The sequence below is a fragment of the Haematobia irritans genome, chromosome 1 (genome assembly GCF_050003625.1).
Source record: "Haematobia irritans isolate KBUSLIRL chromosome 1, ASM5000362v1, whole genome shotgun sequence".
Lineage (NCBI taxonomy): Eukaryota > Metazoa > Arthropoda > Insecta > Diptera > Muscidae > Haematobia > Haematobia irritans.
The window spans coordinates 78,075,949-78,148,037 of NC_134397.1; the positions used below are offsets into that span (position 1 = coordinate 78,075,949).

Genomic DNA, 72,089 nt, shown 5'->3' on the forward strand with positions numbered 1-72,089 from the left:
TTTTTATACCCACCACCATAGAATGGTGACGGGGGTATAATAAGTTTGTCATTCCGTTTGTAACACATCGAAATATCGATTTCCGACAATATAAAGTATATATATTCTTGATCAGGGAGAAATTTTAAGACGATATAACGATGTCCGTCTGTCCGTCTGTCTGTATGTCTGTCTGTCTGTTGTAATCACGCTACAGTCTTCAATAATGAAGCAATCGTGCTGAAATTTTGCACAAACTCGTCTGTTGTCTGCAGGCAGATCAAGTTCGAAGATGGGCTATATCGGTCAAGGTTTTGATATAGTCCCCATATAAACCGACCTCCCGATTTGGGGTCTTGGGCTTATAGAAATCGTAGTTTTTATCCAATTTGCCTGAAATTTGAAATCCAGAAGTATTTTATGACCAGAAAGAGGTGTGCCAAAAATGGTGAGTATCGGTCCATGTTTTGGTATAGCCCCCATATAGACCGATCTCCCGATTTTACTTTTTGGGCTTATAGAAACCGCAGTTTTTATTCAATTTACCTGAAATTGGAAATCTAGAGGTACTACAGGATCACAAATACGTGTGCCAAAAATTGTGAGTATCGGTCCATGTTTTGGAATGGTCCCCATATAAAACGACCTCCCGATTTGGGGTCTTGGGCTTATAGAAATCGTAGTTTTTATCCAATTTGCCTGAAATTTGAAATCTAAAGGTATTTTATGACCATAAAGAGGTGTCCCAAAAATGGTGAGTATCGGTCCATGTTTTGGTATAGCCCCCATATAGACCGATCTCCCGATTTTACTTCTTGGGCTTATAGAAACCGCAGTTTTTATTCAATTTACCTGAAATTGGAAATCTAGAGGTATTGTAGGACCACAAATTCGCGTGCCAAAAATTGTGAGTATCGGTCCATATTTTGGTATAGCCCCCATATAGACCGATCTCCCGATTTTACTTCTTGGGCTTATAGAAACCGCAGTTTTTATTCAATTTACCTGAAATTGGAAATCTAGAGGTATTGTAGGACCACAAATTCGCGTGCCAAAAATTGTGAGTATCGGTCCATGTTTTGGTATGGTCCCCATATAAAACGGCCTCTCGGTTTGGGGTCTTGGGCTTATAGAAACCGTAGTTTTTATCCAATTTGTCTGAAATTGGAAATCTAGAGGTATTTTAGGACCATAAAGAGGCGTGCCGAAAATGGTCCATACTTTGATATAGCCCCCATATAGACCGATTTCCCGATTTTACTTCTTGGGCTTCTAGAATCCGAAGTTTTTATCCTACTTGCCTGAAATTGGAAATCTAGAGGTATTTTCGGGTCATAAAGAGGTGTGCCGAAAACGGTGATTATCGGTCCATATTTTAGTGTAGCCCCCATTGGAACGATCTCCCGATTTTACTCCTTGGGTTTCTAGAAACCGTAGTTCTAATCTGATTTGCCTGAAATTGTAAATATTCTCGTATTTTGGGCTCACAAAAACGTGTATCGGATTAAGTTTTTATCGGTCCATTTGGTAATGCCTCCATATAGACCGACTTCACTTCTTGAGGGTGTAGAAGGCGCACTGATCATGAAAATTGCTTGAAACTCAATGTAAAATTTCCAGATTTTACTTCTACAGATTTAAGATTTCAAATCAAGACGTTAGTTTATAATTTTCTTGCACACTTACAAGAGATGATTATAAATCCAGAATCTGATATAGTCCTCATAGGTGAAATCTTTAAATTTATCTTCGAGAAGTGTCCTCAAGCCCTCCTGAAATTTCAAAGGAAACCCTAATATTTGGTTTATGATGGTGGGTATTTAAGATTCGGCCCGGCCGAACTTACTGCTGTATATACTTGTTGTGTTATAGAAATGCCTTTGAAGTGATTTAGATTTGCGGTCCATTGTTTATCATTCGGTCTTCGGTGCGTTCATTTGAGTACTTGACATTGGGCAAAAGGGGCTTCCTCGCAAGATTTTGATAAATTACATTTTTATTGATATCATTGCCAGAAAGTAAACAACTGAATGTGGGAATCCTTTTGCAAGTGAGAGGCAAGCAGCGGATACTTGATACGGACAAAAGGATGTCTATCTATCTGAGTTATCCATTAAATTTTATTGCAATGCCAAAGGAAGCCAAGCAAGTAACCAACACAGCCGTTGTGATGGACTGGATTTAGGTAAGAAACGGATGGAGCGACTGACAGATAAGGCCACGATAAAAATCTTAGTGTAAATCTTTACTTCCACGATTTTAAAGGTTGCTTCTTTTCTTGTTTACCTCTTTGTTTACCAAACATAATCGCTGCCTAAACAAATCGATGGAAAAAAGCGATACTTCATTTCGCATTTCCTTAAATTTTCCTATGATATGACACTTACGAAATTCATTTGGTTTCTTCTTCCCAATTGCAAGAAATATTGCTCAGTAATTTATCATAAATTTTTATTTCGTAATGAGATATCAAACAGGGACATTGTAATTCCCTACGAAATTGAAATAAGCTCTAAAAAAACTAAATATTCTGTAGATTTATAAAGGAAGTCAAAATCAATCAAGAAAATGACCCACTTGGATGCACTTCTTCTTTGTAGGAATTTCAGCAAATTTAGATAAGGAAATCAATGCAACTCTGGAGAGATTATAAATGCGTATAATAATTTCAACGAAAGATACTGGCTTTTAAATACTGATAAAATGAGAAAACTGTTTTAACAGTCTTACTTTTTATACCCTCCACCATAGCATCGGTGTTTGCAACATATTCAAAATTTTTAACTCAGACTCCGTGAAGTATATATACATTCTTGGTGTTGGTTAAATTCTGAGTCAATCTAGCGATGTCCGTCCATCCATCTATTCTATCTATTGACATCACACTAACTCCCGAACGAAATATGCTATCATCTTGAATCTTCGCACAAATATAAATGGGCATTATCGGTCCATTAAGACTAGCCCCTATATAAACGTACCCATGAGCAAATTCGATCCGGTCAAGGTTTAAGTTCTCCGATATTCAGGAAAGGTTGGAGGTGGCGTCTAGACAAAGATTCGTATCTTACGATATTTGGTAAGGGGCGCCCACTTGCCCGACTTTTCTTAAAGTACTAAACATTTCCGAATTATTTGAAATTTACAGAGAACGTGGGTGGAGGTTACGAAATGAAAATTGTGTTTTTTGATATATGGAGCGGGACTTTCCTCTGGCCTGCCTTTTTGAAAATTGGGCTTATTTTCTTCGATTTGCCTGAAATTTCCAGACAAGGTTGAAGATTGTCTCTAGAAACAAAACCCCCTAATTTTTATACCCACCACCATAGAATGATAATGGGGGTATAATAAGTTTGTCACTCCGTTTGTAACACATCGAAATATAGATTTCCGACTATATAAAGTATATATTTTCTTGATCAGGGAGAAATTCTAAGATGATATAACCATGTCCGTCTGTCTGTTGTAATCACGCTACAGTCTTCAATACAGAAGTATTCGTACTGAAATTTTGCACAAACTCGTCTTTTGTCTGCAGGCAGGTCAAGTTCGCAGATGGGCTATATCGGTCCATGTTTTGATATAGTCCCCATATAAACCGACCTCCCGATTTGGGGTCTTGGGCTTATAGAAACCGTACTTTTTATACAATTCACCTGAAATTGGAAATCTATCGGTATTTTAGAACCATAAGGAGATGTGCCAAAAATGGTGAGTATCGGTCCATTTTTTGATAGAGCCCCCATATAGACCGATCTCCCGATTTTATTTCTTAGACTTCTAGAATCAGTAGGTTTTATCCAATTTGCCTGAAATTGGAAAACCAGAGGTAATATAGGACCATAAAGAGGTGTGCCAAATATAGTGAGAACCATAAAGAGATGTGCCAAAAATGGTGAGTATCGGTCCATGTTTTGGTAGAGCCCCCATATAGACTGATCTCCCAATTTTATTTCTTGGACTTCTAGAATCAGTAGGTTTTATCCAATTTGCCTGAAATTGGAAAACCAGGGGTAATATAGGACCATAAAGAGGTGTGCCAAATATAGTGAGGATCGGTCCATGTTTTTGTTTAGCCTTATATAGACCGATCTCCCTATTTTACGTCTTGGGCTTTAAGAAACCGTAGATTTTATCCTATTTGCATGAAATTTGAAATCTAGAATTATTTTAGTACCATAAAGAGGTACATTGAAAATGATGAGTATCGGTCGATGTTTTAGTATAGCCACCATATAGACCGATCTCTCGATTTAACTCCTAGGAACCGTAGTTTTTATCCGATTTTCCTGAAATTGTAAATATACTGGTTTTTATCGGTCAATTTGGTAATGTATAAACCGATTTCACTTGCGCCTTCGTATAGAAGGCGGACTGATCATAAAAATTGCTTGAATCTGAATGTAAACTTTCCAGATTTTACTTCTCGTAATCATTTAAATAATGGGGTTGAAAATCTGCAGATTCTAGATTTCAAATCCAGGCGTTATTTCATAATTTTGTTGCACACTTACAAGCGATGTTTATGTTTCATCTAAAACTCAAACAAAAATTGTACTTAAAAAAACATAATCTGATCTAGTTTTCATAGGTAAAATCTTTAAATGTATCTTCGGGAAGCATACCGGTTGAACTGATCTGCTTGGGAAAATATCTGTCATCAAACACTCCTGAAATTTTCAAAGAAAACTATTATACGAGTATTTGATTCATGGTGGTGGGTATTTAAGATTAGGCCCGGCCGAACTTACTGCAGTATATACTTCTTTTATTTCTTTTATTTCTAACATTTACGACTAAAGCGCGTTTTTTGCTAATAAAATTTCTTAAATTTGTCGAAAAATATTTACTTATTTGGACATATCGGCGTGATAACGGGATTTTTAATACAGTATATTTAAAATTTACAACATTTTCCTTCGAGGTGGGTTCACATTTGTTTGTTGTTTGTACATGACAATACAATTTGCGCAAAGGATATTGGCTATGCCCATCTACGTAAATTTTTTGGATAACTTCTTTTCAAATTATTCACACATTATGTGTAAAAATTAAGTACTTAACTTGGCTGATAAGTCCCCGGTCTGACACATAGATGGCGTCGCTGGTATTAAATGCATATTATTTTTATATAGCACCAACCTTCAAATGCTTCCTGTCAAAATTTGACGTCTGTAGTTTGTGAGATAGAGGGTCTTTTGTGAAGCAACTTTTGTTATTGTGAAAAAAATGGGAAAAAAGGAATTTCGTGTTTTGATAAAATACTGTTTTCTGAAGGGAAAAAATACGGTGGAAGCAAAAACTTGGCTTGATAATGAGTTTCCGCACTCTGCCCCAGGGAAATTAACAATAATTGATTGGTAAGCAAAATTCAAGCGTGGTGAAATGAGCACGGGGACGTTGAACACAGTGGACGCCCGAAAGAGGTGGTTACCGACGAAAATATCAAAACAATCCACAAAATGATTTTGAATGACCGTAAAATGAAGTTGATCGAGATAGCAGAGGAACGTGTTGGTCATATCATTAATCAATATTTGGATATCCGGAAGCTCGGTGCAAAATGGGTGCCGCGCGAGATCACATTTGACCAAAAACAACAACGTGTTGATGCTTCTGAGCGGTGTTTGCAGCTGTTAACTCGTAATACACCCGAGTTTTTCCGTCGATATGTGACAATGGATGAAACATGGCTCCATCACTACACTCCTGAGTCCAATCGACAGTCGGCTGAGTGGACAGCGACCGGTGAACCGTCTCCGAAGCGTGGAAAAACTCAAAAGTCCGCTGGCAAAGTAATGGCCTCTGTTTTTTGCGATGCGCATGGAATAATTTTTATCGATTATCTTGAGAAGGGAAAAACCATCAACAGTGACTATTATATGGCGTTATTGAAGCGTTTGAAGGTCGAAATCGCGGCTGAAGAAGAAAAAAGTGTTGTTCCACCGACAGAACGCACCGTGCCACAAGTCATTGAGAACGATGGCAAAAATTCATGAATTGAGCTTCGAATTGCTTCCCCACCCACCGTATTCTTCAGATCTGGCCCCCAGCGACTTTTTCTTGTTCTCAGACCTCAAAAGGATGCTCGCAGGGAAAAAATTTGGCTGCAATGAAGAGGTGATCGCCGAAACTGAGGCCTATTTTGAGGCAAAACCGAAGGAGTACTACCAAAATTGTATCAAACAAGTATATAAAGCATTAAGTTCGGCCGGGCCGAATCTTAAATACCCACCACCATGAATCAAATATTATAGTTTCCTGTGAAAATTTCAGGGCGATTTGGTGACAAGCAGATCAGTTCAACCAGTACCCGAAGATAAATTGAAAGATTTTACCTATGAAGACTAGATCAGATTATGGATTTATAAGAACCATATTTGTTTGAGTTTTAGATGAATCACAAACATCGTGTGCAAGAAAATGAAATAACGCCTTGATTTAAAGTCTAACATCTGTAGATTTTTACCCCCATTATTTAAATGATTACCACAAGTAAAATCTGGAAACTATAATTCAGTTTCAAGCAATTTTCATTATCAGTGCACATGGACCGATATTCACCATTTTCGGCACACCTCTTTATGGTCCTAAAATACCTCTAGATTTCCAATTTCAGACAAATTTGATAAAAACTACGGTTTCTATGAGCCCAATACCCCAACTCGGGAGGTCGTTTTATATGGGGACCATACCAAAACATGGACCGATACTCACAATTTTTGGCACACGTACAATACCTCTAGATTTCCAATATATATTTCTATAAGTCCAAGAAGTAAAATCCGGAGATCGGTCCATATGGAGACTATACCAAAATATGGACCGATACTGACAATTTTTGGCACACGTATTTGTGGTCCTACAATACCTCTAGATTTCCAATTTCAGGTAAAATTTCAAGAAGTAAAATCGGGAGATCGGTCTATATGGGGGCTATACCAAAACATGGACCGATACTCGCCATTTTTGGCACACCTCTTTATGGTCATAAAATACCTCTAGATTTCAAATTTCAGGCAAATTGGATAAAAACTACGATTTCTATAAGCCCACGACCCCAAATCGGGAGGTCGGTTTATATGGGGACTATATCAAAATGTGGACCGATATAGCCCATCTTCGAACTTGACCTGCTTGCAGACAAAAGACGAGTTTGTGTAAAATTTCAGTACGATGGCTTCATTATTGAAGACTGTAGCCTGATTACAACAGACAGCCAGCCAGACAGACAGCCGGACATCGTTATATCGTCTTAGAATTTCTCCCTGATTAAGAATATATATACTTTATATAGTCGGAAATCGATATTTCGATGTGTTACAAACGGAATGACAAACTTATTATACCCCCGTCACCATTCTATGGTGGTGGGTATAAAAATAGGAAGGTCGTTATAATCGATGTATCGCTCTTTAAGGGAACTATGTTGAATAATAAAAACGAATTTTGACAAAAAATGTGTTTTTCTTTATTAGACCGGAGACTTATCAGCCAACCTGTTAACACTTCATTTTTTCGATTTAAATGTTTGAGCCGAAAATGATCAAATGTCCAATGCTAACATACAATTTGAACGACAGTGTACATTAGGTAGGGTCACGGCCTAATGCAAAAAAAAAGTTGATGCAGTCACCCCCCAGTTTTGTAGCATATTTGAAGACAATTTCAGAACACTAAAAATTTTTTTTCGTGCACCCTACGCCCCCCGAAATACAATTTACTGTGCTGTGTCGTCATTTGAAGTTCGATCGAAAAGAAACGCATATCGTTGTTCATGGTTGATCAGGGGCTATATTTCGTGCATTGGTCATTTTTGACTCCGAAGTCAAATTTGATTTTTAATTTTTTTATTTCGCTTCGTATACCCCTACGATGCCCATTTCTTATAACCATTATAAAGACCTTATCAAAATATGAAACTTTTGCTTTGGAAGTATTTAATTATATTCATAAACAAAAAAGTTACAGAGATTTTAAAAAGTCAATAGGTCACCCTACACCATCAAATAGCTTTTGCTGTGTTGTCATGATATCCGATCGAAACCACATGCACATCGTTATTCACATCTACGAAATTAATTTGAAAGGTATTTAATACACACAAACTGTTTATCTGTAAATTTCTAACCGTATCATTGTATACATACTATCACCTACTTTGCAGAATTCCCATGAAGTCCGATCTTTTCGATCGGACTTCAAATGACGACACAGCACAGTAAATTGCATTTCGGGGGGTCGTAGGGTGCACGGAAAAAAAAAGTTTTAGTGTTCTGAAATTGTCTTTAAATATGCTACAAAACTGGGGGGTGACTGCATGAACTTTTTTCGCGACCCTATCTAGTGTACATGTGTCTATTTGTTCGTTATGAATTGTCTTTAAATAATTCAACATAATTTCGTTATTTCTTTTATTTGCAGCAATATCGTCAGACTACAACATCCGTCTTTCATCGTCACTACCTTCGCCATCCAATTCTCCAACTCCCACACGGAAGAGGATTTATCGTTTGGTATGGAAGACGTCCTTGAGCACACAGTGAAACCCACAAAGCAATATAATTCTTCTTTTGTGATTTTTTATATTTAATTAAAAAACAAATAAATCCATGGACTTTCTACCAATCCAGTTTTGCAATATTAAATTAAACTTCAACATAACTGACAAAATAGCAGACAACAACAACAATAAAAATAGAATAAATAACAATAAAAAGTTGTACCGATAAAACCAAAAAAATAAGAACAAACAAAAGCACATCCATACTCAAAACACCCACACACTTACATAGACACAACATAATAGACATAAATTCACACGTGCCACAGGACATACAGGCTCTCTCAATCAGCCACAAAGAAAATAAAAAACAAACGCACAAATCTCCACACACAAACATACGCACATATTCCAGCCTGAGCCGAAGGTCTATCTGCCAACCATCATAGCCAGCGTAAAATTCCGAATTTAAGTTGAAGACCATTGCAAGCTGGAGTTCTTTCAAAATATAATGTGGAGCACTATATCGCCGACCAATTCAAAGAAACTTTTAATTGGAAGCACACGCAGCGTTGACTATGTCGGTGATAATTCCACAACGAAATCAACAAAGATATCAATCGCAATGGAAATTCATATACAAAACAAGTGCATCTCAGCATAGCGCATCACTCTGGAGGGTGGTGCAGAGCCCCCATGGCTACAGGGCCCCCTTAAAGCGGCATTTTTGGGGGCCTCTGGCGTCGGTAAAACCAGTATCTTACAGGTGAGTGTGCTAGAACTAGGCTTTTCTTTCTTGTTCTCTTTGGTTTCATTTTAAGATATTTAAGAATAGAATCATATGTTTTCTGAGAGATTATTTCCATAGACAATAAATTGAACAGCGGCCCAAAAGCTGGGGGATCTAATTAGATATGATCCCCCCTTCATATATACGCAAAGATATCCAGACAAAAAGTGGAATTCGCAATAAAAGGTGGCATATTCATTGTACAAAAGTGACACACTTTTTTATAAGGAAAAAGTCAGAATCGAACGCATTTATATCAGTGTGTTACGCATAGAATTGTGAAGTAACCTCTCAAACCCAGCAATCATTTTATATCCATTATATTCAAATTCATTCCTTGGAAATTAATTTAAGGAAGATTAACCCGGTATATCTGCAATAAAACATTTTCTTTGCATACTTTAAGGCGGAACAATTGTCCGCTGATATCATTATGGCACAAACGGGGAAATTGTTTACAAATTTAGTAGACGAATTGGAAACGGTATTTGGTATGTCCAAGAAAGTAGAATTGCCATTTTCGAATTTTGAAAGTTGTGCTGGATTGTGCTAGGTTAGTGCCGATTTGTGCCGCAATTTGTTTTTATATTAACTTTGTCATTCCGTTTGTAACACATCGAAATATTGCTCTAAGACCCCATAATGTATATATATTCTGGGTCGTTGTGAAATTCTGAGTCGATCTAAGCATGTTCCGAACGAAACAAGCTATCGGCTTGAAACTTGGCACAAGTAGTTGTTATAGATGTAGGTCGGAAGGTATTGCAAATGGGCCATATCGGACGACTTTTACGTATAGCCCCCATATAAACCGACGCTCAGATTTGGCTTGCAGAGCCTCTTGGAGGAGCAAAGCTCATCCGATTTGGTTAAAATTTGGTACATGGTGTTAGTATATGATCTCTAACAACCATGCAAAAATTGGTCCACATCGGTCTATAATTATATATAGCCCTCATATAAACCGATCCCCAGATTTGATCTCCGGAGCCTCATGGATGAGCAAAATTCATCCGAATCGGTTGAAATTTGGTACGTTATGTTAGTATATGGTCTATAACAACCATGCAGGAATTGGTCCATATCGGTCCATAAATATATGCTGCCCCCATATAAAACGATCCCCAGATTTGACCTCCGGAGCCCCTTGGAAGAGCAAAGTTCACCCGATCCGGTTGAAATTTAGTACGTGGTGTTACGTGGTAGTATATGGTATCTAGCAACCATGCAAAAATTGGTCCACACCGGTCTTAATTATATATAACCCCTATTTAAACCGATCCCTAGATTTGACCCCTGGAGCTCTTGGAGGAGCAAAATTCATCCGATCCGGTTGAAATTTGGTACGTGGTGAAATTTTGTACATTGCGCTAGTATATAGCCGCTAACAACCATGCCAAAATGGGTCCATATCGGTCTATAGTTATATATAGCCGATCCCCAAAAAAAAATTACCAAAAATGTATTTCTATAGAAAATTTTGTCAAAATTTTATTACTATACAAAATTTTGTCAAAATTTTATTTCTATTGAAAATATTGTCACATTGAATTATATACGAATTTAATCGGCCTTTTTTGTTTAATATATACCCCGTATGGACTAACTTACAATTGAGAAGACGGTGTAAAGAAGATTTAAGATACCTTGCTATCGGCAAGTGTTACCGCAACCCATGTAATTCAATTGTGGATGACAGTCTTTCGTATAAGTTTCTATGCAATCCATGGAGGAGGGTACATAAGTTTCGGCCTGGACAAACTTACGGCCGTATATAATTGTTTTTCTTTTTTTTTTTAATTTTATCAAATAGTCGAGATATTTGGAAAAAACATTTTTCAACAAAATTTTTGCCAGAATCGCCATTTTCGAAATTCGACATTTTGACAGTTGTGCTGAGTTCTGCTAGCCGAGAACATAATTGTGCCGTTTAAATAAAAATTCTATTTCTTATAGTTTTCGAGAAATCCTAAAATTTCGAAAAATTTACAGAATCGCCATTCTCGAATTTCGAAATTTTTAATATTGTATTAGAGACCATATACCAACACCATGTACCAAATTTCAGCCAGATCGGATGAAATATGCTTCTCTTAGAAGCTCCGCAAGCCAAATCTGGGGGTCCGTTTATATGGGGGCTATATATAATTATGGACCGATGTGGACCAATTTTTACGTGGTTATTAGATACTATATAATAATATAATGTACCAAATTTCAGCCGGATCGGATGAAATTTGCTTCTCTTTGAGGCTCCGCAAGCCAAATCTGGGGATCGGATTATATGGGGGCTATATATAATTATGGAGCGATGTGGACCAATTTTTGCACTGTTGTTAGAGGGAGCCACCGTGGTGCAATGGTTAGCATGCCCGCCTTGCATACACAAGGTCGTTGGTTCGATTCCTGCTTCGACCAAACACCAAAAAGTTTTTCAGCGGTGGATTATCCCACCTCAGTAATACTGCTGACATTACTGAGGGTTTCATAGCTTCTCTAAGTGGTTTCACTGTGGAACGCCGTTCGGACTCGGCTATAAAAAGGAGGTCCCTTGTCATTGAGCTTAACATGGAATAGGGCAGCACTCAGTGATAAGAGAGAAGTTCACCAATGTGGACTGAATAGTATAAGTGAGTCTGATACATCGGGCTGCCACCTAACCTAACCTAACCTAAACTAGAGACCATACACCAACACCATGTACCAAATTTAAGCCAGATCGGATGAAATATGCTTCCCTTAGAGACTCCGCAAGCCAAATATGGGGGTCGGTTTATATGGGGGCTATACGTAAAAGTGAACCTATATGGCCCATTTGCAATACCATCTGACCTACATCAATAACAACTACTTGTGCCAATTTTCAATTCGATACCTTGTTTCGTTCGGAAGTTAGCGTGATTTTAAAAGACGGACGGACGGACGGACATGCTTAGATCGACTCTGAATTCCACCACGACCCAGAATATATATACTTTATGAGGTCTTAGAGCAATATTTCGATGTGTTACAAAGGGAATGACAAAGTTAATATACCCTCCATCCTGTGGTGGAGGGTATAAAAATAATTTTTTGAGGTGTATATACAAAAATAAAATGACAAATCATGTTTGTTTGTATGAAAATTCGTTATGCCGGAAATAAATATTGTTTTTTACGGAACCCATATTCAAATCCGAAATATTTTCTTATCGAAAATTTTCACATGTTAAATCCGTCTTAAAAAATAAAATTTGTAACCATGTAATTTGTTTCTTTAGTGGTGCTTTATATGTACTTATCAATTATATCCTAACCATCAATGATCTAAAATATGAATTCTAATAAAAAATTGATTTTGATTACAAAAGTTTCATGTGATTTGTAAAAGGTTCCAGTTGATTTGAAAAAGGTTTAATTTGAAATGTACAACTTTTCATTTGATTATGATTTTAAGTTCTATAGACATTTTTATTCCCTGCGCCACACTGTGGAACAGGGTATTGTAAGTTAGTGCATATGTTTGTAACACCCAGGAGGAGACGAGATAGACACATGGTGTCTTTGGCAATAATGCTCAGGGTGGGTCCCTGAGTCGATATAACCATGTCCGTCTGTCCGTACGTTCGTCCGTCCGTCTGTCTGCGAACACATTTTTGTGATCAAAGTCTAGGTCGCAATTTAAGTCCAATCGCCTTCAAATTTGGCACATGTTCCTAATTTGGGTCAGAATAGAACCCTATTGATTTTGGAAGAAATCGGTTCAGATTTAGATATAGCTCCCATATATATCTTTCGCCCGATATGGACTTATATGGCCCCAGAAGCCAGATTTTTGGCCGAATTTGGTTGAAATTTTGCACTAGGAGTACAATTAGTAGTATAGTCAAGTGTGCTAAATTTGATTGAAATCGGTTCAGATTTAGACATAGCTCCCAAATATATCTTTCGCCCGATATGGACTAATATGGTCCTAAAAGCCAGAGTTTTGGCCCAATTTGGTTGAAATTTTTTACAGGAAGTAGATTTAGCATTGTAGCTATGCGGGCCAAATTTGGTTGAAATCGATTCAGATTTAGATATACCTCCCATATATATCTTTCGCCCGATATGCACTTATATGGACCCAGAAGCCAGAGTTTTATACCGATTAGCTTGAAATTTTGCACAAGGAGTACAATTGGTAGTATAGTCATGTGTGTCAAATTTGATTGAAATCGGTTCAGATTTAGATATAGCTTCCATATATATTTTTCGCCCGATATGGACTTATATGGCCCCAGAAGCCAGAGTTTTGGCCCAATTTGGTTGAAATATTGCACTAGGAGTACAATTAGTAATATAGTCATGTGTGCCAAATTTGATTGAAATCGGTTCAGATTTAGATATAGCTCCCATATATACGTTTTTCTGATTTCGACAAAAATGGTGAAAATACCAACATTTTCCTTGTTAAATCGCCACTGCTTAGTCGAAAAGTTATAAAAATGACTCTAATTTTCCTAAACTTCTAATACATATATGGAGCGATAAATAATAAATAAACTTTTGCGAAGTTTCTTTAAAATTGCTTCAGATTTAAATGTTTCCCATATTTTTTACTAAAATTGTGTTCCACCCTAGTGCATTAGCCAACTTTAATTTTGAGTCTATAGATTTTATAAAAGTCTATCCAATTCTGTCCAAATCGAGTGATATTTAAATGTATGTATTTGGGACAAACCTTTATATATAGCCCCCAACACATTTGACGAATGTGATATGGTATCGAAAATTTAGATCTACAAAGTGGTGCAGGGTATAATATAGTCGACCCGACCCGACTTAAACTTTCCTTACTTGTTTTATTTTAACTTAATTTCCCGTAAACCATTTCGCGCGCTACATTACAGATCTGAGAAATTGTATGCAGAGATGGCTTTCTATTAGGCAAAGTATCACTGTATTACGCGCTTCATTGCTGTAAACAAGAAAAATCCATTAATTCATATCTTTAACTTCTCCAAAACTTTTTGTTTTTTTTTTGGATTTAATACACATCCTGATGAAGACGAAAAAAAAACAAGTCTTTGGTTGGGAAAATGGCATTGGCAACGGAATAAAATGTACTAAAATTTATGGAGTCATTATGCCAGTTAACTGGCTATTCTCCATTGCACTCCCATAAGGCCCCCCTACTTACCAAAGCTTTAACGTTGTTTTCTTGTTTCTTTTCGTTTTAGCAATTTTTCTACCATGACTTCCCCAAGACACATCAAACGACAACCAGAAGAAAAGTGTACAAAAGCTGCTTGGTATGTGATACCTGTATTCGAGAGCTGATGGTAATCGATGTTCCGCCCCAGGTAATAGCATGATAATCAACAGAGTCCTTCCTCCTCATTGTTGTCCCATATAAACGATAGCGTAAGAAACTTGAAAAGTTCTTATCAAAATTCTTATTGTACAAAAGAAAAAGTTTTTTTTTTCGCATTCGAAATATCAGTCTTGCCCTCGGGTAATCCCTCCATACCAATTGTTAGCCAACAATCGCTTTTTGCCTCAATGTCCTTGATAGTCGTAATCACAATTTATTTATTCACAAGAATAATGAAACATTGGCCAATTAAAACTTTTCTCATTTTCTTTCAAATTATCCATGGAAAAACGTCAAACGGCTAATATCGAAATCAACCTGAAATGATGACAATTTTGAATGCAAATCAATGAACACAGAAACGGTTTCCAGCGGACAATTTTGCTGAATGGAACAATGGTCACCCGCTGGGGTTGAGAACAGTCCATGCCTACGTCTTAGTGTTCGATATGGGAAATTTAGAAACTTTCCGAGTAAGTATACCCAAGATTCTATATTATTACACAAAAAACACACACTCATGGATATTAAATCAGCCTGCATTGATATCCAGCTAACATAACATAAAAAATATTATAATTGTTTAAAGAGAAAAAAAAAAACTGTATTGTAACAAAATAAGGATACACACACTTGTGGATCTGTATCCCGAAAAATGTGCAGAAATTTTAATGGAAATATTTTCCCAAATTTCAATAGAATATACTTTCACAATCCATTTCGCTTCATCCATAAATGTTAATTAAGGTATTAAAAACAGTAAAAAAAACAGAAAGTTCATTTGAATAAGATTATAAAATAAATGGAAATAAAATTTACTAAATTTGATTTTTATCACACTTTTATTTGTTTTCTTGTAAATTTTTAGAATTTTATTTGCTTTTTACTCCTATGGGTTCAAAAGTTTAATTGAATCCACAGATTTGGACCTTCCCCTAAGGTTTTGATATTGATTCCTAGTCAAAGATGTGGTTTCTTTCAAATTTGGCTTGCAGACCCCCTAAGAGAAGCAAATTTCATCCGATCCGACTGAAATTTGGTACATGGTGTTAATATATGGTCTCTAACAACCATGCAAAAATTGGTTCACATCGGTCCATAATTATATACAGCCCCCATATAAACCGATCCCCCGATTTGGCTTTCGGAACCTCTAAGAGAAACAAGTTTCATCCGATCCGGCGGAAATTTGGTACATGGTGTTATTATATGGTCTCTAATGACCATGCAAAAATTGGTCCACATCGGTGCATAATTATATATAGCCCCCATATACACCGATCACAAGATTTGACCTCCGGAGCCTCTTGGAAGACCAAAATTCATCTGATTCAGTTGCTATTTGGAACGTGGTGTTAAAATATGGCCTCAAGCTCCCATGCAAAAATTGGTCGAAATCGGTCTATAATAATATATAGCACCCATATAAACCGATTCCCAGATTTGACCTCCGGAGCCCGTTGGAAGAGCAAAATTCATCCGATTTGCCTGAAATTTGGTACGTGATGTTAGTGTATAGTATCCAATAACCATGCAGGAATTGGTTCATATCAGTCCCCATATAAACCGATCCCCAGATTTGACCTCCGGTGCCTTTTGGGGAAGCAAAATTCATCCGATCTGGTTGAAATTTGGTACGTGGTGGTAGTATATGATATTTAACAACCATGCCAAAAGTGGTCCATATCAGTCCTTAATCATATATAGCCCCCATATAAACCGATCCCGAGATTTGGTTTTGGAGCCTCTTGGAGGAGCAAATTTCATACGAGTCAGTTGAAATTTGGTACATTGTGCTAGTATATGGCCGTTAACAACCATGCCTAACTAGGTCCATAGTGGTCCATCGATCCCCAATCACACAAAAATTGGTCCATATCAAGTTCATAATTGTATATAGCCCCCATATAAGCGACCTCCATAATTCAATTCTGGCTCTCTACGTACCGTGAAAAAGTCCATATCGATTCGTTAATATTTCTAGACTTACCTACACATACCTTTTTTTGTCTAATATATACCACGTATGGACTAACTCACAATTTGGAAAACGATGTTAAGAAGTTTTAAGATACCACAACCCAAGTAGGTTAGGTTAGGTTAGGTTAGGTTAGGTGGCAGCCCGATGTATCAGGCTCACTTAGACTATTCAGTCCATTGTGCTGCCCGATTCCATGTTAAGCTCAATGACAAGGGACCTCCATTTTATAGCCGAGTCCGAACGGCGTTCCACATTGCAGTGAAACCACTTAGAGAAGCTTTGAAACCCTCAGAAATGTCACCAGCATTACTGAGGTGGGATAATCCACCGCTGAAAAAACTTGTTGGTGTTCGGTCGAAGCAGGAATCGAACCCACGACCTTGTGTATGCAAGGCGGGCATGCTAACCATTGCACCACGGTGGCTCCCACAACCCAAGTAATTCGATTGTGGATGACAGTCTTTCGTAGAAGTTTCTACGCAATCCATGGTGGAGGGTACATAAGATTCGGCCTGGCCGAACTTATGGCCATATATGCTTGTTTTTGTTTAATATATAACCCGTGTGGACTAGCTTACAATTTAGAAGATGGCGCTAAGAAGTTTTAAGATACCTTGCCGTCGGCAAGTGTTACCGCAACCCAAGTAATTCGATTGTGGATGACAGTCTTTAGTAGAAGTTTCTACGCAATCCATGGTGGAGCGTACATAAGATACGGCCTGACCGAACTTACGCCTGTATGTTATATACTTGTTTTTAATTGAAATATCTTCAATCACAGAAATGATAGTACAATCACCAAAGTCAATTAAAAAATTAAATAATCCAATTAAAGAATTAATTGATACAACTAATTTGTGTTATTGATTTCTTTCAATTACAAAATTTGTTGAAACAATTAAATTGTTAATTGAATATTTTTTAAAACTCAGTTAAAATTTTAATTGGAAAATATTTTGTGATATTTATATCCTACGCCACACTGTGAAACAGGGTATTATAAGTTTGTGCATATGTTTGCAACACCCAGAAGGAGACGAGATAGGCATATGGTGTCTTTGGCAATACATATTACTCAGGGACGGCCCCTGAGTCAATCTAGCCATGTCCGTCTGTCTGTGAATACATTTTTGTAATCAAAGCCTTGGTCGCAATTTTAGTCCAATAGACTTCAAATTTGGCACAAGTATGTGTTTTAGCTCAGAATTAGGGTTCTATTCTGAATGATTTTGGAAGAAATTGGTTCAGTTTTAGATATAGCTCCCATATATATCTTTCGCCCGATATCTACTAATATAGCCGCAGAAGCTAGAATTTCACTCTAATTATACCCTGCGCCACACTGTGGAACAGGGTATTATAAGTTAGTGCATATGTTTGCAACACCCAGAAGGAGACGAGATAGACACATTGTTTCTTTGGCAATAATGCTCAGGGTGGATCCCTGAGTCGATATAACCATGTCCGTCTGTCCGTCCGTCCGTCCGTCCGTCCGTCCGTCTGTCTGTCTGTGAACACATTTTTGTGATCAAAGTCTAAGTCGCAATTTAAGTCCAATCGCCTTCAAATTTGGCACATGTTCCTAAATTGGGTCAGAATAGAACCCTATTGATTTTGGAAGAAATCGGTTCAGATTTAGATATAGCTCCCAGATATATCTTTCGCCCGATATGGACTTATATGGCCCCAGAAGCCAGATTTTTGGCCGAATTCGGTTGAAATTTTGCACTAGGAGTAAAATTAGTAGTATAGTCAAGTGTGCACAATTTGATTGAAATCGGTTCAGATTTAGATATAGCTCCCATATATATCTTTCCCCCGATATGGACTAATATGGTCCTAAAAGCCAGATTTTTAGCCCAATTTGGTTGAAATTTTGCACAGGTAGTAGATTTAGCATTGTTGCTATGCGTGACAAATTTGGTTGAAATCGATTCAGATTTAGATATAGCTTCCATATATATTTTTCGGCCAATATGGACTTATATGGCCCCAGAAGCCAGAGTTTTGGCCCAATTTGGTTGAAATTGTGCAATAGGAGTACAATTAGTAATATAATCATGTGTGCCAAATTTGATTGAAATCGGTTCAGATTTAGATATAGCTCCCATATATATGTTTTTCTGATTTCGACAAAAATGGCCAAAATACAAAAGTTTTCCATATAAAATCGCCACTGAAAACTTGTAAAAATGCTTACATTTTCCTATAATTCTAATAACATACATATCTATCGACCGATAAATCATAAATACACTTTTGCGAAGTTGCCAAAAATTGTCTTCAGTTTTAAATGTTTCCATATTATACCCTCCACCATAGGAATGGGGGTATATTAACTTTGTCATTCCGTTTGTAACACACCGAAATATTGCTCTAAGAACCCATAAAGTATATATATTCCGGGTCGTGGTGAAATTCTAAGTCGATCTGAGCATGTCCGTCCGTCCGTCCGTCTGTTGAAATCACGCTAACTTCCGAACGAAACCAGCTATCGACTTGAAACTTGGCACAAGTAGTTGTTATTGATGTAGGTCGGATGGTATTGCAAATGGGCCCACTTCCGTTCCCACTTTTACGTATAGCCCCCATATAAAAGGACCCCCCAAATTTGGCTTGCGATTGCTCTAAGAGAAGCAAATTTCATCCCATCCGGCTGAAATTTGGTACATGGTGTTAGTATATGGTTTCTAACAGCCATACAAAAATTGGTCCATATTAATTATATATAGTCCCCATATAAACCGGTCCCCCGATTTGGCTTGCAGAGCCTCTAAGAGAAGCAAATTTCATCCGATCCGGCTGAAATTTGGTACATGGTGTTGGTATATGTTCTCTAATGACCATGCAAAAATTGGTCCACATCGGTCCATAATTATATATAGCCCCCATATAAACCGATCCCCAGATTTGACCTCCAGAGCCTCTTAGAGGAGCAAACGTCATCCGATCCGATTGAAATTTGGTACGTGGTGTTAGTATATTGTCTCTAACAACCATGCAAAAAATTGTCCATATCGGTCCACAATTATATATAGCCCCCATATAAGCCGATCCCCCGATTTGGCTTGCGGAACCTCTAAGAGAACCAAATTTCATCCGATCGGACGGAAATTTGGTACATGGTGTTAGTATATGGTCTCTTACAACCATGCAAAAATTGGTCCATATCGGTCCATAATTACATATAGTCCCCATATAAACCGATCCCCCGATTTGGCTTGCGGAGCCTCTAAGAGAAGCAAATTTCATCCGATCCGGCTGAAATTTGGTACATGGTGTTGGTATATGTTCTCTAATAACCATGCAAAAATTGGTCCACATCGGCCCATAATTATATATAGCCCCCATATAAACCGATCCTCAGATTTGTCCTCCGGAGCCTCTTGGAGGAGCAAAATTCATCCGATCCGGTTGAAATTTGGAACATGGTGTTAGAATGTGGTTTCTAACAAACACGCAAGAATTGGTCCATATTGGTCCATAATTATATAAAGCCCCCATATAAACCGTTCCCAGATTCGATCTCCGGAGCCTCTTGGAGGATCAAAATTCATCCGGTTGAAATTTGCAACGTGGTGTTAGTATAAGGCCTCTAATAACCATGCCAAAATTGGTCCATATCGGTCTATAGTTATATATAGCCGATGCCCAATCACACAAAAATTGGTCCATATCGGTTCATAATCATGGTTGCCACTCGAGCCAAAAATAATCTACCAAATTTTATTTTTATACCCACCACCATAAAATGGTGACGGGGGTATAATAAGTTTGTCATTCCGTTTGTAACACATCGAAATATCGATTTCCGACTATATAAAGTATATATATTCTTGATCAGGGAGAAATTCTAAGACGATATAAGCATGTCCGTCTGTCTGTCTGTCTGTCTGTCTGTTGTAATCACTCTACAGCCTTCAATAATGGCGCTATCGTCCCGAAATTTGGCACAGATTAGTTTTTTGTTTTGCAGGTAGGTCAAGTTCGAAGATGGGCTATATCGGTCCAAGTTTTAATATAGTCCCCATATAAACCGACCTCCCGATTTGGGGTCTTGGGCCTATAAAAACCGTAGTTTTTACCAGATTTGCCTCAAATTGGAAATCTAGAGGTATTGTGGGACTATAAAGAGGTGTGTCGAAAATGGTCCATATCGGTCCATGTTTTGGTATAGCCCCCATATAGACCGATCTCCCGATTTTTCTTCTTACGCGTCTAGAAACAGTATTTTCTATCCGATTTGTACGGTTTTTATAGGCCCAAGACCCGATTTGGGGTCTTGGGCCTATAAAAACCGTAGTTTTTACCAGATTTGCCTCAAATTGGAAATCTAGAGGTATTGTGGGACTATAAAGAGGTGTGTAGAAAATGGTCCATATCGGTCCATGTTTTGGTATAGCCCCCATATAGACCGATCTCCCGATTTTTCTTCTTACGCGTCTAGAAACAGTATTTTCTATCCGATTTGTATGAAATTGAAAATCTAAAGGTATTTTGGGACCATAAAGAGGTGTGTCGAAAATGGTCCGCATAGGTCGATGTTTTGATATAGCCCCCATATAAACCAACCTCCCGATTTGGAGTCTTGGGCCTACAAAACCCGTAGTTTTTATCCAATTTGCCTGAAATTGAAAATATAGAGGTATTTGAGGACCATAAAAAGGTGTGCCGAAAATGGTTCTCATCGGTCCATGTTTTTGTATAGCCCCCATATAGACCGATATCCCGATTTTGCTTTTAGGGCTTCTAGAAACTATATTTACCATCCGATTAGCCTGAAATTGGAAATCTAGAGGTATTTGAGGACCATAAAAAGGTATGCCGAAAATGGTGCTCATCGGTCCATGTTTTGATATAGCCCCCATAGAGACTGATCTTGGGATTCTAGAAACTATATTTTCTATCCGATTTTTCTGAAATTGAAAATGTAGAGTTCTTTTGGGACCATAAAAAGGTGTTCCGAAAATGGTGCCCATCGGTCCATTTTTTGGTATAGCCCCCATATAGACCGATCTCCCATTTTGCTTCTTGGGCTTCTAGAAACTATATTTAACATCCGCTTTGCCTGAAATTCTTGAGCTACAATAAACTGTATTTATTACATGATTTGCCTGAAATTCGAAATCTAGAGGGATTTTTAGACCACAAATAAGAGTGCCGAAATTGAGGTATATCGGTCCATTTTTTGGTATAACCCCTATATAGACTGATCTCTCGATTTTTACTTCTTGGGCGTCTAGAGACTATATTTTCTGGCCGATTTATTTGAAATTGAAAATCTGGAGGTGTTTTAAGATCACAAATATGTGAGTAGCAAATGGTGCCTATCGGTCCATGTTTTGGTATAGCCCCCATATACACCGATCTCCCGGCTTTATTTCTTTGGCTTCTAGAATCCTTAGTTTTTATCCGATTTGCTGGAAATTAGTAATTTATAACAAAATTTTAGACAAACGAAATGTCTTTTTCTTATAAAGTGTTTTCGTTTATTCAACGATTGTCTCTAAAATTTGTGTCAAAAGAAAACTTTGCTTTCTCAAAAAAGAAAACACCTCTTTCAGAGTATAGCAGGCGCACTGATCATGAAAATTGCTTCAAACTGAAAGTAAAGGTTCCAGATTTTACTCATCGTATTTAAATAAATGCGGAAAAATCTACAGATTTAAGATTTTAAGTCAAGGCGTAATTTCAACATATACACGATTTGTTTATATTTTCTCTAAAACTCAAACAAAATTGGTTCTCATAAATCCAGAATCTTATATGGCCTTCGTAGGTAGAAGAAAGTTTGTCTTCGGGAGCTGGCTCGTTTGGGAGAATATTTGTCATCAAACCCCCTACAATTCTATATATTATCAAGTAACCCACTACGACGAAGAGTTTTCATAGTAAACTATTATACTTGATTCATGGTGGTGGGTATTTAAAATTCGGCCCGGCCGAATTTACTGCTTTATATACTTGTTATAGAAAACATTGTCAAGTTGTTGTTTCTATAGAAAATTTTGTCAAAATTTTATTTCTATAGAAGATTTTGTCAAGTTTTTATTTCTATAGAAAATTTTGTCAAAATTTTATTTCTATAGAAAATTTTGTCAAAATTTTATTTCTATACAAAATTTTTCCAAATTTCATTTGTTTAGAAAATTTTTTCCAAATTTTACTTCTATAGAAAATGTTGTCAAAATTTTATTTCTATACAAACTTTAAACTTAATTATATACGTATTTAATCGACCTTTTTTAGTTTAATACGGTGTTAGGAAGTTTTAAGATACCTTGCCATCGGCAAGTGTTACCGTAACCCAAGTAATTCGATTGTGGATGATACTCTTCAGTAGAAGTTTCTACGCAATCCATGGTGGAGGGTACATAAGCTTCGGCCTGGCCGAACTTACGGCCGTATATACTTGTTTTTTACTAACATTGTGTTCCACAGACTGGCTACAAGGGAATTCAATCATTTATTAATAACGTAAGCAGATCATTCATCATATGTTCACATTTTAGAAAATATGGATACATAGCTCTTTATTAAAAAAAAAAAAAAACTTTTGAAAGAAATATTATAACAGTACAGAGAAATTGTAAATTAGAATTTCATAAAATATTCAAAAAATATTTCTTTTTTATTTTCAGTATTGCAGATCAATGAGAGATCAAATTTTGGACAGCTTTTGTCATCGTGATTTTAGTATAATTGTCGTTGGCAATAAATATGATACAATAAATGAAACACAAGCTAATTCGCAGGTAAGTCAATTACACATTTAGAAAAGAGTACAAGTTTGAGTTTCTTGTCTCTTTTGATTTTTTAATTTATGTTCACACTCTCTGTTTCTCTTGCCAATCAATTTGCAGAACAAATTAGGGGTACGAAAGTACAAAAAAGTAGAATTAAACGATTAAAGAAGAGCGGAGGTGATGTTAGGAGCTAATTCTATGGGCAAATTGTTAGACTAAGTATAAATTGAAAATATACATTTCGAGGTAGTTCATTTTTACTTCAGTTGGCAGCCCGATGTATCAGGCTCACTTAGACTATTCAGTCCATTGTGATACCACATTGCACTGAAAAAAGGCATACTTGGTTCCAAAGATTTTGTCTTTACTTTAAAAAATTTGGTATTGATTCCGAACCAAAGAAGCGAAGAATACAAGTAAGGATACTTTAAAGACACAATTCTCTTTTAAATTTAGGTTTTGTGTACTTGCTTCTAGGAAGCAAATTTTAATTGTTCGCTTTCTCAGCTTTTTTTCTTCATATGCTATCAAAGTCCTTTAAAAACGAGTTAACGGCAACTTTATTTTCCAAATTGGGACTCGACTTCCAGTAGAAATTATGCTATGTTTGAAGTAAAAAACTTCTTTAAAATAAAGTTTTGAAAAACATGTCCTATATTTGAACGATTTTTTGCTTTGTAGTCAAGATGCAAAAAGACAACAAATTTAAAGACAATTTCATTAAATTTAAAGATTTTTTCTGAATTATTAAAGTCAAGTTGACCTTAGCCTTCATTGAAAAGTTTATCGACTTTTGGACAAGGAAAATAACTTTATTTTAGAGAAATGCGTCTTCTATGCTAAGCAAAATTTGTATTCGTATTTTAAAGACATGAAATCTTTGACCTCACGACAATATTTTTTTCAGTGTGGTGAACTTCTCTCTTATCACTGAGTGCTGCCCGATTCCATGTTAAGCTCAATGACAAGGGACCTCCTTTTTATAGCCGAGTGCGAACGGCGTTCCACATTGCAGTGAAACCACTTAGAGAAGCGCTGAAACCATCAGAAATGTCACCAGCACTACTGAGGTGGGATTATCCACCGCTGAAAAACTTTTTGGTGTTCGGTCGAAGCAGGAATCGAACCCACGACCTTGTGTATGCAAGGCAGGCATGCTAACCATTGCGGTGGCTCCCTGTCAAACATATTATCTTTCACCTTAGGCATACACTGACAGAAAAACAAACTTAATGAAAATTTCTTTGTGTATGTATATTTTTAAGGCGCCAATTGGTTACTTCCATTCTTTTACTTGCAGCATACTCTCGAGGTCTCTCTTTCTAAACACACATACATTTTTATAGGCTATTTCTAAATAAGTATATGTTTGCATCCAAGCATATTATGTTTACAAACATTTTATGTCCCAAACATAATATGTTCTAGCACATTAACATATTTGTAGTAAACATGTTATGCTAGTTTATGAACATCGTATGCTTGCACTTAAAAATGTTGTGTTAAAAAAGTTGAGTTCCAAACATATAATTTTTACACCCAAACATTAAATTCAAAACAATCCAAATTAAATTAATATGAATTAGGTAGTATAACTTCGGTAAATTGGTTGGTATGCCCACTAATGGCTTCAGTCCCACGTTTGAGCAAACACCAAAAAAGGTTTTCAAGGGTAGATTATAATTTCCCAGCAATGCCGATGTCATTTCTGAGCTTCATTTCAAAGCTTCTTTAAGTGCCTTCAACGCAATGTGAAATGCTGTTCGGACTTGCCTACAAGAAGTAGATCCCTGGTCCGTGAGCTAAAACATAGAATCGGGCAGCACTCAATGATAGGAGATAAGCTCACCGCTTGTGGTATTACAATGCACTGAATAGTCTAAGTGAGCCTCAAATATAGGTCTGCCACATAACCTAACCTAGTTTATTTTTCCAAGTCCAATGATTTTTTTTATTCCAAGCATGGTCCAAAGATTATATGAACAAAAACTGCAAAAAAATGCTAGTCCAGTTCAAAACGCAAAACTTTCCTCTGTCACTAGTTCCCGAATCACAATGATATATGATACGAAATTTTTACATACTGTTCCTATGGATAAGGAAATTAAATGGAAGAAATTTCTTGGCTAAATATGAAGTGGTTCACAGAAGTTATTTACAGATAAAAATTTTGTGTTTTGCGAATTCGTAAACCAGAACATGGGGGTTAGTCTTTATACTAATGATTTCGGTATTGATTCCGAGCCAAAGAAGCGTAAAATGCAAGTAAGGATACTTCTCAGACACAACTCTCTTTTAAATTAGGGTTTTGCATACTTGATACTAGGAAACAAATGTGATTTTATGCGCTATGTCATGTGCTGTCAGAGACCTTTAAAAACGTGTCAAGGACAACTTAAATTTCCAAATTCATACTCGGTTTTAAGTTCTACTTAACTTGTGCGTGAGCGTGATTAACAAAACAAATGTCTTGAGTGAGCGTGAGTCACGAAAATAATTTCTTCGTGAGTGTGCGTGAGTAATGAATTTCGCAAAAATACGCTCACGAAAATTATCCCACCCACGGACTTAAAATACTTACGAGTTTAATTCATTTACAATTTTAATGACACCCGGTATTTTAAGAGTTTAGTAACGCTCTCGATTTTAATCACGCTCATGTTTTCAGACAAGTCGCTAAGGTAAATTACTCATAAAATTATTCGTGAGTCACGACATTTTTCGTGAGTCACGATATTTTTCGTGAGTCATGGTATTTTTCGCGAGTCACGACATTTTCGTGCGTGATTACAAATTTTCTCTTCGTGAGTAAAGTTTTGAAAAGCATTCCCTCTTTATCTTTGTGGTCAAGATACAAAAAGTCAAAGATGATCTCATTAATTTTTAAGAATTTTTCAGAATTATTAAAGTCGATGTGATCATAGTCAAATGAAATTTTCTTTCATGTAAGGATACCAATTTTTAAAGTTTAAGTAACTTTTTGTGATAACCGTTTATTCTTTTACAGGATGTAAAAACAACTTTATAAAAAACTATCTTTTCTGGCTAATTGCATCTTCCCGCACATCTTTCCCACTTCCACGAGTTTTTTTAGTTCTTAGCACCATTTTCTGTAATACAAACAATGTAGAATAAATTAGTTAACCTTTCGCCTGGACGGAGAATCGAACTGCAAACCCAACCCACATTATCCAACAGATTATTGGCGCTATGGCCACACTGAAAGAAGAGTTTTCTTTTTTGAGGAACGCAATTTCAGACAAAGTTTTTTCTTTAAAAGCAAATAAAATAATTTAGAGACAATCGTTGAATCATTTATCGCTAATTCGGGTTTATCTACTCTACGAGAAAATAATCTATAAGAAGGGAGAATTTTGTTTGTCTAAAATTTCGTTCCTGAGGAAAGTACTTTTTCTTTGGGTGCATCCACGAACAGTCAAACAGTTATATTTATATAAACAAAAACTTTATTTAACAGAAAATACATTTAGTTGGCCACCATGGATCAATGGTTAGCATGCCCGCCTTGCATGCTAAGGGTCTTGGGTTTAATCACTGCTTCGACCAAACGCCAAAAAGTGTTTTTACATATATTTCACAAAGTTCGGAAGATTCCGAAAAAATGGTGACCATTACATACTACACGCAAAAAAATAATTCTTGCCTCCAAAACGAAATTTTAGATAAACAAACTTCGATTCTCATTTGTTTTTCGCTGCAAGGAAGTTTATTTGGAAGAAAAGTATAACTTTTTGTGATAAACGTTTATTCTATTCCTGCATATAAAAACAATTTCATAAAGACTAACTCAAAAATAAATATATTTTCTGGTTAATTGCATTTTCCCTCACATCTTTCTCACTTCCACGAGGAGCTATGTAGCTATCCACTGAGCTATGTAGCTGTTATTGTCATCAATAGACAATTATCCATATAAGTTATATTAATATGTTATAGCATAGCTTGCGGCGCCCACGAGCCGATTTAACAAACTTTATTTAACAGAAACATACATTTAGTTGGACACCGTAGAGCAGTGGTTGCTACGTCCACCTTGAATGCCAAGGGTCGTGGGTTCGATCCCTGCTTCGACCGAACACCAAAATTTTTTATTTTTTTATGTTTTTACATATATTCCAGATATGTTCGGAAGATTCCCAAAAAACGTTCTACAGCACATACTACTATATTAAATTTTTACTATGAACTGTAAAATGTGTCTTATTAAAGACTTAAAGTCAGAAAAGAACAGTGCTTGATATAAACGAAATGGACTGTGTTGTTGGTTCAAAAATATATATTTTTTTTTGTTTAATTGAAAAAATACAAATTTTGTAACAAAGGAATTTTTTGGTGATAAAAGTTTAAAATCTTCGAAGCAATTCAAAAAACTCTAACAAAAGAAAAACTTTTTCGGTACACCTTTTCCAAACGTTTCTTATTTCTTTGCGTGTACTACATTAAATTTTTGCTATGTGCCTTATTAAAGATTTAAAGTAAGAAATTAACCCTCTAATGCGGTCTTCATTTAATAAGGAAGCTTTTAGTAAAACACACCTTAAGACAACAAAAATGGGCAACATAAAAAAAACAAGTATATACGGCCGTAAGTTCGGCCAGGCCGAAGCTTATGTACCCTCCATCATGGATTGCGTAGAAACTTCTTCTAACACTGCCATCCACAATCGAATTACTTAAGTTGCGGTAACGCTTGCCGATGGCAAGGTATCTTAAAACCTCCTAACACCATCTTCTAAATTGTATGTAAGTCCATACGTGGTATATATTAAATCAAACAAGATCGATCCAATACGTATATAATTCAGTTTGACAAAGTAGACATAAAATTTTGACAAAATTTTCTACAGAAATAAAATTTTAACAAAATTTTCTATAAAAATAAAAATTTTGACAAAATATTCTATAGAAAGAAAATTTTGACAAAAATTTCTACAGAAATAAAATTTTAACAAAATTTTCTATAGAAATAAACATTTGACACAATTTTCTATAGTAATAAAATCTTGGTAGATTATTTGTGGCTCGAGTGGCAACCATGATTATGAACCGATATAGACCAATTTTTGTGTGATTGGACCAATTTTGGCATGGTTGTTAGCGACCATATACTAACACCACGTTCCTAATTTGAACCGGATCGGATGAATTTTGCTCCTCCAAGAGGCTCCGGAGGTTAAATCTGGAGAACGTTTTATATGGGGGCTTATATAATTATGGACCGATATGGACCGATATGGACCAATTGTGTCACGGTTGTTAGAGACCATAACCTAACATCATGTACCAAATTTCAGCCGGATCGGATGAAATTTTCCAAATCTGGGGATCAGTTTATATGGGGGTTATATATAATTATGGACCGATGTGGACCAATTTTTGCATGATTGTTAGAGACCATATACCAACACCATGTACAAAATTTCAGCCGGATCGGATGAAATATGCTTCTCTTAGAGGCTCCACAAGCCAAATCTGGGGATCGGTTTATATGGGGGCTATATATAATTAAGGACCGATATGGACCAATTTTTGCATGGTTGTTAGAGACCATATACCAACATCATGTACCAAATTTCAGGCGGATCGGATGAAATTTTCTTCTCTTTGAGGCTCCGCAAGCCAAATCTGGGGATCGGTTTATATGGGGGCTATATATAATTATGGACCGATGTGGAGCAATTTTTGCATGGTTATTAGAGACCATATACCAACACCATGTACCAAATTTCAGCCGGATCGGATGAAATTTGCTTCTCTTTTAGGCTCCGCAAGCCAAATCTGGGGATCGGTTTATATGGGGGCTATATATAATTATGAACCGATGTGGACCAATTTTTGCATGGTTGTTAGAGACCATATACTAACATCATGTACCAAATTTCAGCCGGATCGGATGAAATATGCTTCTGTTAGAGGCTCCACAAGCCAAATCTGGGGATCGGTTTATATGGGGCCTATATATAATTATGGACCGATATGGACCAATTTTTGCATGGTTGTTAGAGACCATATACCAACACCATGTACCAAATGTCAGCCGGATCGGATAAAATATGCTTCTGTTAGAGGCTCCACAAGCCAAATCTGAGGGTCCCTTTATATGGGGGCTATACGTAAAAGTGGACCGATATGGCCCATTTTCAATACCATCCGACCTACATCGATAACAACTACTTGTGCCAAGTTTCAAGTCGATAGCTTGTTTCGTTCGGAAGTTAGCGTGATTTCAACAGACGGACGGACGGACGGACGGACATGCTTAGATTGACTCAGAATTTCACCACGACCCAGAATATATATACTTTATGGGGTCTTAGAGCAATATTTCGATGTGTTACAAACGGAATGACAAAGTTAATATACCCCCATTCTATGATGGAGGGTATAATAATATACCCCTATCCTATGATGGAGGGTATAAAAATTTTGAAACTATTCAAGAGGCTTTGCAGCATATGCTGAATTTTACGGTATACATTTTTCTTGCTTAGTTCTCTTGCTTTTGTGTCGTTAACATTGAAAATTTAATCAGCTGGCAAAAAATTGGGGCATTAGAGGGTTAAAAGTGAATGAAATAAACAAAATGGACTGTGTTTTTGGATCAAAAGATATTTTTTTTTTTATTGGAAAAAAATAAACATTTTGTAACAGAAAAAAATATTGATACAATTCTCAAAATGTAATTTTACCATTTCATTATTTTGACAAAGCATTATGGAAATCTTAAAAAATACAATGCAATTTCGTTCAATATTCAATAACTCAGTTAATTTTAATATTATTTATTACCTTTATTTTGAGAAAAATGTCCTTTGCTTTAAAAACATAAGACTTTAACGGAGAGACGCTCATATCCAAGATTCTGGTCGTAAATTTAATGAACAAAGATGATAAACTTTAATTTATAATTTCTCTATTTTCAAGAAAATTGTCTTTAATATTTGGTAACATGTGAGTCATAAAATCTAAGTTACATAGAACTGCTTTCGATGTATTTCTCTATGGGTTACTTCAAAATCAAACACAATTGCAAGAGAAAAATCAGGATATTTCTAGCTTATAAGGAAAACATAATTTATCAATTTTCTATTTATTTGTACTCCACATGCTCATGAACTCACTTCAAGATTGATTTATGAATTCCATTTATTTTGCAGGAACTAAAAGATATTTCAACTTTAGTACGAAAACACTGGCGCTGTGGCTATGTTGAATGTTCAGCACAGTAAGTATTCGAAATTCTCCCATTTCTCCTCCATAGCAAGCAAACAAAAAAAAAACCATAAGACATCAATGGATGCCAATGCTAATGCCTTAATATTTATTTCCAATTCTGTTTTTTTTTTCTTTTCCTCCTTTCTTCTCATTCGTTATATCCCCCTCTTTACCACATGTTATCCTGGCAACTACAGATACAACTACAAAATTGGTGATGTCTTTCGTGAATTAATGGGTTGTACCAGCACTGGCAGTGCCATTGGCACAGATTTTTCACAATCAAATAGAAATAAAGGACGTTGTACAATACTCTAGCAATTGCTGCATAAGTTTTTTAGAATCACATCAATACTTTGAAGATAGAAAAATGAAAAAAAAATAATAATAACAAAATAACATACAGCAATCACATTAGAAATTATTGTCGAATGAAAGCATGAAAGCTGAATGGAAGAAAACCACATGATATGATGATCGAAACTTTTAGTTGAAGAATATAGTGAAACAAATCAACCATTTAATATTATGCGAACAATATTAGGAATTAACAATTTAGCAAATAAAGTTTTTAGATTAGTTTATTTGAAATTGGAAACCAATACAAACATACATAGTACACTGTAAAATTAACGCCAAACATATAAGAGAAAAGCCTTTGGCGATAATTCTTCGAGTCAGTCTTGAAGAATTGTGAAAAAGTTTATTAAGAATAATATAAATATATGAAGATTTTTAGATAAGCATATTATGAAAAATACTCATGAAATTTATGCAAGTAAAATTGTTCTTAAAGAAAAGAGTGGTGATGTTGGTGGTGATTTTGTAGAAACTGAATATTGAAATTTATCAGGCAGTCTATGTAACAAATGAATGAAATTTTTGATCACCCAAAGTTGACTGGTATTTTATTATTTCTAATGTACATTCGACTTAAAATCAGAGACTAATTGAACATAGATCAGCAGTGAGTGCGATCCCCGAGTTTCAACCATATAAGAAACTATTTCCCTAGGCTAATGTTTTTTGCTGGCGTTTTTGTTTTCGATAGAAAAAGGTATGGCAGAGCTTTGTGAACATAAATGGCGCCCAACGTGGGAGCATTTATTTATGTAACGAATGTTGACTCATTTACATTAAGAAAATCTAGAAAGCTCTTAAATTGTTAAGATCAAGTATATGAAGGGTGAAGAAAGTTGCGGGAAGCTTTCTGAAAATAGGGAAACCTATCTTGGCCGAAACCCAGCAAAAAATAATTTTAAATTTGGAAGCAGTAAAATTGTAGTGTCCATACCGTAGGCACTACTTTTCCTCGCAACATTTTCAGTGCCGAATACAGCGTTTCATTCTACACATATAAGACGAACAACGTACTTAAAATATGTAAATAATGGTAGTGCTGAAATTAGCGCAGCCAAGTTGCACTAGGGTGAGCGGGTGCTTCGTCTCTCGCTTACAAGGTTCCACTCCTGTAAGGAAGAGTTGTTTGTGTATTTTATCACGACTACTTGCTAACTATGTGGCGAGTTACGATTTCATGTTCTTCACATCCTTATTTTGTGCTTCTAAAAGCCTTGAAATTCATACGTAGTAGAAGCGCATTTAAGTGGGACATTTCTTTATAAATTCATCGATGAATTCCCTGCAAGGGTAAGTGCTGCTTGACTTTTCTTCCTTTACAAAGCTGCTGAAAATTCAGCAAGTTTTTTGCTGGGAAATTACAGGACACTTTCTATTATTAAAGAGAAGAGTGAAGTCATAGCTAATGACTTCTGGGAAGGCGCCTAAACTTCAACGAATAGAAGTTTATTACAATTGCTTACAATTGGCAAAGCAAATTATTGCCTTTGCGGATTAAAATAAAATGTAAGGAAACCAAGTTAAATTTGTAGTAATACCTTTATTGAACCTTTGATGCGATGTTGCTGCTTCGGCTGACGCTGACAAAAGAGGTAGATAGATATTTTATTCTTCTAATGAACTACAACAATTATGAGGAACATTTGGAAATGAAATTAATGACAATAATAAATGTTGTTAAACTAGTTTCAACAAAAGGTATTGATTCCGAGCTAAAAAATGAAGATTTTTTGAAATTGACTACCTTTGGTACAAAACGGCCAATAAAGTCATCACACGCTGAACGAAAGTGGCTCTGTGGACCATTGTCCGCCGTGGTATAATCGACACTTTGGAAGTTTTTAGTGTCAAATTTACTATCCAAATTTATTATTATTATTTTTAAATAAAAGTTCAACGCATTAAAATCCGGAAATTTTGCGGTAAGCATTTCTTGGTTAATGCAAATGGGCCATATCGGACCACTTTTACGTATAGCCCCCATATAATGCGACGCTCAGATTTGGCTTGCGGAGCTTTTTGGAGGAGCAAAATTCATCCGATCCTGTTGAAATTTGGTACATGGTGTTAGTATATGGTCTCTAACAACCATGCAAAAATTGGTCCACATCGGTCCATAATTATATATAGCCCCTATATAAACCGATCACCAGATTTGCCTTGCGGAGCCTCTAAGAGAAGCAAATTTCATCCGATCCGACTGAAATTTGGTACATGGTGTCAGCATATGGTCTCTAATGAACATGAAAAAATTGGTCCACATCGGTCCATAATTATATATAGCCCCCATATAAACCGATCCCCAGATTTGACCTCCGGAGCCTCGTGGATGACACAATTCATCCGATTCGGTTGAAATTTGGTACGTAGTGTTAGTATATGGTCTCTAACAACCATACAGGAATTGGTCCATATCGGTCCATAATTATATATAGCCCCCATATAAACCGATCCCCAGATTTGACCTCTGGAGTCCCTTGGAAGAGCACAATTTACCCGATCAGGTTGAGATTTGGTACGTGGTGTTAGTATATGGTCTCTAACAACCATGCAAAAATTGGTCCATATCGGTCCATAATTCTATGTAGCCCCCATTTAAACCGATCCCAAAATTTGACCTCCGGAGCTCTTGGAGGAGCAAAATTCATCCGATCCAAAATATTTGTCAAGATTTTATTTCTATAGAAAAGTTTGTCAAAATTTTATTGGTATTGAAAATTTTGTCAAAATTTTATTTCTATAGAAAATTTTGTTAAAATTGTATTTCTATAGAAAATTTTGTTAAAATTTTATTGCTATAGAAAATTTTGTCAAAATTTTATTTCTATAGAAAATTTTGTCAAAATTTTATTACTATAGAAAATTTTGTCAAAATTTTGTTACTATAAAAATATTTGTGAAGATTTTATTTGTATAGAAAATTTTGTCAAAATTTTATTGCAAGTGTTACCGCAACACAAGTAATTCGATTGTGGATGACAGTCTTTAGGACAAGTTTCTATGTAATCCATGGTGGAGGGTACATGATATTCGGCCTGGCCGAACTTACGGCCGTATATACTTGTTTAACGCGGTTTTGCTTTGTACTCAAGATACAGAAAGTCAACAAACTTAAAGACGATTTCATTAATTTTTTTTTAATTAATAAAGTCAAGTTGACCTTACTCAAACAAAATTTTCTTTCCTGTAAAGATAGGCAATTCTAAGTCGAATCAACTTAACTATAAAGACAAAACAAACAGGGAGAAGATCAAGGCCGTAGCCAGGATTTTAATTCGGGGGGGGGGCTCAACTTTAAAAAAAATATTCATATAATCTCATGTGTAGAAAATTTTATTTATGCATAGGCATGTATACAATATTTTTATAATATTAAATTGAGCCGTCGGGCTTTTTGGGCAGCAAATAAATCAATGACTTCTTCAGTCGGCACATTTATTCGGCGATATCACAATGGACTGAATAGTCTAAGTGAGCCTGAATCTTAATCGGGCTGCCACTTTAACCTTTATTCGGCGATGAACCGACATTAATGCCAATCCTTTGAGTCTACTCTCGCTAGTCGAATTTCTAAGATACGTCTTTAATCTCTTCATTGTTGAAAATGAACGTTCGGATGAGCACGTAGTAACTGCAGGGATGGAAAATGCAGTCATATAGTACTTTTTTCAAACCTTTTTCACCCCGGTTAGTACCGTAGTACCCCCGCGAATGATTTAGTACCTTTTGTGTAGACATTTTTGAGTCGATATCAGATTTATGGTACAATAGCTTTGACAAAATATTTTAATATTTCGAGAAAGTCTTTTTATCAACCTTATTTGCTAATAGTCTTTTACAAATATGGCAAAACAGACATGTTCATGTGGGAAGAAAATCTCGATTTTGTAAAAGAGTCAAAAAAAAAAAGTCAAAAACAGGATTTTATTGAATTTCAAGAAAGTTTTAGTCGAAAAAAGAATGAGATTCTATATTATCGATTTTTTATTTCGGTAGAAAATATTGTCCAAATGTTATTTCTATATAGAATTTTTGCAAAATTTTATTTTTATAGAAAATTTTGTCAAAATTTTATTTCAATTGAAAATTTTGTAAAAATTTTATTTCTATAGGAAATTTTTGCAAAATTTTATTTCTATAGAAAATTTTGTCAAAATGTTATTTTCTTTAAAATTCAGTCTCTTGACTAAATTTCAACAAATTTTTGTTGAAATTTAGTAAAAAAATACCTTTCCGCTCAAAAAATACCTTTTTTGTACTTTCTTAAAAATTGTATTTTCCATCCCTGAGTAACTGGCAAAGTGACCAAAATTTTTAAAAGAATATGCACGTTTGGAAATATCTCTTTATTGCTTCCATCGCTGAATTAGGCGGGTTCTTTTCGCAGGTTTTGCGCCATTTCATTTACACATGTGTGTTTGACTGTTTCGTTGTTGTTGCTATGGCCAAACAAAGCGAGTCATGTTCACAAAAAGAACAACAAACACACATAAAAAGCAGAAATACATTTTCCAAAAATTAAATTTGTGGTGCGAGAACAAAAACAATTTGTTTTTTCGACCGTCGTTTGACGGGCTTTTCAACTAGTATTCTATGATTTGAGCAAGTTTTATAGGTAAGCGTTTTTCAAAATAAAACCTCCAGCTTTTCTTCAACATCTTCGATAAGATTTTTCTATGCAGCTAAAAATATATATTTATTTATATAAAAATATTCATTCATTTCGGGGGGGGGTTTGATCCCCCTCACCCCCCCCCCCCCAAATACGGCCTTGGAGAAGATGACGTACAGTGGTGGTGAAAAACTGGTTTAATTTGGGAGAATTAATTCTCATATGTATTTTTCAAAAGAAATTTACATAAAAGACCCAAATTGAATCGTCTCACCAGCCCCGGCTCACCCCTCCGTGGATGTCACTATTATGTATTATATTTAAATGTGGGAATATAAGTTTATAAATTTTAACTGAAAATTTGCCAACTCAGGACAATTGAAATGCAATTTTTAGGGCCAGAGGATCGCAACTAGAAAATAAATTTCGAACACATGGGTGACATTTTATGTTACATAGTGCAATATTTTGTTTTTAAATTAAATTTCGAAGAGTCCCATTTATATTTATTTTTATTTAAATTCAATTACCAAATTTATTAAAACCACCACTTGATATTGCAGTATTATGAAAATCCAAAGAATTTATTAGTATGGTTTCATTTATGTGAAACTCTAACATAAAATCGTTTATGGTTTTTCTCAACGGCTGCCAATACACTCCCACTTTCATAAATACCACATTACCACTACAAGTTGTATAACAAATCTTATGTATTTTATATTAAAACTTAAAACCCATAAAATCTATAAATTAATTATTCAATAATAAATCCCACCATTGTTTACAATACTTAATATTCCAATAATTCTAAAGTTTTATAAATATACAGAACATTTATTTAAAGTTTTTTTTTATGGTTTGTTTTCCTTTGATAATATAAAGCAATAAATATCTCATTATATAGTAATAAACAAACAAGCAAAATATATTAAAGCCAAATTAGCAAAACATGAAAAAAAACGCAAATTGGGAAAGTCATTTTAGGATGATTACCAAATGTTAGCATTGTACATGAAAACTGATAATAAATTAATCTTAAATTATATTTAAATTACATTTATAATACTAAACAAGTTGTGATCATTCCATGTAATTATTATTCAATATGGGAAATTATTTTGGGCATGACAGTGAAGGCAAAAAAAACTTAATTTCCTCTCATTTGCGTTTCGCTCTAAACAAAACTTTGTATGGGGTCAGGAGAAGAGTGTAATAGTGGATCAGAGAATTTTACCATTAATCATTAGCGGTTATGCTCATAAGTATATATAATAAAAGTGGCCACATTAAAATTGGATAGAAAATAAACGGGAAGATGAGTTTTATTTTCTGAAGAATGAAATTTTAGACAATCAATGTTTACTTTTGGCGCAAACAAATTTTCTTTAAAAACAAGTAAAAAGGATTAGAGACAATTGTTGAATCGCAATTTCGAGATTATTTGCTCTTAAAGAAAATATAAGAAAGGGGAATTTCGTTTTTCTTTGGGTGTTCTTGAGAACGCTACCTTTTCTCATCTACTGTCCGATGTATGATTGATTACACTAGTTTACAAAAACAAAAAACTCAAGTATACTAGATGAGAGGCAACTTATGTATTTTGATCTGCTGAATTCGAAAAAAGATCATCTTAATACCTTTCATTTAAATACGAACAACGATATAATCGACATTTCTAACTCGAGATATAATTTATTTAGTGAAAAAAGAGCGAAAAACTAAAAATAACGGGATATCTCAAAAACTGTTCCATAAAATTTTTTTAAGCTTCTTTTCGAATTCATCAGATCAAAATATACAATTTCAGTGCAAACTAGTGCTATTTATCGTACTGGTGCTCTATATTTATAATGCAAAAATTTATTTCTGAAAAATTTTCTCAAATCCAAAATTGAAAATTTAAGTGCAAAATTTTTTAAATTTTCAATTTTGAAATTGAACAACAAAAACCACGGGAATTTTACTTTTAATTTGTCATAATCTAAATGTCTAAACCCCTGACCTACAATTTTACACATCTCCTGGTCTGGATGCTTTGGAAAAAATATCGATTTTTGTGTGATATAATTTAATAAAGAGTAACTACAAAAAAGAGCACTTTCCCTTATATCCTTCTCACTTCCATATAATTCTCTTATGTGCTGCTGATGGAGAGTTGAACCACAAACCATATGTGGTTCTTATTGTCATCAACACACAATTTTTCGCTATAACCATCAATCAATAAGGAAATTCTATTAATAGACCAGATTTTTGGCCACACAAAAGCAGATTGAAAAATACTTCATTAAAAAAAAAATTATGTCTCTGACTTCGGCAAGCATTAGATGTTTGGCGAGATCACAAAATTTTTGCGGCAAAAATGTTCCACGATACCTATTAAATAAAATTGCTCTTGAAACATGATTGAGGTGATCATACTCCTTCTGTGCTTGTCAGAGATAGTCTGTCGTAAACTGTAAGGTATTTGATATACATTTACGATGTACTTTACCATGCGTCAAAAACATCGTAAACCTTCTTAAAATACTTAGTTTTTGACAACATAAGTATTTTTTTAGAACCATTTATGTCTTACTTTATATTGGAATGCGTACTACTGCCAGTTGGATTTCACATAACCGTATTATAATCGGGTTAATTAATAAATTTAAATCTGCGCGGTTTCGGCAAAAGGAATATGATCACCTCAAACCTGTTTCAAGAGCAAAATGTTATTTTTACGTCAAATATAACCTGCTTGCCAAAATCAGATACATTAAATTCGAGAAAATAACATGGTTGCGAAAACCATGTTACATGGTCACCACCCAAAAATAACATTTTGCTCTTAAAACATGTTTGAGGTGATCATATTCCTTCTCTGAGTGCAGTTTCAGCAATTTTAAAACGCGTTGCATTCAGACGCTTTGGAATAAAAATTTCAAAATATTATTATAAAAAATTTCTAAAATACTCTGACGTTTTCATGCCTTTGGGTCACACTAGGCAAATATTTGCCCAAAATGAGGGTCAAACCTTTTTCCAGGAGCAGTTTCGAAATATCTGTTTGTAAAATGCTCTTATCGTGATGTGATATATCCAATATGAGCTAAAAAGTTTGCTGGTTTGACTGTGGCGAAGAATTCTTTTTAGATTTCTGTCAAATATTTGCCCCGCGTGACCGCACCGTTAGGATATTAAAAATAGTTTTTGAAAATCTGTAAGTATTTTTGACATTTACGACGTTTTTACAGTAAGTTAGGTTAGGTTATGTGGCAGCCCGATGTATCAGGCTCACTTAGAGTATTCAGTCCATTGTTATACCACAGTGGTGAACTTCTCTCTTTTTTTTACAGTAGAAACCCCAAAAATTTGCTACTCGGACCATCTCTGGCGTTTGTACATTTACTCAGGAAGAACTTCATTCATTTTAAGAAATTAAGAGTAAACGAAATTTTCCCCGGTTTTTCTATACAGAAAAAAATAACAACTATACTTTTTTAGTTAAAATTTTAATTGATTTAATTTCACTGAATCCAAACAATGTTTTTGTGTATGTCATTTTCAGTCGCAAATTTGTGTTTATACTTTCTTATAATTTTTCTTATTATAATTTTAGTTGGATTTTTCTTGTCTTGCGACAATTTTTTTTTTCAATTATGTTTTTATTTGAAAAAAGTTTTTATTCAAATAATTGTTAACTGAGATAATTAATATTTAATGTTCTATCATTTTCGTAACTTAAATATATTTTTGTTTAATTTTGTTAAAATCTTAATTGTATCAGTTAGTTTTTGGATTACGTTTTAAACTTCAAACCACTTTTTAATTGGAAATATTTTGGTGAAAAATTTTTCTGTGTACGGAATGAAAATCAAACGGTCGCTTTTTGATTTTCGAGTTTTTCTAAAGTTGATTTTTCGAGTTTTTTCTTTTTAATCTATAAAAAGTCAATTTTCGACGTTTGGAAATTTTATTGATTACTGCGGTTTAATGTCGCGACTTTTGATTAGTTAGCCACATAAAAAGATCAACATGACGTTTCCCTCAATTCAAATTTGACTTTCAATTTTTTTTTTTGTTAAATGTCGATTAACCGATTTTCGCCGACATCAAAGATCGACTTTATTTGACTGAAAAAACAAGCAATAGTCGAATTATAACCACTCATTTGGGAATGCGTTTAAAGTTAACAATTCCCAAAATCCGAATAATTCTTATTGTGAGCATTGTTCTTATACCCACCACCATAGAATGGTGACGGGGGTATAATAAGTTTGTCATTCCGTTTGTAACACATCGAAATATCGATTTCCGACTATATAAAGTATATATATTCTTGACCAGGGCGAAATTCTAAGACGATATAACCATGTCCGTCTGTCTGTCTGTCTGTTGTAATCACGCTAGTGTTTTCAATAATGAAGCCACCGTGCTGAAATTTTGCACAAACTCGTCCTTTGTCTGCAGGCAGGTCAATTTGGAAGATGGGCTATATCGGTCAAGGTTTTGATATAGTCCCCATATAAACCGACCTTCCGATTTGGGGTCTTGGGCTTACAGTTTTTATCCAATTCGCCTGAAATTGGAAATCTAGAGATATTCTAGGACTATAAAGAAGTGTGCCGAAAATGGTGAGTATCGGTCCATGTTTTGGTATATCCCCCATATAGACCGATCTCCCGATTTTACTTCTTGGGATTCTAGAATCCGTACTTTTTATCCAATTTGCCTGAAATTTGAAATCTAGAGGTATTTTTGGACCATAAAGAGGTGTGCCAAATATGGTGAGAATCGGTCCATGTTTTGGTACGGTCCCTATATAGACCGATCTCCAGATTTTACTTCTCGGACTTATAAAAACCGTTGTTTTTATCTAATTTGCCTGAAATTGGAAATCCAGAGGTATGTTAGGAGCATTCAACGGTATGCCGAAAATGGTGAGTATAGGTCCATGTTTTGATATAGCCCCCATATACACCGATCTCCAGATTTTACTTCTTGGGCTTATAGAAACAGTAGTTTTTATCAAATTTGCCCAAAATTGGAAATCTAGAGGTATTGTAGGACCACAAATGCATGTACCGTGTATTGGTCCATGTTTTGGTATATAGACCGATCTCCCGAGTTTAATTCTTGGGCTTATATTAACCGTAGTTTTCATCCAATTTGCATGAAATTTGAAATCTAGAATTATTTTACGACGATAAAGAGTTGCGCCAAAAATGGTGAATATCGGTCAATGTTTTAGTATAGCCCCCATAAGACCGATCTCCCGATTTAATTTCTTGGGTTTCTAGAAACTGTAGTTTTTATCCGATTTGCTTGAAATTGTAAATATACTGGTATTTTAGACTCACAAAAACGTTTATTTGGTAAGGCCTCCATATAGACCGATTTCATTTCTTGAGGGTATAAAAAAAGTGTACTAGTATAACTGCTCTGCTTGGGAGAATATCTGTCATCAAACCCTCCTGAAATTTCGAAGGAAATTATAATATTTGATTCATGGTGGTGGGTATTTAAAATTCGGCCCGGCGGAACTTACTGCTGTATATTTTAATTTAAAAGGGATACATATGTAGTTGAAGAAAATGGATACATAATTAGAATATGAATGTGTACAATTTAAAGGTATTTTTAAAAACTTGGAAACTTGAATAGTCGACTTTTTCGAATCTTAAATACCCACCACAATGAATCAAATATAATAACTTCCTTTGAAAAATTGCTATCGTAGCTTGTTACTTGCAAATATAAAGATTTTCAGATGGATTTGATGGCACATACTCTCGCAAGTAGATCGGCTCAGTTTGTTTGAGTTTTAAAGGAATCTTAAATATCTTGTCTAAGCGTGAATATCCAATGACACAATGCCTTTCATATGATTTGAAATCGAAATTCTATAAATTTTCACCCCCACTAAACGAATGAGCACGAGATGTGAAATAGGGAAATTTTACTTCTACTTTTTGTATAATATATTTATTGTTTATATGCACAACAAGACAAGGTCTTATAATTTAAGTGCAGAATTTTCATAGCATACACTTTTCCCGTTAATTGTTCTCTAAAGGTAATTTGTTTGTAAACTAACGCAACAGATTTTCATTAGAAATCTCTCTCGACATCCGACCCATGCGAATAAGCATTGCATAATAAATATAATTTAAAAATTTCCCTTACCCAATGACTTTCAATGCAAACTTTTCTTGAAAAAAAATAAGACAAATATTTTCCATACAGTAAGCAAATAATTTGAATAAATCATATAATGTCATGCCCAAACGATTTTGTAAAGAGATAAGAAAAATTCTAATTAACGCACAATACTATCATGTTAATGAAAATGATGTTATGAAATCAAACTAAAAGTTAGTTGAGAATAATTTCATACCTATGTTTACATGCCAGCATATTAGTTATATAAGTTGTAGGTATATATATAGGGCATATATAGAAGCGCATACAAACATACGAGTAAATATATTGCATAAAAGGTTGATAGGCTGGATGTTAAATACATACATACATACATAAATACTTATATACAAAGAATTATGTACTTACAAATACTATATACATACATATATATGATATATACATTGGCAATTATATGAATATAACATGCAGTCGCACATATACGAAATAAATACGAAACATTTTAATTTATAATCAAAATCATTGGAGTAGTATTGATAGTGATTAACTACAATGGTTTTCAATAGAAATAACTTTATTTTAAAATAAGAATAATTATTTGGCAATCTCTATCTATTTTAGTATTATTATGGGAAATCTTCAAATATTCATAACAATGTGAAAACCTTCTCCTTTGTAGAAATTGATTTTTATATTGTATATTTATTTAATTACAGATCAAGAGGTAGGTAGATAACATTGAAACAAAAAATCTTAGAGGCCGTTTGATACGTTTGAAACTCACACAATCTGTGAGTAAAATTTTACAAAATCTTAATTTACAATTAATTATTATTCGAGCTATATGGACAAATTAGATTAAGGAACTTGGTTAATAGAACCATTGAAAAGAAAACGCCAGATACAAATCGAACACGCCTAGACTGTAAATGTTTCAGTTCTGGCGAATGAACTTTTCCACAGCCTTTAGTATAGATCTAAAAATAAATTTCGTGTTGTTGCATTACTATAGTAGCAAAACGAAATAAAATAAGATTAAGGGATTTGTAGATATATGAAAAGATTATGTACAGTGGGAGTAAAGATGATTCAATTTGTAAGAGGAAAATTCCCAAATGTTTTCTCCATAAGGAGTTAGCATAAAGGGTTCAAAATTGAGTTATCTATCCCAGCTAGATCTATACTAAAGGCTGTGGAAAAGTTCATTCGTCAGAACTGAAACATGTACTGTCTAGGCGAGTATAGATTTGTATCTGGCGTTTTCTTTTCAATGGTTCTATTAACCAAGTTCCTTAATCTAATTTGTCCATATAGCTCGAATAATAATTAATTGTAAATTAAGATATAATGCATTTGGACGTTAATCGCCTGTTTCAGTACCAGGCTAACATGCAAAATAATTTTAGAAAATGAACAAAATTTAATCAGTCATTATACCCATCGAAAATCAAGATTTTTGTCGAAAGAGTCAAAGCCATTCTCTTGTAATCTTTTCAATTTTTTGTGAAGATCGAATCTAACGAAATTGACTTTTAGTGGACTTTTCAAAATGACTAAAATCCATAAAACTAAATTTAAAGAAAAAATCGTCTAAAGTCGATTTTATATTGAAAGGGAGATGTGATGTAGTTTTTTATTCAAAAAATCGAAGAATCGATTTGTCCGGGTCAAATGTTAAATACCCACCACCGCCGAACGCATACAATAATTTAGTATAAAACCATCTACTACACGCAAAGAAAAAAAAAAAAACTTTGGAAAACGTGTACCGAAAACGTTTTTCTTTTGTTAAGGTGGGTATTACGATCGAGTTTAGCAGCTAAAAACGTCATTTTTTCACGATTACTTTTCTCTAATAATCCATTTTAAGGAATACAAACTTTGTGAAAATTTGCTTTGGGCTTTTCCCCATCAAGTTATAAAAAAAGTTGCAACAAATATGTATAATTTCATGCATTTTTCTTACTGATTTAGTTTTCACTTTAGCAATTTTAGCGGCTAAACTCGAACTTAATACTCACCTTTAGAGTTTTTTGAATTACTTCGAAAATCTTAAACTTTTATCACCAAAAAAATCCGTTTGTTACAAAATTTTTATTTTTTATATTTCAATAAAACACCTATTTTTGAACCAACAACACAGTCTATTTCGTTTATATCAAGCACTGTCTATAAAAAAAGGTCGAAAAATTTAATGGTCAGTTACATGATTTTACCGACCATATAATAGTCTCAAATTCTATCATTTAAATAATAGAACATGTTTGCGGCATTTGAGAACCATTTAAATTCTTATTGCCAGCATACATGTTTCTCTGCTCGAAAATTATTTTTACAAATACAAAATAGATGGTTTTCGCAACAATTACATGCTCTAGATAAGTGTTCAATGGATACGGCAACCATGTCCAATAGGGCTATAACTTTTTAACAATTTTTGGGAATTTCAAAATTGGCATACTATAGTCCAATAGGCCATCAAAAACTGTGAAAAAATACGTTTTTACTTTTTCGCTAGCGTTAAAAAAGTTCACCCACCAACAGCGACGAAGTTTAGAATATGAATATGGAAACAAAAAACAATTCTGCCAAACTTTATTTTAGTTTTAATGGAAATTTTAGCTTCTTCGACACGTTTTCGAGTATAGCCACCTTTATTGTTAATAATTTGGCTATGTGATTCATTGCATTTCAATATGTCTTATAAGAAAAGTGATATGAAAAAAAATACTTAAATTTTAATTTTTTTTTATACCCTCCACCATAGGATGGGGGTATATTAACTTTGTCATTCCGTTTGTAACACATCGAAATATTGCTCTAAGACCCCATAAAGTATATATATTCTGGGTCGTGGTGAAATTCTGAGTCGATCTAAGCATGTCCGTCCGTCCGTCCGTCTGTTGAAATCACGCTAACTTCTGAACGAAACAAGCTATCGACATGAAACTTGGCACAAGTAGTTGTTATTGATGTAGGTCGGATGGTATTGCAAATGGGCCATATCGATCCACTTTTACGTATAGCCCCCATATAAACGCACCCCCAAATTTGGCTTGGGAATCCTCTAAGAGAAGCAAATTTCATACTATCCGGCTGAAATTTGGTACATGGTATTAATATGTGGTCTCTAACAACCAAGCAAAAATTGGTCCACATCGGTCCATAATTATATATAGCCGCCATATAAACCGATCGCCAGATTTGACCTCCGGAGCCTCTTGGAAAACCAAAATTCATCTGATTCGGTTGAAATTTGGTACGTGGTACCATGCAGGAATTGGTACCATGCAGGAATTGGTTCATATCAGTCCATAATTATATATAGCTCCCATAAAAACCGATCCACAGATTTGACCTCCGTTGCCTTATGGAGAAGCAAATTTCATCCGATCTGGTTGAAATTTGGTACGTGGTGGTAGTATGCTAAAAGTGGTCCAAGAAGTTTTAAGATATCACAACCCAAGTAATTCGATTGTGGATGACATTCTTTCGTAGAAGTTTTACTCAATCCATGATGGAGGGTACATAAGATTCGGTCTGGTCGAACTTACGGCCGTATATACTTGTTTTTGTATTGATTTAGAAAATGCGTTTAGTGGGTGAAGTTTTTTTCTTAAAATGATGCAAGATAATGCTTTTCATTAATAAAACATCATGGCGCATCTCGTGGTACTATGCCAACAAAATTGGTTGTAGCCCTAATGTCCAAACTTGTATTTTCTGTGCGTGTGGTATAGGGTATAATATATTCGTCCGGTTGACTTTAGATTTGTTGAATGTTCCCTAATAAATTTCTACTCTTGTATCCCTTAAGTCTGATTGAGAAAAATCAAAAGTTTCACATAGAAAACTATGAGACAAATTCGTCCTAACGTCCATGGTGTAACCGACCCCACCTTATGGGTATTAAATTGATGTGAAGAATCAACTGAAGTACACACTTTTTATTCAGTGAGCATACAAAAAAAATCATTCATCTACAATCAGAGCTTAGGTTAAGGAAATTAATTTAAATGTTCTTTGTTAAATTATAAACTACCCAAAGATCTCATATTGACAAAAAAAAAAATAAGCAGAGATTGTTATCACAAATGGTAAATTTTCCCTTGACATTGTAACTTTTTGAACCATTATGACAAATAAAAACATAACAATTACATATTTCAAATTAAAATCTAAACTGAAAAATTGTTAATGAAATTGAAAATTCATTTGATTGTAAAAATAAGATTAGAATAAACAAAAATAAATCTACATAAAATAAGGCTGACTTTGTACATAATACTACTTATACTGTTACATAGAAAATTAGAGAAAAGAAAATCTACTTGTTATTGATGATTGATGATGAAATAAATGAAACCAGACAAACCTACCAAAAAACAGCAAAGAATCAAGCAAACAAACAAATAAACATCTGTACATTATTGTTGGAAAACTGTTTAAATGAATTTATAGCATAATCTCAATTGAACATAGGAAACGAAAACTGAATGATAATGCAATTCAATCCAACGCACACATTGACATTCACTGCATGAAAGAATCTACTCCAATTATCATTTCAATATACATACATTACTACACCAATACAATAATGCAATAATACCATATTCAAATAGAAAACTTACATGAGCAGAAAATAGCAAGAAAAATACACGCAAAATAAAATGTGATTTATGGTGAATATATTCGAAGAGTCAGTATTTTATGATATACATAAAAGATTTTCTTGCCTAAGCCAAGTATATAAGACTCAGAGTCACAGAATCTGGCCATGAAAATTCACTCTCGCCAGTGTTGAAACTCTTATAGATTGGGTTGTACCTATTCAATAACTCAATTAATCAAATTCCTTCATCTTCTTTGCCAAAAAAAAAACGCTTTCGTGAAAAGTAATTAAATAAGTATTTGCAGAAAAGAATATTTTTTGGTTATGACTGTTGTGACTGTGGTCATTCTGACTACTACACCCAGAAAAAAGTGACCCCTTCTTTAAGTTAAAATGAACTCATTGCGAAGAAAGTTGAACTTCGTATAGCGCCAAAGACATTTTTATTTGTTTGAACGATGTGATTTTATTAGAAATTAGGTAGAACGCATTCCATATATTAGTTAACATTTTCCTATATTTATATACCACTATACTACAGAATGAAAAAATTTAACAGAATTGAAATCATATATGGATTGATTTTATTGAACTTTTTTCATTCATTTGGATAAAACTTATATATTTGTGGTAAACCTTTTACTTCAAAATTAGAACTGCTTATCTTCGTTTTTAAATACAATTTTATTTATTTATAGGCAATTTTTTCTTCAATAAAAGACATGTTTTATTTATATATTAAATATATTTATTAAGAATCAACATCATCGAACTATTAGTTTATTATTCCACTATTTCCAATTTCCATGTAATGTTATCAACTGTAAAACGTTATGTTTTTCTTCTTCTTGTACCTTTCACTTTTAATAAGTTGCTGCCTAGGTTAGGTTAGGTTAGGTTATGTGGCAGCCCGATATTTCAGGCTCACTTAGACTATTCAATCCATTGTGATACCACATTGGTGAACTTCTCTCTTATCACTGAGTGCTGCCCGATTCCATGTTAAGCTCAATGACAAGGGACCTCCTTTTTATAGCCGAGTCCGAACGGCGTTCCACATTGCAGTGAAACCACTTAGAGAAGCTTTGAAACCCTCAGAAATGTCACCAGCATTACTGAGGTGGGATAATCCACCGCTGAAAAACTTTTTGGTGTTCGGTCGAAGCAGGAATCGAACCCACGACCTTGTGTATGCAAGGCGGGCATGCTAACCATTGCACCACGGTTGCTGCCTAACGAGTTTGTCCTCCTTTTACAATTTCAATACCTACAAATATAAAAAATCATAAACCAATTTTTTCACAAAAGGTTAGCGTCCTGAATGTTACCTGATGAATGAAGGGGTTGTTATTCTGTTGGTGTTTTCTTTCTTTGTACACCATTGATATTTACGTTTAATAATCTTCAAAAAAAAAAACAAAATTTTTCTCACTAATTTAAAATATTTTATTATTTATTTGTTATATTATTTATTATTTTATTTTATTTTTTATTTGTTATTTAGTATATTATTTTACTATATTATTTTTTAACAATCTCTCAGTATACCATAACAACGCGATTCCAACTAAAAAGCAACCTACGCGCAAACATATCGATTACATCAATGATAGGTATCGATTACAGGTAGACAAAAGAAATATAGGAAAATTTCCTATATTCTAACAAATGTGTTTCCTTAAGTTTTGAAAGGATTGAATAATTCTTAGTACGAATGAACTAAAATATTTTTCTATGCCAATTGTTATTCGTATGTATGATAAGCTTTCTATAATAAAGGAAGTCAGAATTATCATTTTATAAGAAATTTTACTAAATTTGAGGAAACTTGGTTTTAGTATGGTTTTTGTTTATTTTTACGAATGCTTTGCCATCAGTGAATAAAATTTTCTTGTTCAGTAGTAAATTCTTACACCCAGCGAAGAAAACAGTATTAGTAAAATTCCATGCCTTATTCTAGTTAATGAACTATTCCTAACTGCTTTCATTTTAGAATTTTTTACTGAAACAATTAAATTTTATTATTTCAAACAAAAATTTAACTTAATGGATATAAAATGGCTAAACTAAATTGATGAACATTTTTTCCTTTAGTTTCGAAGACACTTTTTTCTGGGTGTGGTACAAAAACTATATTATGGTCATAATGTTCAGCTTACGAGTATAATCAAAATGTTTATTAATTAACATAAACATTTAAATAATAGTTTTGAATAATAATAGTTTTAAATAAGGTGTGCACTTGACACGAAATTGTCGTGACTCACGCTGACGGCAACGGCGTGAGTTCGCGTGAGCGTGATTAACCAACCAAATATCTTCGTGAGTAACGAATTTCGGAAAAACATGCTAACTCGTAAGCATTTTATGTTCGTAAGCAGAATTACGAACATAAAATGCTTACGAGTTGAATTCATTTATAATTTTAGTGACATCCTTGGTGATAAAAGTTTTATAACGCACTCGATTTTAACGATACTCATATTTTCAGTCAAGTCCTATAAGTAAATCACTCATAAAATTATTCATGAGTCACGAGGTTTTTCGTGAGTCACGACATTAAAATGATTTTCATGCGTGAATACAAATTTTCTTTTCGTGAGCGTGAGTCCTACCAAAAAATATCGTGCGTGAGTGTGCATGAATTAGATTTCTCTGTCGTGAGCAGTGTTGCCAACTCCCCAAAAAGCAGCAAAAATATATTATAAATTCTAACATACCACTTCCAACCAAAATCGAAAATTAAATGCTCTAAAAAAAAACTTTCGAAGATGTATTATAGAACTTTTGTGTATTGAATTTGTAATTTTATGAAGTTTTGAACCGCTATTCAAGTATACACCTTGATCAGTTTTAATGCTTTCATCCAATTCAGTTTGATCAGTAATGTCTTTCAACTTTCAAACTCTTTATATATGGAAGGAGTCTATTATTTATTTCAGTTGTGCGTGCTTTTGTGAATTTAATACAAACGTTTTTAATGACATCTTTATCAAGTTCCAAAATTCATCACTCGTCGCTAGGCTTTTCTACAGAATACCCTCAATAACAATATTAATTAAAAATAACAAATACCACCTTTATAACAATCAAATTCTATATATTTGGCAATAAAGTTGAATTTCTTAAGCTCCTGAAGGTTAGGTTAGGTTAAAGTGCCAGCCCGATTAAATTTCAGGCTCACTTAGACTATTCAGTCCATTGTGATACCACATTAAACTAAAAGTACCTATTACATATGGGCACTTCTAGTCTTAACCACTGAACCTTCTCTATTATTTACTTTTGTGGAACCAACCAGATTGCTCCAAAAACATTAACAAACTGCTTAAGTTAACGTTTTCCAGGTCAGCCAGTAATCTAAAGCTATATGCTCCTAAAATTCGCTTACGCCTTACACAAAAAGCAGGACACTCACACAAGAGGTGTTTAATTGATTCCTTTTCCTCCACGTCATGACAGCTTATACAATAGTCATTATACTTCTCACCTATAGTTTTTGCAAATTCGCCTATCAGGCTCCTGAAAGTCTAATCCCAAATTTTGTATCAATTTAACTTAATACTGTTCAAAATGAAAAAAAGCACCAAAAGCACTAAATGAAAATGCCAGAAAGCACCAAGTTGGAGCTTTTCTTGAAAAGGCACCAAAAAGGCAATTTGGTGCTTTTTAGAAATCAAAAAGCAACAAATTGGTATCACTGGTCGTGAGTATGCGTGAGGGTAAGCAAAATATTACTCACGTGCACACCTCTAACTGCCATCGCACACCACATTTCGGATCGGATCGGATAAAAGTAGATCAAATCTAGGGGACAAGTTAACATCGGGGGGGCTCTACCTAAAAGTGACCCCATATGACCCATTTGCTTTTTCCAAGATTCAAGCTGATAGGGAATTTAAAGTGATTTCAACAGATAGACTCAGGATTTCACCACGAACAAGAATACCCAGCATATTCCCAGCAATACCATATACTTGAGAATAATGACTTACCATCTTCGGATGGTTCCGATAGCCCGCACATTTATTGCTCGCTTACAATTTAGCTATTGGTAATGAGTCGAACATAGTACTTGCTTACGAAAATAACGACGATTTTCATTTAGTACACAGAGAATACAGATTGGTTGGGACGATCGAATTTATTGCCAACCTCCTTTTGGTAGTTGCAGCTACTATCACTTGGCAGTTGTGTCTCCCAAATAATTCGGTCCTGCCAATCGAACGATGGCAAGGAGGGCTTACATGACATAAAGAGTTGATTTTGTCAGCCAATAAATTCTGTTGTCACCTTCATAATTCGGTTGTGTTGATCAAACCTCGAAGTACATATAACCGAATTATAAAAAAAAATTAGTCCCGCTATCTAAATAACGCTACCCATATCAAATGTTTTAATGAGATAAGTTCAGTTTTTTAGTAAGTATTTTATTATTATTTCATTTCATTATAGCTCCAATATATGTTGGTTTGAATGGGGGAAATATGACAATAATACACATATTTTACCCATGGGACTAAAGAAGACTTGACTTGATATTTTACACAGAGAGTAGATTTCTCATTCTCCAAATCGTCTCAGATTTAAATAAAGCCTCCATATATATGTTCTTCCGATTTCAAGAAATATGGCCAGAATACCAACACTTTACACACAATTTGCTTTACTCAGATTGTAGTCATGTAATTGCATACTTTCCACAAAATCGGTTAAAGTTAAGTTAGCGCTTCGGCTTCTGATTTGGTCAAAAATTGTTGGCCAAATATAGTCCAAAAACCCACGATTCATGACATATCTTGGCGAGATCTAACGAATGGTGCAGGGTATAATATTGTCGGGTCTCAACTAGTCCGCGACCGGATCCAATCTGAATCACAATCTCCAAATTTACATGCTAGAAATGGGGTACATGGAGTTATTTTGAATTATCTAAAAAAACTATATCGAGTACAAACCATTGTCCACAGGAAACATCCTCTCCTTAGATAAAATGTTGCGATCCCATCCACGGTGAATATATGAGAAGAATCGACATTTTTGACCCATTTTGGTGCTTCGATTTAAAAGTTTGAAATAAAATAAATTTTTCTACTTTAAATAATTTTTATTAACGCAAATGACATTTAAAAATTTCAAAAGCCATTCGGCTGTGAATGCTATATGAAAATGTTGGCAACTAAATGATAGTTAAAAAATTTCCTTACGTTGGTCGTATCAACTAATTTGACTCAAAATTTTTCAAATGAGGTAGATTTGGTTGCTACAACCATTTATTTTGTAGCATGACAGAAATTCTGTTGAAAGTCTCACCAAATAGTTACAGTTACGAACAAATACGTGTAAATAAAGAAAATTGGTATAAACAACCTATTTTTATTTCTAAATGTAGAATGTTCATTACTACAACGGAATTCCAACCACTCTCTTCTCTGTGTGTAGTAACTGGCTTCTGATTTCCATCTAAATTACCTCATTTGGTAATGAGAATTTTTTTTTTTTTACATACACTTTATTGGGTTTGAGGCCAAATTTAAATGGTTACAAAGTAAAACTATATAACCAATTTTTTGTTTTAAGCGATTTTTGCTACTCCAGAGCATGCAAAGATACTTTTATTTAAAATGTTGCTATAAATAGCGTTATTCAAGAAGATAGGATACAAATGCTATTGTAGTCTCACAAACATCACTGCAGCAATCGTATGGCAATAGCATTTAGTAAAATGGGTAAATAGGTCCTTAGGGCCGAAACTTTTTTCGTTTCATAAACATTAACAAACTTATATTTCTATATGCAAACCTGGAAGCAACAAATGTGTTTAACGTCAAACCGAAAAAATTAAAATGTATTTACGCTTCGGCGCCAAAGCTTATACAGTCGATTCTCGATAATTTGACACTCGTTAATTTTAATCTCTTGATTATTTGAAGTCTTTTACCGGTCCCTTCAAAAAACTCGATAAATTTAAAAAAAAACCAGTACGAGTTTGGCACTTTGATAATTTGAAGCCGTAGGAATGACATCTTTCTCGCCAACATTCTATAATTTGAATTTCTGTTATTTCACTCTCTCTCTATTTTGAAGTCGGCGATTCCTCGGTTAACGATGACATAAAAAAGGAAAAACGCAAAACCTTATTGTTCTGGATAACCCACCCCCTTAGATCACGTGAAATTTATATTTTTTCCACCCAGACGACATCAAAGATACAACCATTAGACCAAGGCATTATCCAGAACTTTAAAACTCTCTACCACAGAGAAATTGTTTCTCTTGTGCTGGATAGCATTAAAAAATGGAAAGGTTGAATATAGCTGTTTTAGATGCTGTAACGATGCTGTAACGATCCTCGATAAGGCCTGGAAAAATGTCAACCATAAGACTCTTAAAAAATGTTTCAAAAAGTGCGGGTTTAGACTAACAGATGGGCGCCACCGTGGTGCAATGGTTAGCATGCCCGCCTTGCATACACGATTCCTGCTTCGATCGAACACCAAAACGTTTATCAGCGGTGGATTATCCCACCTCAGTAATGCTGGTGACATTTCTGAGGGTTTCAAAGCTTCTCTAAGTGGTTTCACTGCAATGTGGAACGCCGTTCGGACTCGGCTATAACAAGGAGGTCCCTTGTCATTGAGCTTCACATGGAATCGGGCAGCACTCAGTGATAAGAGAGAAGTTCACCAATGTGGTATCACAATGGACTGAATAGTCTAAGTGAGCCAGATACATCGGACTGCCACCTTACCTAACCTAAACTAATAGATAATGAGCCATTGTTATCAGAACTATCAATATTTTCGAGTACGGACCCTGGGTGTAGACTTCTACCTAACTGTGGAGAGTTAACTTCGGAAGATTTGGTTCAAGTTGATACTGACATCTGTGTTTATGGACTTCTTACTGATGCTGACTTTTAGATTTGGACCAAAACAAGCAGGAAAATGAAGAAGACCAACCGCTGAATCCAGTCACATTGAGCGAGGCAAGGAAATGTATTAATAACCTACGCTCCTACGACCTTGGAACTGACACAAGTAACTAATTCTATTCATCACTTATAACAATAGAAAATTCATTAGATAATGATAGATCACTAACTCAGAAGAAAATAACACATTTTTTCGCTGTTTTCTCTCGATAATTTGAACTCTTATTATTTTAAAACACTTGGTAATTTGAACTTTTTCTCTTGTCCCTTGAGTTTCAAATTATCGACAGTCGACTGTATTTATTGTACGCACACTCATATAAATATGAACGTTTCAACTTTTAGGAAGACTACTACTAATTATCTCATATAGTCCAAGTGATCTAGACTCAGTTGGAAAGTCTCTACCAACATGTTTCGAAGCAAATAAATAAGCGAAGAATTGAACAGCGTGTTCATTGTGTGTCGGCCTTTAATGTCAAATTTTTTGCGAAAAAACCTGAAAATTTTGTAGTGGAAACTTTATAGGAATTAACATGTGTCTATTTAAATTGCAATCACATTTTTCGTCTTCTTCAAATATAGTCCTCGACTGTCGGAAATCTCTGAACAAATTGACTATCTATGTTTTATGCTGAGAATGGCTAATGACACGCATAAAAATTAGCTGAATTAAAGATTTATTAGGAAAACTACTAATTATCTCATATAGTCCAAGCGATCTAGACTCAGTTGTAAAGCCTATAACAACATGTAAATTTAAGAAGAAACCAAATTTAGGGTTCATCAATTTTTCAGAAATTCAAATGTCACTTTATTATTATTTCTTATATAACCTCCATGTCAGTAGATGGCCGTCAATGCTTTCATTCTTCAGGAGGAAGTTTAATACAGTAAAAGCAGAAGTGCTAGGTGGAGATTTTACGTACAAACATCAGAATTCACAACCAGAGAATGAAGTCGCCGAGTCATGCAACCGATTTTAGCCGCCGCCGACCAGTTTTTGCCAGTCGAAGCCGCCGCCGAATATGTCGACTCATCTCGACTCAAAATTAGCCGCCAATTAATCCAAAATATTGGTTTTAAATCAGAAATTTTTTTTAATTTCCACCCAAAATCCGTCAGTATAAAGTTGCTATAATAATTTTGCAAAAACTTAGCTCAGAAAATTTGAATGAAATGTAAATGTGATTGTAAGATTGGTTGTACAACTAATCTCATTACCATTCGGATAACTTCAACTTGATTTTATAATGGATAATTGTCCGCCGCCGTATAGACAAATTTATATGGGCTTAGCCGCCCAGTTGTTCAAATTTACCACTTGCAGAAGCTTTGAAACACTCAGAAATGTCATGAATAAAACACCCCTGAAAAACGTTTATGTGTTCGACAATGCATCACGGTGGCCCCCTAAATTAACTAACATACCGATCAGATTAGCAAATTGGATGTTCCGAAGGATATTTATGGGAAAAACAAACTTTGTGAGGGCATCATACGTGGAAGTTTATTTGACAGTGGTTGTGAACAGAGAATGAAGCCGACCCATTTTTGTCGGCGGCAGCTGACACTAAATGTTTGCCTCCGGCGGCGGCGGCTTGAAGCTAAGCCGATATAAATATGTCACTTCGGCGGCGGACAATTATCCATTATAAAATCAATTTGAAGTTATTCGAATGGTAATGAGATTAGTTGTACAACAAATTTTACAATCAAATTTATATTTCATTCAAATTTTCTGAGCTTAATTAGTGTCAGCCGGCGCCGACAAAAAAATGGGTCGCCTTCATTCCAAAGTATCCGCCGATTTCAGCCGCAGCGGACCATTTTTTGCCAGTCGATCCATCTCGACTCAAATTTAGCCGCCAATTAATCAAAAATATCGATTTAAATCAGAAATATTTATTAATATTTATCGTATATTTTACCGAAATTTTGAACCTCTCGCCCACAATCAATCAGTTTTAAGCTGCGCTAATAATTTTGAAAAAAATTAGCTCAGAAAATTTGAATGAAATATAAATTTGATTGTAAAATTTGTTGTACAACTAATCTCATTACCATTCGAATAACTTCAAATTGATTTTATAAAGGATAATTGTCCGCCGCCGAAGTGACATATTTATATCGGCTTAGCTTCAAGCCGCCGCCTCCGAAGGCAAACATTTAGTGTCAGCTGCCGCCGACAAAAATGGGTCGGCTTCATTCTCTGTTCACAACCACCGTCAAATAAACTTCCACGTATGATGCCCTCACAAAGTTTGTTTTTCCCATAAATATCCTTCGGAACATCCAATTTGCTAATCTGATCGCTATGTTAGTTAATTTAGGGGGCCACCGTAATGCATTGTCGAACACATAAACGTTTTTCAGGGGTGTTTTATTCATGACATTTCTGAGTGTTTCAAAGCTTCTGCAAGTGGTAAATTTGAACAACTGGAAAAATGTGAACTTAAAGCCTGAGTGGGTTCATCTATAACAAGTATATACAGCAGTAAGTTCGACCGGGCCGAATCTTAAATACCCACCGCGATGAATAAAATATCATACTTTCCTTTGAAAATTTCAGCGGGGTTTGATGACAGATATTCTCCCAAGCAGACCAGTTAAACCAGTACACTTCCCGAATATAAATTTAAAAATTTTACCTATGAAGACTATATCAGATTCTGGATTTATAAGAACCATTTTTGTTTGAGTTTTAGAGGCATCGTTAACATCTCATGCCTCTGTAGATTTTCACCCACTTAATTTAAATGATTACAAGAAGTAAAATCTGGAAATTTTACAATCAGTTTCAAGCACTTTTCATGATCAGTGCAAAAAACTTAATTGCGTAGAATTCGGTCAAAATTTTAAGATGTAAGAATTTTTTTTCTGATTGTATCTTAAAAGTTAAATTTAGCATTTAAGGGTTAAACCCCGACACCGTGTATGCAGGATAAAGCGAATTTACATAGCCTTCTGTATGCATAGATCTGGCGTGGGGGGGGGGAGATGGCTCATTTGGGGTCTTCTATGCTAATTTCTAATGGAAATTACATATGCGAATTTCCACTACCATTCATGTTTAAATTATTCAAACAAATAAATAATACTCTTTTCTGAGTGTAGTTCACATCTGCGTGAAAATTGAAAAGAAAGTAAAATCGCTGTTCAGTCGGGCATTCATAGCAATGCAAGTAAACCCATTTTCATTCCAATGCATTCTGTGGACTCTTTTTCAAACTAAGGCTACAAACAAATCAGATAAAATGAATTGGCAACAACAACGACGGCAACAAAGTAAATAAGGTCCTAGGACATCCCTGGAGATTGAAATGAATATTTGTTGGAAAATAATTGAAAACTGTTGTCGTTGATTCCTTTTAAGAATTCCAGCATTTCCAATAAAACCATGTCATAGTCAAGCCCTCTCCCTAATGACTCTTGGTCACCAATCACCCGCAAGTTATTTTCTATTTTCATGCTTTTTTTCTTTAGCGTTTTTTTTTTTGTTTTGTGGAATTCATTTTTGTTGATATGAAATGTGAGAGAAAGTAAACAAGAAAAACAGAAAAAAGAATAAAGCTGATATTTATTGCAAAATGAAACGATGTATTTATTACGACATGAAGGTTTAAGCAAACATGAAAAATAAATTATTATAAATACTATTAAGGCATAATATATTGCAAGAAAAAGATTAAATGTGCTTAAATTGTGTTTGTTAAATTTTATAACGAAATTGTACGAAAAAAAAAGAGAAAAGTAACTCGAAATTATCGAAAGGTTAGTTTTTTTGTTGAACCATTTGAAAATTCGTCAAAATGGCTGTTAATTTAAAATAAAAAAAAAACAAAAGCAAAAGCAAAAGCAAAAACATTAAGCAAATTATGTAAGCTATTTGCATGCCACGGCATGTTGTTAACAATGCAAACATATAAACCGAACAACAAAAATCAAGTCTGCATTTTGCAGCTATGCCATTGAAATGTTAATAAAAAAATATTTGAACGCAATAAAAATAATAAACATACTTACAAATTATAACAAATGAAATAAAATCTGTACTCTTTGATAGCGAAAGGCAATTTAAATAAAGTTGTGTGATTTCAAATAAATAAAAAAAAAATAAAAAAAAGTGCTCAATTATTTCACTGTAATCATTTCATTAAGAAATGATGGGATTAAATAGAATTCCATTGCAAAGGGAAAGGTTTGTATTAACTGAGAATTCCTAAGCATGAAACGCTTAAGGATAGGAATATGGATATTTCCAGGATCGATAACGTGACATTCGTACGCTTTTAAATGTAAAAAAAAACATGGTAAAAATCAATATTTCCACAAATGTTTTTTTACGTGAATACAGCATTTCATCAACACTATTTTCGTTACAAAAGACAAGCATTGGGAACTTGTCGTTATTAAAGAATTTTTGGAAAACATTGGACAGATAACGTGACAAAAAATGGAAGTCATTTGTGACTTGATATTGAAAAAATCTAAATTCTGCGAAATGTGGCCATTAATTTGTAAGTAAATACTCTTAAAGCATAATAAAGAAATGTAGTTTTCCATTTATAAGAGTTATTTTTATCTAAAACTATTGTTTTATATATTTATAATGTTTTTATGTGATTCGTAACGTGACATCGGTAACGTGACATCGGTAACGTGACAAAATTTCCACATAGAATTTTTCTCATCAAATTTTATTTGGAAAATCAAAAAATAGTAATTCTAATGTTTTAAATGTATAAATAATAATAAAAATTAAGAATACATGTATAAGAATCTAAAACAGATTAAGAAATAACAAGTAAGGAAAGTCTAAAGTCGGGCGGAGCCGACTATATTATACCCTGCACCACTTTGTAGATCTAAATTTTCGATACGATATCACATCCGTCAAATGTGTTGGGGGGGCTATATATAAAGCCCCCAAATACATACATTTAAATATCACTCGATCTGGACAGAATTTGATAGACTTCTACAAAATCTATAGACTAAAAATTTAAGTCGGCTAATGCACTAGGGTGGAATACAATGTTAGTAAAAAATGGGAAATATTTAAATCTGAAGCAATTTTAAGGAAACTTCGCAAAAGTTTATTTATGATTTATCGCTCGATATATATGTATTGGAAATATCGGAAAATTAGAGCCACCTTTCGACTAAGCAGTGGCGATTTTACAAGGAAAATGTTGGTATTTGGACCATTTTTGTCGAAATCAGAATTTGGCACGCATACTACAATGCTAATTCTACTCTCTGTGCAAAATTTCAACTAAATCGGAGTAGAAACTTGGCCTCTTTGGTCTTATGAGTGTAAATCGGGCGAAAGCTATATATTGGGGCTATATCTAAATCTGAACCGATTTCTTCCAAACTCAATAGGGTTCTATTCTGAGCCAAAACACATACTTGTGCCAAATTTGAAATCGATTGGACTAAAACTGCGAACTAGACTTTTATTACAAAAATGTGTTCACAGACAGACGGACATGGCTATATCGACTCAGGAGCCCACCCTGAGCATTTTTGCCAAAGACACCATGTGTCTATCTCGTCTCCTTCTGGGTGTTGCAAACATATGCACTAACTTATAATACCCTGTTCCACAGAAGGTTATTGTTTTTGTTCTCCAGTTCCTTGAACTTTGCCCGATGTATTTTCATTTTCATTGCAACATTTTGTAGGTACTTCTGGCGCTTGACGGGGTCCGACTTAATTTTTTTTAGATATCGTCGTGATCAGAGATGGTCTGTATCAAACTTTTTTAGGTTTGCGACTGTCGCAAAGTTGTAAACGTCGTAAGCGTCACATACGTGTCGTAAAATGTAGGCAAAGTAACAAAAGTCGCAAACTCAAAATACTTCAGTCGCGTCAGCTAGGCAGCAAATTCGATGATATCCAAGACGATGGTATGTGCGAAGAGAAGGTTTTAGTCCCCACATTTTCCCTATTGCCTTTTGCACGAGTACAGGGTAACCGTGGATTTTCTCGTCCTTTCTTAGCTTTAAGTTCAGTCTCCTGTTCAATATAACCCCAAGGTATTTTGCACACTCACCAACGGGAATTTCGATACCACGTAAGAAAATAGGCTTGACGGTGGAAAAACTTTCACAAATTTCTGCAGAAACTCACAGCGAATGCTGTCATGCTAAATTAAAAAATGTTCAGGATTTCTGCTATTCAAAATTAGGTTTTCAACTGTAGGTTTACGACTTTTGCGACATACGTATTATACCGTCGCAAATGTATGTCACAAAAGTCACAGTTTGTGGTCGTGATGCTTCTTTATTTTTATTTTAAGCCATCTGCATAAAAAGTAAGCATAATACGTATGTACATATATGAAAACCAATAGTTTTGTTATAATATTTCCCACTTACGATGAGTAACGTGACAAACATTTGATTGAGATTAAACCTTCTTCCATATCAAAAGCGGACTATTTTTATACCCACCACCATAGAATGGTGACGGGGGTATAATAAGTTTGTCATTCCGTTTGTAACATATCGAAATATCGATTTCCGACTATATAAAGTATATATATTCTTGATCAGGGAGAAATTCTAAGACGATATAACGATGTCCGTCTGTCCGTCTGTCTGTCTGTCTGTCTGTCTGTCTGTCTGTCTGTCTGTTGTAATCACGCTACAGTCTTCAATAATGAAGCAATCGTGCTGAAATGTTGCACATGCTCGTCTTTTGTCTGCAGGCAGGTCAAGTTCGAAGATGGGCTATATCGGTCCAGGTTTTGATATAGTCCCCATATAAACCGACCTCCCGATTTGGGGTCTTGGGCTTATAGAAATCGTAGTTTTTATCCAATTTGTCTGAAATTTGAAATCTGGAGGTATTTTATGACCATAAAGAGGTGTGCAAAAAATGGTGAGTATCGGTCCACGTTTTGGTAAAGCCCCCATATAGACCGATCTCCCGATTTTACTTCTTGGGCTTATAGAAACCGCAGTTTTTATTAAATTTACCTGAAATTGGAAATCTAGAGGTATTGTAAGACCACAAATACGTGTGCCAAAAATTGTGAGTATCGGTCCATATTTTGGTATAGCCCCCATATAGACCGATCTCCCGATTTTATTTCTTGGGCTTATAGAAAACGCAGTTTTTGTTCAATTTACCTGAAATTGGAAATCTAGAGGTATTGTAGGACCACAAATATGTGTGCCAAAAATTGTGAGTATCGGTCCATATTTTGGTATAGCCCCCATATAGACCGATCTCCCGATTTAACTTCTTGGGCTTATAGAAACCGCAGTTTTTATTCAATTTATCTGAAATTGGAAATCTAGAGGTATTGTAGGACCACAAATATGTGTGCCAAAAATTGTGAGTATCGGTCCATATTTTGGTATAGCCCCCATATAGACCGATCTCCCGATTTTACTTCTTGGGCTTATAGAAATCGCAGTTTTTATTAAATTTACCTGAAATTGGAAATATAGAGCTATTGTAGGACCACAAATACGTGTGCCAAAAATTGTGAGTATCGGTCCATATTTTGGTATAGCCCCCATATAGACCGATCTCCCGATTTGGTGTCTTGGGCTTATAGAAACCGTAGTTTTTATCCAATTTGTCTGAAATTGGAAATCTAGAGGTATTTTAGGACCATAAAGAGGTGTGCCGAAAATGGTGAGTATCGGTCCATATTTTGGTATAGCCCCCATATAGATCGATTTCCCAATTTTACTTCTTGGGCTTCTAGAATCCGAAGTTTTTATCCTATTTGCCTGAAATTGGAAATCTAGAGGTATTTTCGGGTCACAAAGAGGTGTGCCGAAAATGGTGAGTATCGGTCCATATTTTAGTATAGCCCCCATAAGAACGATCTCCCGATTTAACTCCTTGGGTTTCTAGAAACCGTAGTTTTTATCTGATATGCCTGAAATTGTAAATATTCTGGTATTTTAGGCTCACAAAAACGTGTATCGGATTAAGTTTTTATCGGTCCATTTGGTAATGCCTCCATATAGACCGACTTAACTTCTTGAGGGTGTAGAAGGCGCACTGATCATGAAAATTGCTTGAAACTTAATGTAAAATTTCCAGATTTTACTTCTACAGATTTAAGATTTCAAATCAAGACGTTATTTTATAATTTTCTAGCACACTTACAAGAGATGTTAATGATTCCTCTAAAACTCAAACAAAAATGGTTCTTATAAATCCAGAATCTGATATAGTCTTCATAGGTGAAATCTTTAAATTTATCTTCGGGAAGTGTCCTCAAGTCCTCAAGCCCTCCTGAAATTTCAAAGGAAACCCTAATATTTGGTTCATGGTGGTGGGTATTTAAGATTCGGCCCGGCCGAACTTACTGCTGTATATACTTGTTTGTTTTATTTATGTTAAGCACGATTAACTTTATTTAAATAATAATTTTCAGCTTCTTTCTTCGACGGGATGAACAGTACTGAGAAAAAACAGTGTTTTGGCATCGATAACGTGACACAGAAATAGCAGGACAAAAAAAGGCAAAAATATACGGTTTGTCAAAGAATACTTTGTGTCTATTTTTATTTTCTTATTAGTTTATCATTGGAACACAATTGTTGAAACAAGATTGCAATAATAAAACATATCTAAAGGGTGATTTGTTAAGAGCTTGATAACTTTTTTTTTTTTTAAAACGCATAAAATTTGCAAAATCTCATCGGTTCTTTATTTGAAACGTTAGATTGGTCCATGACATTTACTTTTTGAAGATAATTTCATTTAAATGTTGACCGCGGCTGCGTCTTAGGTGGTCCATTCGGAAAGTCCAATTTTGGGCAACTTTTTCGAGCATTTCGGCCGGAATAGCCCGAATTTCTTCGGAAATGTTGTCTTCCAAAGCTGGAATAGTTGCTGGCTTATTTCTGTAGACTTTAGACTTGACGTAGCCCCACAAAAATAGTCTAAAGGCGTCAAATCTCATGATCTTGGTGGCCAACTTACCGGTCCATTTCTTGAGATGAATTGTTCTCCGAAGTTTTCCCTCAAAATGGCCATAGAATCGCGAGCTGTGTGGCATGTAGCGCCATCTTGTTGAAACCACATGTCAACCAAGTTCAGTTCTTCCATTTTTGGCAACAAAAAGTTTGTTAGCATCGAACGATAGCGATCGCCATTCACCGTAACGTTGCGTCCAACAGCATCTTTGAAAAAATACGGTCCAATGATTCCACCAGCGTACAAACCACACCAAACAGTGCATTTTTCGGGATGCATGGGCAGTTCTTGAACGGCTTCTGGTTGCTCTTCACTCCAAATGCGGCAATTTTGCTTATTTACGTAGCCATTCAACCAGAAATGAGCCTCATCGCTGAACAAAATTTGTCGATAAACACATTTCGAACCGAACACTGATTTTGGTAATAAAATTCAATGATTTGCAAGCGTTGCTCGTTAGTAAGTCTATTCATGATGAAATGTCAAAGCATACTGAGCATCTTTCTCTTTGACACCATGTCTGAAATCCCACGTGATCTGTCAAATACTAATGCATGAAAATCCTAACCTCAAAAGAATCACCCTTTATATATATAAAATTCAAATTATGTTTGTTTATTTGTTTGTTTGTTTGTTTGTTTGTTTATTTGTATGTTCCGGGTTGGCGCGAAAACGGCTGAACCGATTTACTTGAAACTTTCAGAGATCGTGGGGGGCACTCATGTGCTGAAAATAGGGTACATAATTTTTTGACATATGGTCGCGGAGAGGAACCTCCCCTTTGTCCGACTTTTTGAAAATTAGACCAAAGTTGACTGATTTGCTTGAAATTTTCATTGAAGATTGGGGTTGGCATCTAGACAAAGATCCGCTACTTTTTATTTCGATATTGGCGGCGGAGGGGGGCCTCCCCTTTGTTCGACTTTTTTAAAGTACTGTGAAAAAACTAAAATTCTCTAAATTATCTGAGATTTACAGAAAACATGTGGTGAGGTTATGGAATTAATATGGGCTACCTGATGATTTCATATGTGGATGGGGAGGGGGACCTCCCCCTTGCCCTACTTTTTGAAACTTGGAACAAAATTATGCGATTTGCTTGAAATTTTCATTGAATGTTGGGGTTGGCATCTAGACAAAAATCCGCTACATTATTTTTCGGTATTTGGTCGGGGAGGGGGACCTCCCCTTTGCCGATTTTTTTTTTTTTTTTTTTTGAAAGTACAAACAAAACTAAACTCCCCCGACTGAAATTTTACGGAAAAAACGGGTTATGAAATTTATACCAGGTTCCTGACTTTTTAATAAAAATAAAAGGGCATAGGGAGACATCCGCTTCTCTTAAGTACATACAGAGAAACAATTAAACTTTACCGAGTTACTTGAGGACTGGGGAGAGGTTACGATATTAATAGTTGATACCTGATTTTGTGATATTTGGACGGAAGAGAGGCCGCCCCTTTAGGCTTATAATTTGTTTGACATTTTCTGGGACGTTTACAAAAGATACGCTACATCACTTTTCGATATTTGGTCGGGGAGGAGGTCCTCCTCTAAAACTGCAAAAAAAAATTAAGTTTTCTTGAAATTTACAAAAGCAGTGGGGGAACGTTATGAACGAAGAGGCAACCTTCCTTGCCCCACACTTGAAGGAAAGTTTTAAGAATTTTCTGGGAAGGTTAGGGGTGCTATTCACTACGGTGTTTGTCGATATTGTATCGGGGAAAGTGACGTCCCTTTAAAACAATAGAGCAAAATTTAAACATCGCCGATCTACTTGAAATTTACAGGGAACTTGGGAGGAGTTGATTAAATTTATACATGATTTTTAAATTGGTATATGATTTTTCGATATCTGGTTGGGGAAGGGAAAATTGAAATAAACTTTGTCGATTTACTTAGATAGAATTTATAGGGACCATTGAGTAGTTGCGAAGTTAATATAGGGTACGTGATAGTCCGATATCAGGTCGGAGTGGTGCGAAGGTGGGGAGAGGGTGCCCTTTTGTCCGTTTTTTTTTCTTAAATTGAAAGTAGAGGGTTGTCCATAAATGGGAACTCGGTACATAATTTTATGATTTTTGCACAGGCTTCTGCCAGACTTCTTTTTAGTAAAGAACTTAAATTTACATGAAATTGGTAGCCAACGTAGAGGGTACATCATTTTCCAACATTTTAGCAAATGTTAATGTGGTAAAATGTTTTACTACGTTTGCTTTTTCCGATTTATTGGATAATATAGTGCTTAATTTTCAGATTTGTTGAGGAAAAGGATACCTTTCCTTGACAAACCACACTTAAAATTCACAAGAAATATAGAAGATTGTCCAACTACTTGAATACAGAACATTATTAAAAAAATTTGGAGGAAAGGGTACACCCTCTCCCGCCGTATTTGTACCTATAAACGAAAAATCAAGTAGTCCGATTTGTTTAAAAGAATTCAAATCTTTTCGAATTTGTTTTCAGCACGAAGGATATAGTTGACTAAGTTAACGCAAAATGTTCCTCCAAATACGCTTCGGAAGGCGCAGCGAAGCGGGCCGGGTTACGCTAGTATATAATAAATAACAACGAAAAGAAAAACCAGAGGAAAGAGTCACAAAAAAAAAATAAAATACTGTAAGTTTTTGTGTAAATTTTTCACAACAAAAACAAAAATATGCTTTAAACGCATTATATTCCTTAAATTCAAATAGTTCTTTAACAATATAAATGACAAAAATGGCGGTTTAACCAATTTTAATTTTTTCGTCCTGGTTGACCTTTTTCTGGAAATAGCCATATGTAAAATATCCTTGCAAATTGCAAAAAAATATAAACTGGAAAAAATATAGACAATTATTTTTTAAACATTTGGAGAAAATGTCAATAAAATTGAACTAATGATTTTCTTCATTGAACGATACAAAACGATTTTCATCACAACAATGAATACTTTCATCATTCATTTAAATTCTAACTACACGGGTATGCTAATGGTTAGCATGCCCGCCTTTCATACACAAGGTCGTGGGTTCGATTCCTGCTTCGACCGAACACTAAAAAGTTTTTCAGCGGTGGATTATCCCACCTCAGTAATGCTGGTGACATTTCTGAGGGTTTCAAAGCTTCTCTAAGTAGTTTCACTGCAATGTGGAACGACGTTCAGACTCGGCTATAAAAAGGAGGTCCCTTGTCATTGAGCTTAACATGGAATCGGGCAGCACTCAGTGATAAGAGAGAAGTTCACCAATGTGGTATCACAATGGACTCAATAGTCTAAGTGAGCCTGATACATCGGGCTGCCACCTAACCTAACCTAACTACAAATCTCTTTAATTTCCATGTAAATCGTACGAAACCCCGTTCAAAAGGATAGTAGTTAATACAATTCGAATCAATTTAAGCTTTTCTATTTTTATACCCTCCACCATAGGATGGGGGGGTATATTAACTTTGTCATTCCGTTTGTAACACATCGAAATATTGCTCTAAAACCCCATAAGAGAAGTAAATGTCATCCGATCCGGCTGAAATTTGGTACATGGTTTCTAACAACCATGCAAAAATTGGTCCACATCGGTCCATAATTATATATAGCCCCCATATAAACCGATCCCCCGATTTGGTTTGTGGAGACTCTAAGAGAAGCAAATTTCATCCGATCCGGCTGAAATTTGGTACATGGTGTAAGTATATGGTCTCTAACAACCATGCAAAAATTGGTCGACATCGGTCCATAATTATATATAGCCCCCATATAAACCGATCACAAGATTTGACCTCCGGAGCCTCTTGGAAGACCAAAACTCATCTGATTCAGTTGAAATTTGGTACGTGGTGTTAGTATATAGTCTCAAATACCCATGCAAAATTTGGTCGAAATCAGTCCATAATTATATATAGCCCCCATATAAACCGATCCCCAGATTTGACCTCCGGAGCCCTTGGAAGACCAAAATTCATCTGATTCAGTTGAAATTTGGTACATGGTGTTAGTATATGGTCTCTAACAACCATGCCATAATTGGTCCACATCGGTCCATAATTATATATAGCCCCCATATAAACCGATCACAAGATTTGACCTCCGGAGCCTCTTGGAAGACCAAAATTCATCCGATTCGGTTGAAATTTGGTACGTGGTGTTAGTATATAGTCTCAAATACCCATGCAAAAATTGGTCCACATCGGTCCATAATTATATATAGCCCCCATATAAACCGATCCCCAGATTTGACCTCCGGTGCCTTTTGGAGAAGCAAAATTCATCCGATCTGGTTGAAATTTGGTACGTGGTAGTATATGATATTTAACAACCATGCCAAAAGTGGTCCATATCAGTCCATAATCATATATAGCCCCCATATAAACCGATCCCGAGATTTGGTTTTGGAGCCTCTTGGAGGAGCAAATTTCATCCGAGTGAGTTGAAATTTCGTACATAGTGCTAGTACATGGCCGTTAACAACCATGCCTAACTAGGTCCATATCGGTCTATAGTTATATATAGCCCTCAGATAAATCGATCCCCAATCACACAAAAATTGGTACATATCAAGTGCATAATTCTATATAGCCCCCATATAAGCGACCCCCGTATTTCAATTCTGGCTCTCTACGTACCGTGCAAAAAGTCCATATCGATTCGTAATTATTTGTAGACTTAACTTACATAACTTTTATGTCTAATATATACCACGTATGGACTAACTCACAATTTAGAAAACGATGTTAAGAAGTTTTAAGATACCACAACCCAAGTAATTCGATTGTGAATGTCAGTCTTTCATAGAAATTTCTACGCAATCCATGGTGGAGGGTACATAAGATTCTGCCTGGCCGAACTTACGGCCGTATATACTTTAAAATATTCAAATGAATTCATTTGAATGTGCCTAAGGATTGATGAAATCCCACTTTTATACTTTTTTATACCCACCACCACCGAATGGTGACGGGGGTATAATAAGTTTGTCATTCCGTTTGTAACACATCGAAATATCGATTTCCGACCATATAAAGTATATATATTCTTGATCAGGGAGAAATTCTAAGATGATATAAGCATGTCCGTCTGTCTGTCTGTTGTAATCACGCTACAGCCTTCAATAATGGCGCTATGGTCCTGAAATTTGGCACAGAGTCGCCTTTTGTTTGCAGGGAGGTCAAATTCGAAGATGGGCTATATCGGTCCAAAATTTTGATATAGTCCCCATATAAATCGTCCTCCCGATTTGAGGTCTTGGGCTTATAAAAACTGTAGTTTTTATCAAATTTGTCTGAAATTAGAAATCTAGAGGTATTTTAGGACCATCAAAAAGTGTACCGAAAATGGTGCCTATCGGTCCATGGTTTGGTATAGCCCCCATATGGACCGATTTCTCGATTTTGCTTTCGTGGGTGTCTAGAAAGCGTATTTTCAATCCGATTTGTCTGAAATTGGAAATCTAGAGGTATTCTGGATCATAAAAAGGTGTGCCGAAAATGGGGTATATCGGTCCATGTTTTGATATAGCCCCCATATAGACCGATCACCCGATTTCACTTCTACTTAACTAAATTGGAAATCTAGAGGTATTCTAGGAAAATAAAGAGATGTGCCGAAAATGGTGATTATCGGACCATGTTTCGATATAGCCCCCATATAGACAGATCTCCCGACTTTACTTCTTGGACTTCTAGAATCCGTAGTTTTTGTCCAATTTGCCTGAAATTGGAAATGTAGAGGTATTCTGGGAAAATAAAGAGATGTGCCAAAAATGGTGAATATCGGTCCATGTGTTGATATAGCCCCCATATAGACCGATCTTCCCATTTTACTTCTTGGACTTCTAGAATACGTAGTTTTTATCCAATTTGCCTGAAATTGGAAATCTAGAGGTATTCTAGGCGAAATTTACAAAATATTACGAACAAATTTCTTTAAAATAATGAAATTTTAATTGAAATAAAGTTTATAATCCTTGCTTAAAAAAATTTTTGTTTTCATTAAATTTAGGACACAAATTTTGTAAATTTGCATCCCTCCGTTAAAGTCGCATGCCTGTGAACTAAGGCTAATTTTCCTTAAAGTAAAGAAACACATTTTTGATTTAAAGAAATTGTCCTTAAATGAACTGAAATATTGAAACTTTAGATTTAAGATAAAAACGCTTCAAATATAGACTAAGACTTATTTTGGGGATTTAGCGTCTTTGGTTTGAAGATTTTTTGGAATTAAGAAAACATTTTTTACTTTGAAGTAATAAACCGCGAAAAGAGAATAAAAAATTTTAATAAATGAGATCTGTATCCTAATTTTAATTTTATTGGCCCTAGATTTAAATCCAAATAGGCCGCTAAAAAATCCTTTATTTTAAAGAAGCCGCATCTTTGGCTCGGAATCAATACCAAAATCCTTAAGGGAAGGTCAAAATCTTTGAATCCAAGTAAACTTTTTTTTGAGTGTTTTGTTCAAATGGTTAGCATACCCGCCTTGCCAGGGTCGTGGATTATAACCCAGTTTCGACCAAAATTCAATAAACCTCTCTCAGTAACGCTGGTGACATTTCTGAGTGTTTCAAAGCTTTTCTACGTGGTTTCAATGCAATGTGGAATGCCGTTCGGACTCGGCTATTAAAAGGAGGAGTCTTGTCACTGAGCTTAACATAAAATTGGGCAGCACTCAGTGATATGAGAGAAGTTCACCAATGTGATATCACAATGGACTGAATAGTCTAACACTGAAAAAAATATTGTCGTGAGGTCAAAGATTTCATGTCCTTAAAATACAAATGCAGATTTTGCCTAGCATAGAAGACGCATTTCTCTAATATTAAGTTTTTTCCTTGTCCCAAAGTCGATAAACTTTTCAATGAAGTCGAATTGTCCTTATAATTAAGTGATTTGACCTAAAAATGGGTATCATAACATTAAAGAAAAATTTTTGGGCTAAGGTCAACTTGACTTTAATAATTCAGAAAATTCTTTAAAATTAATGAAAATTTCTTTAAATTTGTTATCTTTTTGCATCTTGAAAAAAAAAACGTTCAAATATAGGACACGCTTTTTAACACTTATTTTAAAGACTTTTTTACTTGAAACATATCATAATTTCTACTGGAAGTCAAGTCTTAATTTGGAAAATAAAGTTGTCGTTAACTCGTTTTTAAAGGACTTTAATAGCATATGAAGAAAAAAAGATGAAAAGCCAAAAATTAAAATTTGCTTCCTAAAAGCAAGTACACAAAACCAAAATTTAAAATAGAATTGTGTCTTAAAAGTATCCTTACTTGTATTCTCCACTTCTTTGGCTTGGAATCAATACCAAATTTTTTTAAATTAAAGACAAAATCTTTGGAACCGGTCATGATTTTTTACAGTGCACCAATGCATTGGAATTATAAATTCCATGAGAGTTGCTATTTAATACAAACAATTTTATACTTCATACAAACGCAAGGTCGAAAGACAACATAGTCCCATATGTCCACAGTTTCCCATAAGCATTTATGCACATTCGAATTCATTTGCTTAATGTGCTTTAAAGCAATTTAATTTGTCGATCGCTAATGCACTTTCATTTCAGCAAATACCAAGGATTGCAAAACTGAAAACGTCCTCTATTCTGATTTATCTGCTTTGTTGGTCAAACAATGACGACACTAAACAGGGGAAGGCCCATTCGGGGGCGGGGACTGCTATGGCTGCTGTTCATCCATGTTGCATCCCCTTTGCACAGGCATTTAATTTTCATAATTGAAAAAGGGTAAGAGGAAATTTTAAATGAATGCCCTTTAGCGGAAAAAACACAAAATCCCAAAAAATGTGTGCAATGTTGTGGTTACGAGTAGAGCTAGTTTGTTAGATAATCGATTTGTGTAATATGCATTAAATAAAGAAGCCTGCAAAGAATAAGGGAAAGCCATGAGTCTCAATCTTTTAAATTTTAATTTAAATTTTAGTTTAAATTTTCAAAAATGCAAACAAAGAATACCGGACCGTATATACCTGTTTTGGCAAATTTCATCCGATCCGACTGAAATTTGGTACATGGTGTTAATATATGGTCTTTAACAACCGTGCAAAAATTGGTCCACATCGGTCCATAATTATATATAGCCCCCATATAAACCGAGCCCCCGATTTGGCTTGCGGAACCTCTAAGAGAAGCAAATTTCATCAGATCCGGCTGATATTTGGTACATGGTGTAAGTATATGGTCTCTAACAATTACGCAAAAATTGGTCCACATCGGTTCATAATTATATATAGCCCCCATATAAACCGATCCCCCGATTTGGCTTCCGTAGCCTCTAAGAGAAGCAAATTTCATCCGATCCGGCTGAAATTTGGTACATGGTGTTAGTATATGGTCTCTAACAACCATGCAAAAATTGGTTCACATCGGTCCATAATTATATATAGCCCCCATATAAACCGATCCCCAGATTTGGCTTGCGGAGCCTCTAAGAGAAGGAAATTTCATCCGATCCGGCTGATATTTGGTACATAATGTAAGTATATGGTCTCTAACAACTACGCAAAAATTGGTCCACATCGGTCTATAATTATATATAGCCCGCATGTAAACCGATCCCCCGATTTGGCTTGCGGAGCCTCTAAGAAAAGCAAATTTCATCCGATCCGGCTGAAATTTAGTATATGGTCTTAAACAACCGTGCAAAAATTGGTCCACATCGGTCTATAATTATATATAGCCCGCATGTAAACCGATCCCCCGATTTGGCTTGCGGAGCCTCTAAGAAAAGCAAATTTCATCCGATCCGGCTGATATTTGGTATATTGTGTTAGTATATGGTCTTTAACAACCGTGCAAAAATTGGTCCACATCGGTTCATAATTATATATAGCCCCCATATAAACCGATCCCCCGATTTAGCTTGCGTAGCCTTTAAGAGAAGCAAATTTCATCCGATCCGGCTGAAATTTGGTACAAGGTGTTAGTATATGGTCTCTGACAACCGTGCAAAAATTGGTCCACATCGGTCCATAATTATATATAGCCCCCATATAAACCGATCCCCAGATTTGACCTCAGAAGCCTCATGGATGAGCAAAATTCATCCGATTCGGTTAAAATTTGGTATATGGTGTTAGTATATGGTCTTTAACAACCATGCAAAAATTGGTCCACATCGGTCCATAATTATATATATCCCCATTTAAACCGAGCCCAAGATTTGGCTTGCGGAGAATCTAAGAGAAGCAAATTTCATCCGATCCGACTACGCAAAAATTGGTCCACATCGGTTCATAATTATATATAGCCCTCATATAAACCGGTCCCCCGATTTGGCTTGCGTAGCCTCTAAGAGAAGCAACTTTCATCCGATCTGGCTGAAATTTGGTACATGGTGTTAGTATATGGTCTCTAACAACCATGCAAAAATTGGTCCACAGTGGTCCATTATTATATATAGCCGCCATATAAACCGATCCCCAGATTTGACCACAAAAGCCTTATGGATAAGCAAAATTTATCCGATTCGGTTGAAATTTGGTACCTCCGGAGCCCCATGGAAGAGCAAAATTCGCCCGATCCGCTAGTATATGGCCGCCAACAACTATGCCAAAATTGGTCCATATCGGTCTATAGTTATATATAGCCGATCCCCAAAAATAATCTACCAAAATTTTATTTCTATAGAAAATTTTGTCCAAATTTTATTACTATAGAAAATATTGTCAAATTTTTATTACTATACAAAATTTTGTCAAGATTTTATTTCTGTAGAACATTTTGTCAAAATTTTATTGCAATAGAAAATTTTGTCAAAATTTTATTTCTATAGAAATATTTGTCAAAATTTTATTTCTATAGAAAATTTTGTCAACATTTTATGTGTCTTTGGCAATAATGCTCAGGGAGGGTCCCTGAGTCGATATAACCATGTCCGTCTGTCCGTCCG

At 35.0% G+C, this 72,089-nt stretch overlaps 1 protein-coding gene across 1 annotated transcript; it reads left to right on the plus strand.

Moving 5' to 3' along the window:
* Positions 1 to 8,613: 8,613 nt before the first annotated feature.
* LOC142239370 (ras-like protein family member 10B) lies at positions 8,614 to 31,006 on the plus strand. Its single transcript, XM_075311153.1, is given in 6 exon segments — positions 8,614 to 9,248; positions 14,474 to 14,596; positions 14,967 to 15,080; positions 23,230 to 23,343; positions 30,513 to 30,580; positions 30,768 to 31,006. Coding segments are annotated over 6 exon segments (795 nt in total). The 5' UTR covers positions 8,614 to 8,993; the 3' UTR covers positions 30,889 to 31,006.
* The last annotated feature ends 41,083 nt before the right edge of the window (positions 31,007 to 72,089 follow it).